Source organism: Phasianus colchicus, chromosome 7, assembly GCF_987193195.1.
Source record: "Phasianus colchicus chromosome 7, bPhaCol1.hap1.1, whole genome shotgun sequence".
Lineage (NCBI taxonomy): Eukaryota > Metazoa > Chordata > Aves > Galliformes > Phasianidae > Phasianus > Phasianus colchicus.
Window position 1 is genome coordinate 16515976 of NC_143442.1, and position 72089 is coordinate 16588064.

At 37.5% G+C, this 72089-nt stretch overlaps 1 long non-coding RNA gene across 1 annotated transcript; it reads left to right on the forward strand.

Moving 5' to 3' along the window:
• Positions 1-23084: 23084 nt before the first annotated feature.
• LOC149917240 (uncharacterized) lies at positions 23085-57935 on the forward strand. The gene is made up of 4 exons (XR_016468014.1): positions 23085-23381; positions 23550-23618; positions 33611-33681; positions 57462-57935. It is a non-coding gene; the product is annotated as an uncharacterized LOC149917240 (long non-coding RNA).
• Positions 57936-72089: the final 14154 nt, after the last annotated feature.

Sequence of the window (72089 nt, forward strand, 5' to 3'; positions counted from 1 at the left end):
TTGTTGTTGTTTTTGTTTTTTCATGAAAGAGGAAAGTTGTGTTTTCTTTAGGGAATCTTAAACTATAAAAATCTCTCAGAAACTATCAAATTCCCATAGGTAAATATCCCTCTTCTCACCCACTTTCCCTCTCTTGATATATCAGTCAGATTATAACAAGAACCATTCAACTTTCTCACTACTCTGCACTCATGTAGCCTCTTGCAGACTGTGTTTAGTTTTAGATTTTATTTATATAATTTTTTTTCTGATTCTTTTTTTCTTAAACAGGATATAAACCGGCCAATGTTTATATATCTGCATGTATATATATATGTTACTGTAGACTACTAACAAAATTCTCAGCAAGCGTGCTTAAGACAGATTAATACATAAAACATACTAAGCACACATTAGTCTTCCCTGTAGCCTACTGCTGCTTAAACATTTCAATACTGCAAAACAACAACTTTAAATCTCAGATTACTCTCCCCTTCCTAGTGAATTGTAATTGACCCACTTATATTCTTTCTTTCTAGATAAGTCTGTGAATTAGGAGTAATTCTATTGAAGTCAATACTGTTGCAAAGAACAGAAGAATTAGGGCCATAAAGGCTAAAAATTCTTGCCCAATCCTGGTGAAATGAACAGTCTCTTGTTAAATGGGATTAGAGATTAACTGGTTTAACTCAAGGTAATAAAAAGAGACCAAAAATGGTTTTTAGCTTACAGCAGTAACGAGACATCTACTACATATTTATGACAGTTAAGCCCAGTTTTTAAAAACTTGCTAGCCAGTTTTACCAAGAATCTTGGTACCAGTGTAGATACCTATTTGTTAAGTTCAGAGTAAATATAATAATCATTCTCTGGTCCTAGGGAGTTCTGTCTTTAAAATGACATGAATAGCATGAAGTGACATGTTTTTTCTCTAATAGAAGAGCCTATCTAAGATGGCAGTGAGAGAGTGAAGACAGTGCCTAATAAGACCTTAAAGTTTTGTTTCATTTAGTTTTTGTATTTTATCTACATTTTCAGCTTACTTGTGATTTGTCTTTTTCTATAACTTGAAACAAATCAGCAGTTTACTAAGAACAATTACAATCCTTTTTCGTCCGTAGCCCAAACACAGAACAGTAGAATTAGATACAGATATCTGTCTCAAGGACAGCATTTACTATGTACATTCAGCCTACTTTTGGACATACAATCACATATTTTTTTCAGTGTCACCATGTTGTTATTATATTTGCATTTGCTTTCAAGCTAACCATACTACATAAGCAAAAACCTACAAGTTACACAGTAATTAATCCTTGAATGACAGAGTAACTATAATTATGGTCACAGGAACAAGTAATCTACAAGAACATAATTACTCTGGGCTGTGTTCATCAGAAATCATCCATGAAAGCCTGTGGCAGCTACTGAAGGTCACGGATCATGGCTCAGTCAGGCTATTCATTTAAGCTTGGCCAGCTTTGTGTGTTCTCTCCTCACCTTTTGAACACAGTTGTATGCTAAGCATTGTACACTTGGCAACAGTAATGATTACTGTCCTACTTCTAAACCTTTCCCTAAGTCAACAGGCCCTAATGTGTCCTACTGACAAAATATTTTGTCTCCAAGTACAGTTTATGAACAATTTATATTGTGTGTGTGTATTCCTATAAGTTGTCTCCTGCCCAGATTTAACATTGACTGAAATTGTAGAATCATAGAATGGTTCTATTCTTTGGTTCTAGAACCATAATTTGAAGTGCAATTTCTCGTGGACAGTTTGCAATAAAAAATTTACATAAAACATGCAGCTTATAAATGTTCTTATCTTTATATCTGGATTTGGTTACACGAAAGTCTTAATCTTTGGATAGAACACCATTAGTGTTTATGTTGGTGCCTTTGCTGGAATCCATCCAGCCTACCTAGAAAAAGGGAAAAGCCTTACCCTGACATCCATAATTCTTTAGCTAAATCTAAGTCTGCCTTCAGATCTCATCTGGTTTTGGAAATGGCAATAGCAGATCTTAAGAAGAGGGCCAGACTACAATAATCAACTACAAACTTCTGTTTGAAGTTGATTATTTAGTATTGTCCTCAGAGGTGCATGGATACATACAGGCTATTCACATGGTTGGTAGGTTTTCCATCAGAGCTCATTAATGTACTGCAAATATCTCAGATTCTGACCTCTTTTAAATGTGTACCAGTTGGACTCACAAAACCGGCACCAAAAGCATTGACAAATAACATACACAAATAACATGGGCAAACAGAGGATCTGGCTTCGAGCCCAGCTTTGGAACCATACCTGCATAGCGGTAGAGATTTAGTTTAAAAGATTTAGACCCAGGATTTCTTTGAATTATAAACTTGGTCTTGTTACATTGATGTAACTTGAGTTAGGTCCAGGTATGCTGACTCCCCTGACATAGAGAGCATATTCCTTCAACACTGATTTTGAATCCTCAGCTTTAAATAGAAATCCTATTGATGGAGGGAAAAGCTGCTATCAGATTGCTATGCTGTTTGTACAATCTATTTGCTGTAAAATGGAAAATGACCCAGGGAAATGAATGTGCTATGCAAGTCTTGGTAAGAAATCTCCAATAGGAAATGTTTATTTAAAGACAAATGTATTTCCTGCATGAGTGTCACAGATTTTAAAAAATCTAAAGCATATTTCTGCTTTGGAGCTGCCAGCTGAATGTGCTGTCCTTACTAATGTGAAGGCAATCCCGAAGAGCATGTTGACTAAAATCCTATCATGTTTATATCACGTCTGCTGGATGTTTACACTGTTAAATGGCATGTACCCAGAAACATAAAAGCAATCAAGCAGTGATAATTTAACATTTTGGAATGGTGTTCGTAGGATCTGTTCTTAAATGCAAGGCAGTCAGTCACTAACTAAAAGCATGAGAGATACATTGGAAGGAATAAATAGAGAATATGAAGAATTTAATTTTTATATTAATCTTGCTTGTGAATAGACTCAGTTCACTAAACAAATCACAGCAAAAATAATTGTACTGCTGTGGAAGGTGTGAATGTTTTAGTTTTCATGACATTATTTTTATTACTTAAGTTTTCAAGAGAAAGAATCAAGCTGATAGGTCTAGCAAGGTTGTTTCCATCACTTACCTGGGCCAGAATAATTTAAATCTTTCAGGTACTTGCTAGTAAGTGTTTGTGTGTGACCCGGATTTCTTTTCTTCTTGGTGCCAGTACAACTTTGGTCTTGGTTCATATCAGCATAAACTACTGCAGATTGGAAAATAACCTCTCCTCCATTTTTTCTTTCCTTCCTCCCCCCCGCACAGAAAATGTTCTGTGGCATTGATCATATTTTGCAATTTGAACATTTGTAAAGAAACGGTTCAAATACTTTATTTTCTATAAGAACACTAAGAATACAAAAGGAGTTTTCTGCTAATGCTCTAAAAATACAGCAAATAGCATAGTCGAATATGAGTAAGAGAATCCTATTCCTTATATCATCCTATTCCTATTCCTTATATCATCTATCTGTAGAGCTTAAGATTAGCTAGTGCTAAATTGAAAACATAGGGGACATGTTTACATTTCAATTTTGATCACAAGATGTCTGTGTAGCAATTGAATAAGTGAAAACTAAGCTGTGCATTTAGAGTATTTCACAAAAAAGGAAGTGTAGAAACACTGGATAAAAATAGACAAATGGGAATTCCCTAGGTACATGAAAAGAATATGAGGGAAAAAAAGGTAAAAATTGCCAGAAGGAACATCATGCACATAGGCAGGTAAAAAATTAAATTACTTTTACAGACTGACATAAGCTGTAAGGAATTCAGTTTTATTCTGTGGTGTCAGATACTGCTGAAATGTTCAACACCATAGAAATCAATTGCAAACTGTGACTGATTAAGGATTTAAAGGGATTATAAACATTATTCATGCTCTTCTTTCTTTTGTGGCCACCCAAATTGGCAGAAAATCAATTTCTTACTGTTTGAAACTCTAAAATTTGGAAAGATATTTAAAGAATAGTTTTTTAAAAGTGCATGCTTTCTAGAATAAAAGATCACAGAGATGTTGATTTCAACAAGGCTGTGTCAGTTTACATTATTCAGATACAGGACCCAATCTTTTAACCTTTATTGAAAAGTAAAACTTTGGAAATGTGGCCACATGAAATCTGATGTAGTGTTAATATTCATAAAGACACTGAAACAAGTATGTAATTTAAAATGCATAAGCATATACTCCCCACATATGAATCATTAGAAGACAGAAATTCAAGAATTTCAGGACTATAGCTCTATGTTTCCATTCACACTAAAACATGATTCCAGCCAGATCTTTGCCATAATGTCTTTAATATCCAGTTTTGGATTAAAGCAAAGCAATTTTCATTTTTTGATGGGTTACCAGACATGGGAACTATATGGGAACTGTATTAAAGTTCTTCATTAAATCTGTATAAATATTTCTTTCTTCTGATAGCAAAGAAAAGCTGAAATGTTGTCTTTGATAAAAAAAAAAAACAAACGAACAACACAACAACTTAATGTGCTAGCTATAAAGAGGTAAGATTCCAGGGCACCACTGCTTTGGGGTGTTAACTTTGACATCATGGTTTCAGAGGCTGGCACTAATAGCTTCCAAAAAACCTGGCCTTTCCCACCTCTGTCACCTTGTTTTGCTCCTGTGCCGCCTACTCCCTTATGTCAGCAGAAATGTTCACACAATCAGTCCAGGTTGAAATCAACCTAGAAAAAATAGGTGCTGGAAACTTTCTATTTTAGAAGGAATGCCAGGTTATGTACACTTAAAATAACCGTGTTACTTGAAAAATATGAGTAAGACACTGGGAAGCTCTCACGGACCCAGCAGAAGATAGTCTCCTCTCTGCTGTGTCCAAAATCAGGTAAAGCTTCCTCACCTATTTTGTTTCCCTGACCTGCTGAGTTGCTGTAGCTGCTTGTGGTAAGCATTAGAACTAGGAAGGCTTATTTCTTCCTCCAGTTCCTTGAAAGAAAGACTCTTTTGTATGCCTTCTGCCTTTATTAGGACCAAAAACCTCTTTTTGGGTTGAATTGAAAATATAGCACAGAGCACCCTGAACTAATTCCTCTTAACCCTAAGTGTGCAAACAGATTTTATGATATGTTCTTCAAATGTCTGCAAATAAGATAATGATACTGTTGGTTGGAAAACACCCATTAAACAATTTTGAGCAGAAAAAAAAGTGAATAATACATCAGACAGAAAGTAGTTAAACATAACAGATTTCTGTTTTTTTCTGTTTTTTTTTTTTTTTTTTTTTTGTCTGGCAGGGTATACTTACAAGTGGTATTTCTTGTGGGATTGAAGCTAGAAGAGAATTTTAAAAAGAATGATTGTAGAATACTTATTCAGATAAAAGTAATGTGAGTGTCACCTGCTCTGAATTACTGCCTGACCTCAGATTAGAAAGTCAGATTAATATCATCTAACTGTGCCACATAGAAAAATTGTGTAACTGGATATTAATTTACTTTGGAAAAGAGCTGGGGGAATACTTAACGTCTGTTCTGTAGACTTGACAGGTAGGTGAGTTGGTTAATTAAACAAATATTTGTAAATAATTTTTCAGAAATTGTCAGGAAAAGAACATATTGGCTCTTTTATTTGATGAGTATTCTGTACACCAAATTTCTGGAACTTGAAAAATATTAATAATTTGTTCAGTGATTGATGGGAGAATAAATACTGACATTATTATTTGACTAACTCTGACATAATGAAAAGTCTTTCAACAGTCTTGGTTATCACTAACAAAGAATAAACTATTTGTAACCACAAAAATGGGGAAAAAAATCATATGTATATTTATAAAACCCAAGATACTTAGTTTCAAATCCAAATCATTCTGCATAATCTTTTTCCTTTTCTCCTTCTTTATTGGGCACTAGTTCAGATAATGTGCTTTTTCCATGAAGGATTATATCTGTCAAGGGATGTGACAGCAAACACTTAAAGGTCTAAGAATTGCCAGAGTTCATGTGAACTTACGTATTGTATTTGAAACTTGTTAAGAAATATGTTTATCTAGTAATGAAGAAATTTGGACATGTCACGTGCTTATAACCCTGAAGATGTAGTTGTCCTCCAGATGAAAATTCACATTCCCATGTCTTGAGATTTCTCCACCTCAAAGTACGCCAGCTCTCATGGTTTAGGATCATCTGAAATAAGCTCCTGCAAACGTAGCTGCCCTGGTTCCTCATATCGAGGTTGGTTTTCTTTTTTCTATATTGTGTTTTAAAATATAGTAATAAAAAATAAAAATTCAGCGATGCCAGGTATTTACCAATCTAGACTTTTGTAGTGACATTTTTATTCCTTCGTGGCATGGAAGAGTAGAAAACAGTAATTGTAGATCCTGACCTCAGTTGTCCTCCAATTAACAGTGAAATAGAAACGTGACTGCATCAAGAAACAGTCTATGTCCACTCCTTTATGTATAACTTATCTCCAGTGATGAGTTATTATGACTTACTGTGTGGTCTGCCAGTTCACCTCTCTGTCAAATGCTCTCCTGCCTCTAAGGAAAAAGGAGACTGCTTAGTATAACCACTGCCCATAGAAGAAAACAGATGGCTTAGAGTAGGTGAAGAAAATTCACATCCCAGCTTTTTTGATGTAGCATATGCAATAATAATGTGGGAAAAGTGGCTGTGCTGATGTGCACAGTCCCACTCATATTTCTCATGTGTCTGAGCCTCTTAAGACATTGGTTTTGGATCTGACACATCTGCACTGTTCTCTGCAGCCAGTGAAACCAAAGGCCAGTTATGTTCCTGTGCATTTGTATTTCATATTAGGAAAATGAGTGTATTTAAAAATGAAGAGGGATTCAGATATCCTAGCAAGTAGTCTATGGCAGTCTTGAGAGGTTTTTTTGAATGTTTTATTTTGTTTTAGTGAATGCTTGGTAATTACCTGGAAAATTAATGCAGTACCTTTGAAGTTAAATGCTCCCTGCCTAAAAGTGAATATCTGTGACCTTCAGAAAATGATTCTGGTGTCTTTTAATGGTCTCTACAAGGGGGATGCCATCTTTTAGACTTCATAAAAGCTATTAAAATCTCTACAAGGACAGAGAATCAACATTTTTGACTATTATTATTCAATGGCTTTTAAAGCCTTTACTGTGATGAGAATAAACAGAAAATTTAAACTGCTCCTGTATAGGCTTATATTCACTGGTTTCTTAATCTCTTGAAACAGGTAGTAATTTTAATTTAAATAATTTAGTACGCAGGTTACTGTGAAATCTATATCTGAAATCAAAATGATTAAATCTTGCCTATCTCCAAGCATTCAAAAGGATGAATTAAAATCCAAAAAGATAAGCTTAGCTTAAAAAAAGAAAAGAAAAAAAAAAGAAAAAAAAAGAAAAAAAAAAGAAAAAAAAAGAGAAAAAAAAGAAAAAAGGGGGGGGGGAGAGAGAGAGAGACAGGGAAAGAAACAAGTTAAAGAAACACAGATTGATGTTTATGTTATTTTATTACTTTTCTAGCATTCTATATGATGAAATTTTCACTACTGGTATGTTTAATTACATTTAGCTGTCATAATGTATCCAGCGCTCTGATATTTTAAAGTTCTTTGCATATCATGGACTTCAAGATTGACCCACCTCCCTTTTTTTTTTTTTTTCCATTTGCTCTTTTATCAATACAGATTTTGCATTTTTGTTTTCCATTTAATAAAAAATAGTCTTCTAGCGCATGAGGATTTTAAAAATAAGTAGAATGTGTTGAAGAAATTGTAGGAAAAAAAAAATCTTAATGACATGAATAACCCTTTTATTTTATAAAAATGTTACTTGTCAGAGGTGCCATTATGACTGAATTGGTCAATATAGGTTATGCCTGCTGATTGCTTCCTTACATTCCTGAAGGTCTTTGCATTTAAATGTATAAATGTGTTCTAAAATTTGTTTGCTTTGCTGGAAAACATAGCAATGAGACAACTTCCCCAGCTGGAGAAGTTACTCTCCAGAAAAAACAATATGTATCTCCAGAATTGAGTGGCTTTTCTCATTCTCACAAAGATTTTCCTGTCCTGTGTTTATTTATGGTGTCCGTTTTCTTGCATCAGAACCTTCAATCCAGACACCTTTTGCTCCTTCATCTCAAATAGAAGTAAGGAAAATGAAATGGCACAGTAAGACAGAGTCAGTGATTTGCTTTCCATAGCTTTAAGCACTTTCTCTGCAGAAAGGACAGAGATTCCTGAGCTGTATAAGCTGAACTTCCAAGCAAATATTGTTCAACGGGTGGTAGTCAACCAGAAATACTGTAAAACCTTCCTAAGATATGAAGAAGTGTTTCTGAATCACAGAATACACCTGAACTTTGAAGAGACCATTGAAGTTCATAATGTCCAAGCACACTGCTCAAGCAGGGCCACCTAGAGTATGTTGCCCAGAAATGTCATGAGAGCTTTTGAATATCTCCAAGGATACTGACTCCACCATCTTTCCAGGCAACCTGTTCCAGCACTTTGTCATCCTCACAGTAAAAATGTGTTTTCTGATGTTGAAATGGAACCTCCATATTCCAGTTTGTGCCCAGTGCTTGTTTTCTCTGTGGTGGGTACCATGGAAAAACATTGTAACACCATATTTCTTCTCCTTTGGATCTAACATGTGAAAGAATGGATGTTCCCTTTTAAATCATGTGTGCCATCGACTGCCTTGTTGGTAGCTGTGGCTTTTTAATTATCTTACCCAAAAAAGGCTGTTTCCATATGTAGTTCTACATTCACTATTGTATTACTTCTGAGAAAAATACAGACTCTAGCAGGTCCCAGGTGGGGATTTATTATCCCAAATCAAATGAGGAAAAACGCTGATAAATTCAGAAATATTGACAAGCAAACACCATCCCTATGCCATACTATTTTCTCATGTGCTTCTCTGATAATCATCAATTGGGCCAAAATCAAATATTCAAAATAGAAAAAAGATCTGATTCCATAGAGTGGCATCGCTTAGAGGAAGAGATGACAGTACATCACCCTAACCTGGTTGCTTCCCTTTGCCAGTGACTTGTTTATTCTTGTTTTGAATAATTAGAGTGCTGGAACTTCTGATGCTTTAGAGAGGAGATGGTCCCTCACCTGAATACAGCTCTCTCTTCTGATAAATTTTCTTCTGATTTTCACACTCCTTTGTACTAGACTAGATGATCACATTTTCTTCCTTGTTAATGCCTTTTGGTATCTCTAAGCATTTATAATGTGTCCAATTAGTTGTATAATGGCAAGCTATACAAATGCTGGGGGAGGATCTTTTAAATGTAAAATGGGAACTAGGCATTGATTTTCTGTAAAAGCACAGCACTTAACTGCACAACACTCTTCTCTCTCCTGGGTCAGATCCAGTGAGGATTTAGGCACCTAAGACAACACTTGGGTAGATGGAAATTATCTAAATCCATTCAGCCACTATTTAACCTTTAGAGAGCCTATATTCTATAAGGAACTCCCTATTCCATCCTAAAATTTTCAAGCACTAAAACTTGTGCTTCTGTGGTTGCTCAGTCCAGCTGAAGTCTATCTAGTCATCTTATGCAAGTCTTCCTTCCTCCCCTCCTCCCTTCCTCCCTCCTTCCCTCCCTCCCTCCCTCCATTCCTTATACAATTCTGCTCTGAATTTATATATTTTTTTCCTGAATATTTCATCTAACATTATCCAGTCATTATTACTTGGTGCTTTTGATCTTATTTTGATATCTTTTTCTGTAGCACTTTGTGCTTTTGTAGTATATCTACATGATATTGAGTTATAACAGAAATTGAACAGTAGTTTATGTACTTGTTTGTTTTGTACTTGTATTACACTAAAAAATTTTTATTATGCTAGAAAATTCTTACTCAGCCGTGTTATAAATGTCTGTCTCCACAGATTTTTCTTTCTTCTGACAGATATGTCTTTGAAATGGCTTTTATTTTAGACTATTAACTTTTAACTTTTAAGTTTAATCATAATTGTTTTATTAATAGACATCTCCTCTCTCTAGGTCAATATGTATACAATTTTTTTTTCCTATAATGATTTTTTTTTTTTTTACTCATTAGAAGTAAAATGCAAATGCTTATCTTTCTCTGGATAATCTTACACAATTATGTTGCATTTTGACATATCAATAATCTTTACTCATGATCTTAGTCTGTCTCCTTCATGAAAGCTACTTCAGGTGTTACTTGATGAGGTGCTTTTTAAAGGGCCTTTTAAAATTCAAATATACTGTATCAACTGTCTCACTTTCCTCTATTTACACTGTAATTCCATTAGAAAAATGATCAACTTTGATAAAAGTTATTGTTCACAAGCATATTTGGAATATAGCTTATAACATAATAACCTTGCTAAGCCAATAGTGTTTTCAAAGACACTGTTGAATACTGGATGAAAAAAAACCTGAACTTTTGCAGTGGGAATGTTGTGGGCAACAGAAGACTAGCTAGTTTACAATGCTTAATTCAAAGTACAGCTGTTACTGTGTTATTACTTTGTCAGGGCTCATCAAACAAATATTTTGAATAGAACTGAGTGTCTGGGCTGTTTCCAGAAAGCTCAATTTGACTGATTGGTATTACTTATTGATATATGATTATTTTCATAAGTCATATTTCACCAGCAGATATAAGCAAGTCTCATTCTTTAGGATTACTTTTCTACAGAATGGGGATGAGTTTGTCTTTCATAACTCTTCCAAAACATCTGAGGATCAGCAATGTACTTGCACACAGTGGACAGTGTGTTATGGATTAAGCACTGTTATTGTTATGAGAACTAGTTGTTGGCTGTTTTGTTCTTTCAGACAAAAACCTCTGTGGTGACTTCTTGTTAAATCATTACTTTTCAGTAGATAACACTGAACTGAAATCTCCATACCAACGTAGCATGAAATCCTGTCTGTAATCAGGAAATAATTAGAGTTGGTTATTGGGTCATTTTTTTATACAGAGTCCTTTCACTATGTGCTGTAGCATTTGTCCTTCAGTCATTTTTGTTTCCTTCTTAAGAAGATGATCCTCCTCCAGCAGGGGTCAATTAAATCTCTCTATTTACCGTGAAGTAAATGAAAAACAATCCCCTCAGAAATCATAAAGGCTATTCTTTCTTTATTCTCCTGCTGCTTCTACGGTTTTGGCCCTTCATAACTCTTCTATTTATTGTTTCAGTTTGCAACTGTTCCCTTATGCTGCAGCTCATTGATTTTGCTTCCTTCTCACAGTAGCTTTATTACTCAAACACTGTTTTCCTTTGCAGAAAGGAAAGAGGTATTTTGCTATGCAAACAGCTTGACTGTTGAATTTGATACAATAGTAGTCATCAGCCCTCCTTCAGTGAGGTTAATATCCTGCAAACTCCAGCTTTAGCCTACCATCATCCACTCTCATGTCTGTGGCTTATGAGGGGATCACATTTTATTTGCTGGACTTATCAGAGTTTTCTTCTTCTGGTAATTGCCTGACCTGCTATGATTGCTGTTTGCAGTATTTACTGACTCGCAGATCTTTTTTTGCTTACTTTGTCTTTGCTCATTGTTGTCAGTAGAGGCTCACTGACATTTTCTTTGACCAGTGCCCACACACAGACCTTTCAGTAAAACTATCCATATCCTAATGAAGGGCACTCTGTAAGACATGTAGTTTGTATAGCATTCAGGGGAAATATCTTAAGATTAATGATATGTTTTATGTGGTAGTGTACTGGTTTTACAACATATTTAAACCAGAAAACATTTACTTTCTTTTATATCCCATGACAGTAATATGTTTTTGTTACAAAAACAAAACTGAGCTAATTTTACAGCTTGTGAAATGAACAAAACTTGCTTGGAATACCCCTCCTCCTCAAGATTAATTTTGTTTCAGAATATGCTTATGTTTATTCTTGTACAGCAAAATGCAAAGTAAATGCCATTAGTGCCTTTACACACTGTGCTCTCTGCAATTTGAGCTTAGCAGCAACAGACTTCAGCAATAAGTGGCCACATAGTGAGATGAACAGTTATATAACCAAATACAGTAATTGGATGCTATTAATGAGATTTTGGGATAACACCATTTTTTAGCCCCAGACATAGATTGCATTTTATAATCTCAATTAATGCTATATACACTGTTTTAACAATGTATAATTATTTTCCTAGGAAATCTCCAGTAACTTCCGGTGACACTCTATGGAGTCCTTGAAACAAGGGCCTTTCTGATTTACCCTGACTTGCAAAAGTACCTGAAATTACGTAGCACAAATATTGATTTTTAGCCTGCACCTCTGCATATGGATAAGTTAAAACTTGTGTTACCTTGTAGGCAGCTCTTACAAAAATGGTCCTATTTTTCAGGTTTTCAGAGTCCTATTTTTTTTCTTTTTTTTTTCACCCCGTTTCTGTGAATAAGTGCTTATATATCTAGAAAGGGTTGGCTTCTTTTATCACACTGCTCTGATACACTGACTGGCCAGGAGCCAGACCAGAGCAGAAACAAGCACCTGTTCATAGTTCACTTTTCCTCGCTATCAGCATACAGAAGTGAAGAACCAAGAGCTGAGCTAGACCTTGCTCCAGACCCTGATCCTTAGAGCATTAACCAGCACAACAGCCCTCATTTATCTCTCACTGATGAGCTCAGGAATTGATCTGGAATTTTTGGTGGGTTAAAAAGACAGCTCCAGCATCCACCATGGACAAATAGCAGAATGTGCAGCAATGTAGGAAAGTGAGGCTTCCACTGAAAGCCATGGCCTGGCTGTGTGAGTGTGAGCACAATGTGACCTGATTTTCTGGGTAACTGCAGTGCTCCAAATGCAGTCAGCAGGAGCTGCAGGTGCTCAGCACTTTGGAAAGCCAGGTATCAAGGAAAGAAGCTGAACTTGCAAAGAATATTTATAAAAAGAATACCAGTTGACTTGTGTTCAGATAAACATCTCAAATTGTGCTCTATTTAGTGGTATTTTAAGGAATTCATACCAATAGCAACCTAATACAGCAGTGCAGTTGAAAGAAAGTATTCCAAGAAATTCAAGGTTTGTTTGTTTGTTTATTTATTATTTCCTACTTTCTGCTTAAATCATTTCAGTCTATCTGATCGGCTGACCTTTTCTTTTTAGCCAAAGTCTGGGTCTACAGAATTTAGTGTTCACAGCAAACAAATTGCTAGCTGAAAATCCTGAAATTTTGTGTAAAAGAACACTTTGTATTAGGAACTTGCGAATGTGGCAAAGCTATCTTCTTCTTTATCACTTGAAGACTGAAAGAGCCTTGTTTTACTTGCCTTACTAAGACTGTTTCTTTCTAACCCATGAAGACACTTTCTCTAAATAAGCCATCCAGTTCGTGAGCACTCCATCTCCTTGAGCGCTTTAAATGAAGGAGGAATTTAAACAAAACAATTTAAAATAGGTATATGGCTACAGGCCTGCTTCTTTGTGGATGATGTCGTGCAGTCTGCATCCACGGGTTGTCAAGACCAGACTGGATGAAGCCCAGAGCAACCTGGTCTGAACTCAAGACTGACCCTGCTTTGAGCAAGAAGCTGTACCTCCTGAGGTCCCCCTTGACCTGAATTACTGTGTGATTCTGTAGTTCAGGATTCTTGCTTTTAAAAATTCTTGTGCATCTGGAATGACAGCAAGGTTTTGTAAAACACTGCTTCTCTTGCTTCATTCTTCTGCATGTGCCAGGGAGGGCTGGCTTCAGGAGCTCCTGCTTTTCAAGAAGCAAGATTCTTTTGGTTTTTAGCTCGTTAAAAGCAAGATGCAAGACATAAACTGTAAGAAGTTGCATAAAACTTCAGCATTATTAATATACCAAAGCCAAACTTTTCTTGTATTTCAAACATACAATATGCCAGTGAACCATGTTAACAGTGTAGTTATATTTCAAGTTGTCTCTTCTTATGACCTTTGAATAAGCGTATTATTTGTATCTTTTATGTTGTATTAGAACTATCTGCAAAATCTGAAATGCAGTTTTTGGAAGAAATGGATTTCAGAAGAAAGCAGTGGAATGTTACATTATGTTTTTTAAAAGTTTTTAAAAACTTGAGACTATCAGAAGAAAAATGTCTCAATGCTTCTCCAAATGAGAAGTTACCTCAAAGTAAAAATTTCAGGGGGTTAATTTAAAGTGCATGACCTCCTCTGTGCTAACTCCTTTTGTGGATTTTCTTAGCAAGCAATAAGTGTGAAATAATTTATTCCACTTTTTAAAAGCTTGTTAATTTCACAGCTTTGCTTTTGAAATGGATGAAGTTATCTCACATTCATTGTGAGCATCTCCAGGAGTAACTGCTGTGTGACAAATTCACAAACTCCAATCAATGTTGCTGTATAAAAAAATCTCCTGCATGTATTTTGCAGTATTAAGACATGTTTTGGAAAGACATAAGACATACATAACCAAATTCAAGACAAAGGAATGATAATTGTCACCTTAAACATATTCCAGTGGCTGTTCCTGAGGCATGAAGCAAGTCTTCTTGAGATTCAGGATTGCTCCTGCTCCAAGTCTGCAGTATATCTGTAACTCCTTATGCTGAGAAACAAAAGAAAAGTGAGAAATGTTAGCTTGATTTGAGTATCCAGTCCTAGTCCTCTTCTGCTTCTGTATGCACTCCTGCCTCATTGATAGCCAGAGCAAGGCTCTCAGTTCATTTTATAAACTTCCCTAAATCTTCCGTGCTTAATCAGCCTTTTTGAGCTAAAAGTTTTTTCTGAGTTAAGCTGGAATACTCACTATACCATTTTTCCATACAAAGATTTCAGAATTTTCTGTGTCTCACAGCCAAAATTGCTGTGAAAACAGTCTTTTCTTGTTTAATGGTGTTTTGGCACTTGTAGTCCAGACTGGAACCGTGATGGGCAGAAAGCTTAAAAACTCTGGAGAAGATCTAGCTATAATTTATGAATCTCTAAAAAGAATTATTTCAGGTGAAACGATGATTTTCTTCATAAAACACTTTGTCTGTCCTAATTTCAAAAATCATATGATGGTTAAGGTTAGAAAAAGCAGGAAAGCCATAACAGTTCAAAATGAATGATCAAAATGTTTGTATCTCAAGGATTTAAAATATGGAAGACTTTTTTTGCAATGTGTGTCTAAGCAGTGTGTGTACAATTTCTTACTTGGTGGGATTCTTGCATGAATAAAAACCAATGCTTTTATGAATTTACAAGCTAGAAGTTTAGTCTGCTTCACAGCAACAGGATACTTTAGTGGAGATAGCTTCAACTATAAAACACCAAGAATGAAGTATCCAAAAATCATTACTATGAATGAAAAATCAGGAAATAATGGAAAGAAAAAAACAGTTGTTTCTATACAAATTCATATTTTTGAACATTATTCTCTAAAAGCTAAATAATTGAACTTCAGATGTAGTCTGAAACTCTCGCATAACCATATCACTTCAGGATTGAGAGCTCTGAAAAGCATGGCCATCACCCAGAGCAACATTAGAAGAGCTAAGATATTGCATGTTCCTGATAGTCAGGTAAATACATAGCAGAGATTTTACAGGGTGGAGCTCTGCAGCAGATGAACAATGCCTGTGTCTGTACTGTACCAGTGAAGGAATGGACGTCTCAAATTATTTACGACTGTTGCAGGTCTGGAACTGGAAACTGTCTACCCAGGCTCATATGAAGCTGACATTTATCATCTCAGGTGTAGCAGACTGAGACCCAAGCTGCAACAGCCCTGTTCTATGTGTGCATTCTGATCTTGCTATCATGTCAACTCTGCATTCCACATCTGTTATGTCATGTATATGTATTTTATGTTGTATATAACTCAAATTCAAATAATCAAATATCAAGTGCCTGAAACATTTGAGGGGTTGTTTCTTTCTGAAACTTTTTGTCATTGAATATAATGTTGTTGTTCTCTTGATTCGTGGAAAACAAAATCATGAGAGGGACAGAGGAGTTTCGAATCTAAGGATCTCTGTAAATGAAGACATAAAAATGAGGCCGGAAGGATGATGCTTAAGGAAATTTTCAGGAAAATAAATCAAGAAGGTATTGGAAATAAATAAATGAAGATAAACATACTGAAAACTGAATGCTAGTGTAAGTTTTGAAGTCCAGAACTCCAAACAGAGTAAATTTCAAAAAGTATCTGTTTGATTAAGTCAACTATAATGGAAAAAAAATTAAATTGATTGTATAATATAACTTAAGACACATCAGAAATGCCAAGCTAACTACAGTAGGAATAAAAATGGCTATCAAAAACCTTAGTATTGTATACTTTCATTAACATTACTGGTGGGGTTTTTTTGTATTTACTTAGATTACACATACAAAATAATTTAATATCTATGTATGAAGAAAAGAGGCATTCAGTCAATGTGAGAAGGGTACAAGCAAACAGAAAAAGTAATGCTTGACAGTATGACAGGCAGCAGTCTTGAGACACAAGCTACTTAAACTCTGTCAGCGTTTTGTAGGTGTCACTGACGGCAATTTTAAAGGCAATCCGTGACTTTTGCAGGTATTTATGGGTGGGTTACAATTCAAGTGGGAATAGAATGTTTGGGAGTGCTAGGTCATGAGTTGAGGGATTCGGGGAGGGGGTGATTGCATGTGTAGTAGGAAAGAAAGACGTCTATACTGTGCAACTTGAGAGGAGAGTGACAGACAGGTTTTCACTGTCACTTCTAAAGATGTACAACCCCTGGCCAACACATCTCAAATGTACAGTGGCACTAGGCATACTTCTCAGGTTAGCCCATGTGATGGGTACTCAGTCTGAACACCTACATTAACCCCATTTACAGCATCTCACTGGTAAGCAGTATTTGTGTCATGACATCATCACTAGTTTCATAGCAATCCAGGGTTATTTCTGGGAATATCTCTATTTTTTTTTTATGCTGTGTTGTTGCTTGTTTTTGTTGTTGTTGTTTTAAATTTTGGTTTTTTTTTTTTTCCTGTTGCAATGCAATGCAACTGCAACTGCATTGCAAGGGACGTTCCCTCTTGGAAATGTATGAAGCCACAGGTTTTCATATGGATCACTACATCAAGATGAGTTAATTTCTGTCTGGAGTCACGTGGACATTCATTCTTATTGTTCCCCACCTAGTTTGTAGCCCTATTACATACATCCTTCCTTTCTTCTTTCAGGTCAAATCTTTTCCTTCCTGGTGGCTGTTCTCCAGTTTTTCTTTCCCAGGCAGCCACAAGACCTTCCCACTCAGCAACCTGAAGCTGGGAACCAGCCTCAAGCTCTGCTGACAGTGTTCCCTCCTTGTCCCCTACTGCCACCTAGTCCAGGAGGTGCCCAGAATTTAACCTCTGAGCATAACCTACATTTCCATGGGTTCTCACCCTGCAGGGGAGCTTGGGAACCTGTGAGCACCAGCTAATGATGTTTAGACAATCTGGGAGTATGTCAAGTGCAAAGAATGTTAAGTACAGTGCAAAAGCTCTACATGCACAGTATGGACATACAGTCCTCAAAAAGAGGGTAGAGGTTTCCAACAGAGTTTTGTAAATTACCCTCAACATTTAAAAAAAGTCAAAGGAATTTATAATGAAGACAACTTAATTGTCCTTATTTTTTGAGTCTAATCCTACTAATGAAGCAGACACAAAATAGAAAATACTTTAAACTGCAAGCTCTTTTTATCTGTGATGCTAATAGGGACACATTGTACACTTCAGTTTTTTTCCAGTCGTTTGCCCCTAGATAAACCGTCTGCTATTACTCTCTGGTGGCCCTGTCTTAAGGGACTATTTCTGTCCAGCACTTGGGAGAGTGCATTATGAGATGTCAGCATGTGTGAGCAGAGATAGTATGGCTTGTCATGTACAGATAGGCCATATTCTGCTATAAAATGATGTCTTTGTCTTTTATCACTGTCACAGTCTTACTTAACAAGCTGTGACTCTGTGGTTCGTCATGAAGAAAGCTGTCATCCCAAGATACGTGCCTTGAATGTCCTTTCATCTTCTGCGCAGGTAGGATCTGCTGTGTGACATCAAGCAGAACAGTAACTCCAGATGGACTCCGCCAGTGCAGCAGCATATTAACAAAGGGCTCTGCTGGCACAGAGCCAGGCTTTGCACCTTAGATTAGATTACAGGGATGAGGAAAACATATGTAAGCTTTTAAACAAAGCAAGACCAAATAACATGTCATAAATATAATTAGAAAAGGAAATGTTAGTAATCCATTGTGTTTAAGTGATAATTTATTTATCGTAGTGTTATTCTGAGCAATGGATAAATCAATTAGAGTTGCTTTGGAAAGCAAATAAATAGTGTTGGTCCAACATAGTGATGACAGACAAAGTGTTTTGAGAAACCCAATGGTTCTCTAGCTGTATTTCTCCACATAGTTATGTTTAGGTTGAAATCTCCATGACCGCCAGCCTTCAATAGCGATTCTCCTAGATCTTAGTACTTATATTCCTAAGGTCACTGAACAAAGAAACATTGTCCATTGCTAGGATCAGAGACAAACACATCAAGAGAGAAGCCCTCAGCATTTCCAGAGGGCACATACATTAAATAGTTATACAGGGTGTTCAGTGAGCACTTTGCTCCAGAGCCTGCAGGTCAGAATTTTTCTGGCAGAGGAATAAGGACCTATTCTGCTCACTTCAGCATTTTGTATGGCCATGGGACATATTATACTGCCAGAGTTGTGATTCTGCAGATCGGATTAAGCTACTTTGTGGACATTAAAGTATGAATATTTCATGTGAGCTTTTACAGAGCTGAATTTAAACTAAGGTGCTGAAGTACTTCTCCACATTTCTCTTTCCCTGGGTTTTTGTATTTTTAAACTTCCCTTCCCTTGCATAAAGTTAGTCTTCCATTGGGCTGTTTTTTAATTGTGTAAATGGAAAAATCAGAAATATTAATCCTCACAAGGTGTGGGCTTCCAACCCCGTTGCAGTAAAAGAAAGGGGAAGGAGAAAGAGGCATTTGTCGGTTCGCAGACATCTTCTGAGGGTGTAATATTACGAGGAATAGTAGTTTGGAGAGTAGTATGTCCATTGATGGAAAAAGCAGTATTCACATATAACAGCGCTGCCAGGAATTGAGGAATGCCAAGGAAACCTGTGTGGATGTGTTACCAGTAAATGTGCCTGCTTGGCTGTTGCTTAAAAATAGAAAAGAGGGTGTTGAGTGCATAGAAACTGATGTTGATGAATTTCTGACCTCTTTATTTTGAAAAAGTGTCATCTCCTTCTGCCTGATTCTGAGCTTTCTCACCCCCACCAGTGCTTGACATTTGAAACAAAATATAACTCCTTGGAACTACAGTTACAGACAGTCTTTCATCAGATAATGTTTCTTCATTCAGGCTTCAGACATGCTTCCCACTAGCTACTGCTTTCAGATATACTGAACATTGGTACCACTAAGCACAAATATGGACTGTACAGGTCATTTTGGCTCCTTATCTGTCATGGAAGGAGGGAAAAGAGGTAACTGTTTATTTTTTCCAATCTAAAGTCTGTGCTCAGGTGAATGTGGGTGGGCAGTGAATCCAGTTTTCCTATCTCAGATGTGCTCCCAGAGGGATACCCGGCTCTGAGGGTCCCATTCAATTGCTCTTGTGCTTCAGGTAAGCCCCACTTACCTGAATCCCACATTCTAGATCACTTCTTTGCCTCTCCCTGTTCAAAAATGCTTGTATTATATTTATGCATTAGGAGACAGTTAGACTCCAAGACCAAGACCATATTTGCCTCTAGGAAGAACACATCATCTAATATTAGGTAGCATAAATGAGGAAATAAAATCAGTTTTTTTTCTTCACTTGCTACGTGGTGAGATTCATTTGTGGCTCCATCCCCTTGGACCTTTGTACTTATTAAAGGTCCTAGCTCTTGGGTTTACTTCTTATCAAAAAAAGATATTGTTTTCATCCTACATGCAGTCTGTCTCCCATGGAGATTATATGATAAAAGTATATGGTGGTGAAAACCCATTGCAGTGACAAAAGGATGAGAACTCCTGCATCTTCCTGAAGAAAGTCTCAAGTAAGCCAATAAAAGAGTGTGATTTTGTCTCTTATGATGGGAATACTGTGGAATTTATATAGTTTATGATGTGGTTGACTTCTGTAGCTGGCATTTTCTGATACTGAAGTCTACTGCCCCATAAAGGGAAGCCACTAGTGAATTTTGCAAGTTAGGTATTGACTTTCCCTCTACAATGCAAAGTAAAAAAGGCTAATTCACAGGTAGTGGATCATAGTAAGTAAAGGCCTATCTGAGACAGTCTGTGGAGAGGAGGGGTAAGTCTTAACTCTTTCCCAGACATTTAGTTGACTTACTGGCCCACCTTAGCTCAAAGTATTCTCCTAGAAGGAGACATTCAGCTGTTATTCCAAACCCCAGCAAAATCAGCTGGTGGTACTGCAGCCTGTTTCTGTAACAACTGTCAGGTGAGAGCCTAATGACTGGGTCACTTATTATGCATGCTGATTGTTTTGCTTCCACTTTATATCACAGAGGAGAATGTGTGCACAAACTTGCAATAGGCAAAATGTTACTGCTGTTGCAGTTCATGTGTTTTGGAATTCAGAACTAATATCTCTGTATGTGTGCATTCACATTCATTTAATCTATCTGATTCAATATTGCACACATTTTGAAGAACTCACTGAACAATTTTGTCTTGAAAAATGGTATGCAATGTTATTTATCATTCTTCTACCCTTCTTTTCATAAACTGCAGTAATTTAGTGCACAAAAGTCTTGAGGCAGTGGTAATCCAGGCAGAAAAAAAATGTTGATTTAGATATACCATTAATAACCACACTGCTGCGATCCAGAATAATGCTTTTTGAAAGTGATGGTGCTACAAGCTCATTTACCATGCCCCCTTTTGTTTTTCAATTTGAGTAAAAAATTCTGTTTTATTCTATCTCTATGAAACCAAATGATAGACAGCTTTTTTTTTGTTTGTTTTTTTTTTTTTGCTTATTCTAAGAAAAAGTGATTTGCCTATTATTCTTTAGACAAATTATGTAATAGTTCAAATGAGAGCACAAAACAACATAAAAACAGCTGGTGGAAAACTTTACTTAACATTAGGCACCTTCAAGCCTGAACTGTGTAACGTGCATGGCTTAATGCATCATATGCCTTTACTAATTTAAGCCTGATTGTGCAAAAAGGGCTGTGTGGGGACACAGGTGGACAGCTTCTGTTAAGGAGTCATGCTGCAGTTAAAGGTCTGCCTGTGTTCACTGCATAATGCAGGCAGTTATTTTCACTTCCCTTTTGGTGTTGTTTAAAAAGTAATGCTAAAAACATAGGGGAGGAAAATTGGTTTATGCTCACAAAATGGCTGTGCAAATAGAAGCATTGGGAAAGATATTATTCTCTTGGGTAGCTTTCTGAATTTTGATACTAGCATCAGATTCTTGAGATTTTTTGTGACTTTCAGAGTTTGAAGACAAAAGCAGTGGGAGATTTTGGGTTTCAGTTTGATTTTTTTCTTTATTGTGCCCTTTTTGAGCTCATTTCTTCCTTTGATATTGCTGCCCTTGAAATGCATTTACAATTTTAAGATTGCTGAATAGGAAGCTAAGAAAATTTATTGTACAACTGACTTCAAATATTTTTTAAAGGTCAAGAAAAACCCTTGCTGTTGGTTTTCAATTATGTTCATTTCATGTAGTATTTAATAAAATGTCAGCAGAAAAAAAATGTAGACATCAATGTGTAAACTATGATTTAGAAAGGAGAAACAGTATTTTATTCAGACACTAGTATGTTGAATGTAATCAGATGCAAGAAATGTAATTAAAAATACAGGTTGATTATACTTTTATAAAATAGTATATATTTAATTGGGATGAGAAAGGTAATCTCTGGAAAATAAAAAGTAATCTGAATTACTTTTTCTAAAAGATAGTTATTGACGTATTTCAAAAGGCATCAGTAGACACTTCAAGTGATGTCTGTAACCATGAAATTCCATCGGTGTTTAACCTTTAATTGTCATCCAGGCTTTCATCTGGCCATAGAGCCAGCTGAGATCCTGCCCTCATCTGCATAAGTAAATAAAGACCTATCACATACAAATATTGCATTAAAGGCCAAATAATGATGGTCTCAAGGTATGGATCCTTTGTGTGTATTGAGTGAATATTAATGATTAAATCTTATTTATAATTTATCTGTATGCTGCCATTTTATTTATCTTTTATATAAATAACTATTACAAATATATTCCTTTTTAACCATAAGACAGTTTGGGGACATAATAAATCTTTGTTACATGGTCATTATAGCTAATAGTATAAGTAGGAGAAAAAAATCTGGCTTCCCAAAATAACTTTTTTTATAGCGGAGTACTGAAAATTCATTTCAAGTAAAGGTAAGGAAAAAAAATTCTGGTTTCTAAAAATAACTTTCTGTTACAGCACAGCACTGAAAATCCATCTCATTGTCCTGATGGACCATTCCTCTTTTCTGTTTAGGATACTGATAGCTTAATGCCAAATTAGGCAGCTGCCTCCAGACACTACCCCCAGAAAGCTGTTCCCTAGAATCTGAGAAGGCTTAGCAAAATGTATGACTTTATACAATACATGGGAGAGATTAACCTGCTTTGTATGTGAGAACAAAGTAATTCTGCAGCATGAATTTGATGTGCATTGTTCTCCATTCTTATTAATCCACTGAGAAGCATTGGTTTATTTACTGAATCTCCACTTTCTGTTATTGTAAGGAGTATATTCTACTAAAGTAAACTACTTTTTTCAGAGTCTACACCTGCATCTCTGTAACAAGTCTACATAAATAACTTTTAGTGTATTCTGTGCCTGAAGATGAAATTCTTCTTTCTAAAGACCACATGCGCTGCATTTGAGCTCCTGTTCTTCACATGATTTTGGACCAGCTGAGCTGCTCTGGGCAATTGGTCCAGGCTGTGCTCAATGCCCTGTTGCTGCTCAGGTGTCAGACCTCGCAGGGAGATGAAAAGCTGCTCTATAGGGCCAACCTGGGTTAAACTAGAGGTGAAGGACATGAGCCTTATTAGCTGCAGCCCCATGGCAAAATATTTCTGCGTGCATCTCAGGCAGAAAGCTGTAGGGGGAATGCAACCTCTAAAGAAAGCATGGGCCAGGGTTTCTATTTTGTCATCCATGTAATCGATAGATAGGTCAGTCATCCTTGCACCTTCTAGTTTAGTTTAGATCTCCTTCTAAGAGCCTTTAAGGTAGTAATTCAGGGAGGAAACCAATCCTCCTTCTCTGCAAAGAGCTGTTTGTGAGGCAGTGGAACATAGGTGCTGGTCAGCTGCTGATTACTCAGTAGATGCAGGACCTGATTTTATTTTGATTTAAGCCTTTATTACGGACATCCTTAAAGAGAAGGTAATGACAGGGTCCTTACAACATTTGTGATCAATTCATATGCCTACAAAATCTGCACTGGAGTAAGCATGGTTCTTAAACTTGTATGACTGTAAATAAAAAGGTACATTTTTTGCTTTACAAGCTGCTGAAACTTCAAAATCTTATTTTTTTGGGAATGTTTTACAGGTGAATCCTGTGGCTGGATGCTGTTTTTTTCCCCTGCTGTGTTCTTACTGCCTTATACAACAGCATGAGGTAGGAGATGAAGTTTAAATCTATTTTTGAGACAACTCTGTTTCTTATTTTGTATTATTATGACTCTGTAGCTTGAGCAAAAGGGATCTGTATGTGCTACTTTAGTCATTTAATTCCTAGCAAATAATGTGTGTGAACTGGAGGAATTTCTTTCATGTTTTCTGAGGCTTTAATAATTGTGGCGTGTACAAGGAATTCTTTCAAGTCTAAGTGTAAACTTGATGGTGCTTCTCCAGCTTGTTCCTAAAGGAGAGTTCTCTAAGATCGCATAACAAAAAGAAAATTGATTGCTAAAGTCAAAGAAAATAGGAAAAGGAAGAATAAAAAAAATCACAGATGGATGATGCCATAAATAGATAACATTGTAAATAATGAAGAACACTACTGCCAGCTCTTTGGAGATGTAGATCTTCTAACAATCAGTGAAGACAATGACAGTTCAATACAGACAAATATAGAACAAAAAGGGCTTCTTACAGAGACGAGCTCTTGGCAGAAGTTTAATAAACTAATATGTAGGGTCTGATACAGAGCTGGTGAAAGTGGCAAGGTACAGCTTCCTTATTAAGTACACTCACTGTTAAAAACAAAACAAAAAAAAAAAACAACTCACTCAAAATTATCTGCTGCAAGCCAATGAGTATTTTTAAAGAAAGAATTAAGAAAAAAAATGATGTGGGGAGACAAATTGGTTGTAGTTACTTGAGCTAGAACTTTTATTTCTACTTGGATCTTCTGATGGAGAAGGCTCTGCAGTATGTGTTGTTAACAGTATCTAAATCTGGCTGTATCTCAGCCCTAGGTTCTAAGCCTTTGGCAATTGGTAAAAGAAAGAGCTGAATTCTGTTTTCCTGAGTTTGATATAGATTTTGGCAAGGAGAGATACTCTGATACTGCAGGTTGTTAAAGACTCATGGCAGAGGAAAGAAACCTGGGGCATCTTGCACCTGACAAGCCCAATGCCATACCCTCCTGTAGAAAGTCACAATGTGATGGCAGTGATGAGAGTTGGTTTCAAGTTTGCATCTTAATGTCTTTGTGATTAAAAAAAGAAAAGAGAAAAAAAAACAACAAACAGCATCTAAAACTTTAATGTGGCACTCCTTTATTCCAGTGCATAGAAATAAAGGTTGCCTTTTTCACAGAATAACACTTCTCACTCACTTTACAGAAGTGAGAAAGATCATACAGGAACAGAGGTACAGCAAAGGCTGATATCCAAAAGAATAGTGAAAGAGCAACAGAGTAATGTGTTTAGTGGGGAAGAAATTGAGTGCACCCTGTTTAGAGCAATTTTCCAGTGCTGCTATGGCTAAACTCAGAAGGAGTGCAGCTCCCTATGTTTCAACTTTCAAACCTACAGAGCAGGAAATACCTTCCCTTTCCTCCCCATCAACACACCAGAGATTCCCTACATTTTTGCTGGGCTATGTTTCAGGAAACTGAGTGTTTCCTTGTGTCCTTGGTTTAAAGGTCTATTTTACACTGTGTTGGAGGTTTAGTGTCCTTACTACCACTATTACTACTATTATTGTCATGGCTCTCAGGAGCCTTCAGACATTAGAGATGTGCTGCTGTCAATATACCAAGATAATTTTTGAAGTCTTTGTCATGGAGTCAGACTGTTCATTACTGTCATCTAAATAGCACTGTTGGGTCAAGTTCCTCAAGCACTGCTGAGTATCTTAAAAACTGCCTGTGAAATTATTTCCTACAGAAGAGTGAAATGCCTTCTGACACAGTCTTGATAACTGAGTCCCAAGTAGGAAATATTGTGAATTACCAATATGTCTCAAACTTTCTTCTTACAGGACATCAATTAGATTAGAATTAGATTACATGAGTAGTTCTTTAATCTAGATCTTACAGAGACAAGAACTGGGATCCCCGTGTCATATGCTGGATTATACCTGGATGTTGAGCTACATCAAGTGTTTTGTAGAAGTGGGTACCTATAAACTCAAACCCATGTTTGTACAAGTAAAATCATTTAGGTACAAAGGGCTAGAGAATCTAGAACTCACTAACAAGAGCCAGTCAGGTCACAAAAACTCTCTTGAGCCTGGAGGGCTAGAGATTTGGATTCAGTGATCTGTCCTTGCAGTTTCCCTGGTGATTTTCCCTAAAGCTCTAGCTTCATGTGTCCCCTATGCCAGAAATAATACATCAGGATGTAAGAGGCCTCGTCTCCTGACAGTCATCAGGAAAAACTCTCTGAGAGAGCAAGGGGACAGAGCAAGCAAACATTAATGGATGACTTGGAAGAAACAAACAAGTGATACCAGTCCCAAAGGCTGTCTAGATCAGCAGCTAGGACTGGTAACTAAAAATGCATAACAGAATTAAGTGTGAGCAATCTGCTATCAACAAAGAGTAAAATGAAATCCTGCTTCAGCTGACTGCAACTTCTGCCAATCTTGTCTAGTGGCAATAAATAGAGTGCAGACTGACAGGAGACATCATAAATGTATATTGGGAGTTCCTGAAAATAGTTACAATGTTTATTGATTTAATCCTCTAAGATAGTACTTAAAATAATGTTTGGGTTTCATAATGTATGTCCCATGGATCTCTATAAAGAGTTTTGAAACAAAGTCACTGCTGTGAATCTAGAAGCATTATATGTGTATGTTTTTCTTTGAGGTAGGATTGATGCATGTAGTTTGAATAGTTTGTATTTTACTTCTTGTGGACTAAAACTTCTGTTCAGTTTTACTTATAACATGACAACTGCCTTTAAAAAAAAAAAATCGTGGAGACCAAGAGTCAAAATTTATGATTATCATTTTAGTGTGATTTCTACTTGGTGGCTTTTGTTGCTTTTTTTTTTTTTTTTTAGCAACAACATCAGTTATTGCAGTGATATAATGGTAATAATGCTAAACCAGGGAAAATACAGGGTACTACATGTTGTACAAAAAGTCTCTTTTAAATTGGAGAAGAATCTCCAAGTGATGACTGTGCCTGTGTTACTTGGGGGACAATGTGGTCTGTACTCACCAGAACTTAATTCTTTAACTTTATAACCTTGTAAATATCAAATTGTTCTGTGCTCTTCAGTGTTTTATCAGTGTCAGAGAATACCATGAATACATCTGAGCGACAGACATGCAGCAATGTAATACATTCCTGTAGATTTTTTTTTTTTATTATTTTCTCCATGAATGCTTAATTTATGTAGTCCTTGTGCATGCTCCTGTGCTGTAGCCCTGAGCAGGGATTTGGCTGCCTCTCCCAACCTCACTTAAAAGTGGCAACAGGGACTGGCTATGAAGGGGGGCACATAGGAGGAAGATAAATGTACCAAGACAGTGGCTGTCTTTCCTGTTTTCATTAGTTTGACAGCTGTGTACTCTGACTGGGTGAGAGTAATGCTAGTATGGATTAAAAACTGTTCAGGCAAAAATAGTGAGACTTCTAGTACTTCTAGATCCCAGCTGAATCTGCTGCTTGTTGTCTTCTTTGTGACCTTCAGAAACCTTTGGTAATCTTTATTGTAACTTTTCTGAGAACAGCCATCCTTTCAAACAGAATTCTGGCTATATTCCACGTTATACACAGTCAAGTACTTGCTGCTATACTGGAACTAGTTGATGTTTAGATAACACAATAGTTTGACTTCCTGAGTTGATATGAGCCGTGTTCATACAGTGATTAACCAGGATGGTAAACTTGTTACCTCTTAATGCTGCAATAATAGAAAAGATGGCTTAAAATATTAAGATGGTGGATTTTAATTACCATTAACTAATTGAAGTTTTTGTGATTATCAACCAATTGAATAAGTGAACATGAGACACCTTTTTAGCCTTACCAAGAGGTTGCCATCTGGGATAAGAATAGCGATATGCTGGAAAAACCAGATGGTCTTCACATGCAAAAAGAACCTGCTTCTCATCAGTGTCGTGACTGTACTACTAATTAGAGAAGAATGAACAGGACATAAGTCAAGGAGGAATTTCCAAATCCAGGTTAGGATTAAGAGATTCATTAAAATAACTTCAGGGACAGAGTTAAAAGTCACATTTATTAATGCTGACAATATCTGTGTAGTTAATGATATGATAGCCTATATGAGATACAGACCCTTAAAACACAGTGCAAATGGATTTTATGTGCCTAAGAAGTTGAGAAAACTCATAAGTCTTACTTGCTGTCTTGCTCTAGAAGCTCCCCAAATTCATCACATTCTCACTCCCATTACTCTCCACCTAGTTTCTACCTTAACTCCATAGCTACAAAAGCTGAGAGTGGTGCCAAATAAAGCTAGTGAATGCCTCTGCGTGGCAAATGCTAAGACTCCAAATACACCATACAGTGGCTGCCTGCAGGGATTGAGCATGTTGATTTAAAAACAAACAAAAATAAGCCCAACCCACAACCAACTCAGCACCATCCCTTTCTGTCTCAAAATAAATAAATAAAACCTTGGTGTGTAGGTGTCAATGCCTAATTCTGGATGTTGCTTATTGAGTAGAAGGGCCAGTGTAAATCTAGTTTGTTTTCTTGGGTCTTGTTCCTACTAGAAGTTTTGGCCAGGTAGAAAATAGAGGATTTGGCACCTCCTAAAATCTGAATGATAAGGGCAAGTATCTACTTCTAGAATTGGCTTTTCTGATTGAGTTGTTCTTCTACATTGCCTGGATTTATTGTCTATGCATAGGTAGTGCAACTCTACACAGTTCACTAATGCAGGTCGTTATATCTCGAAAATGAACAGAAACTCAACTCCTTTTGCTAACTTTAGATTTTAGGTTTATTTCTAGAAGGCAAGAAGTTAGCACTTCATGAGAACATCTCTTGCTACTCTTCTTTTTTCCTATTTTTGTTTTCGTTAATTTTGTTAGTTAAATAAAGTAATGAAGAACCAGATATTTTCCCAGGTTTTTGTTGTTGTTGTTGTAATGTGCTGAAATGCAGATGTATTGTCCTTAATCTTGAAGAATCAGACAGTCATGTAACTTCTGGATGAAATTAATCTCTTTTTTTTTAATGCTGACTCTTAAATTCCTACACTTGGCTTTGGTGTTGTAGAGGATGTCTTCCTTGCACAGCTTCTACTGAAATCTATGCAGCAGTTAGTAGCAGAACTGGTCAAGACCTTTTCTTGTGGAATTTCAAGTCTTCAGTCAAAAAACTAGGAATGCTAAAGCATTTCAAAGACAAATGTGCTAACGTGGGGGAGGGCAGGATTGTGGTTTTATTATTATTATTGTTTAAAAAAAAAATTTGAGTAACAAAAGAGCTTACCTCATTTCTTTGGAGCCTGTCAAATTGTTGTGATAGCTCTGCAAAAATAGCTAGGATGGAAAATTCCAGTCTGAACTCCCCCAAAAAAGTTCTGAAAGTTATAAGCAACTAAAAAATTGAAAACAGAACCTTAAAATAGGAACTGTTAAGCAATCTTACTAATAGCTGGTATTACCTGCCCCACCTATGTAAAATATAAGCCCTTAAAATATAGCCTAAATGCACTAAATACCACTAATGTAATCTTGGTAATAGCTACGAGAAAGATGTGGCTGATGTTGTCTTTATTGATCTGCCAAAATTATAAAGTGGCAGTACTTTATGTAAGCTTTATTTAAAAGCATAACTGCGGAGTGATGACAGAACAGTTTATATACCAGTGTGGTAAATATAGCTAGAGCTCTGTTCAATACAGCAAGGAAGGAAAAAGCCACTAAAAATACTATTTGCTCATTACAATTAAGGGAAAGGTTAAGGATCTGGAGATGGATTTCTGTTTTATTTTCATTTTTAAACTGTGTCACTAAAAGAAGAAAGGTAGATATAAGAGCCCAAGAGTGTAAATACTGGACTTTACTAAGTGATCCACAGGAACTTTTCAGATGCATTCAGCTTAACATATAGAGCAGCAAGAGTGGGCCAAGGAATAAAATGCCTTTCAGTTTCTGAAAGTGAATGTCATCAAACTTTAGTTTTGATGTCTCCTAATGATTTATTTAAGCTTTGATTAACACACAGTCGGACTGCTGCATTGAAGCATTCAGACCTAAGACTTGTATACAGTCCAATCACTAGCTCAGCCAGTGCTATTCTACTAGTGAATTTCTTTGCAATAGAATTAGTAACCTTGCCAATGTATGTTTCCATACTGCACCTTTAGTATTATCTTCTTATGATAAATTTCTATTCCTCACTCTTGTTTAGGATAGAAGTCTTATATCTGCTTTTATGATAATAAAAAAATAAATTTCTCTGTTGAAGTTCATTGCTTTGTGCCATTTATTGGTTTGGTCAGTATATGAGGATGTTCATGGCAGAGCTGCTATTTCATTGTAGATCCTCTGTCTATATCTTGCCATTCTTGTTTGCTTTAAATAATGTGTATTCTCCAAGCTATTCAGAAAGGTCTTTTGAGTAAAGTAGAACCATAAGACCTAATTTTGTAAGGTGTATGCGCTTACATGTTTATTCTTTTACAGTGAAGAATGTGGCTCAGATTTTGAAGTTAAAAGAAAGCTGTATCAATTATTGCCATGAAAACTTTAAGTATGGAGAACAGCAAATCTCTATTTGCATTGGCAATATTCATAGACCCCCATGCTTGGGCTAACAGCTGCAGAGCTAAGCACATCTCATTCCGACTTACCAATGAGATGTTTTCTAGGTAGTGCCTGGGAATGCTAAACTTTTAGCCTATACGTAATGGACCTATACAGAGTGCTAATGTAATGAATCAAAGTACCATTGCCTTACTTTCCCTTTCTACTTATCTAGTGACTCCAATTGGCTCCAGAAAGCCTGCCTTAGTTCTTAGCACAGCATTAATGAAGAATTTGCATTCCAGAATAAAATTGATATAATTATTATACTTAAAAGATTTTATTTCTTACTGTAACATCAGCTCCTGTTAATGTTCTAATTGGTGTCTTTGTGGGTCATCATGTTAAAAAGACATGCTCAGATCTGGGAGGAGGATGTGTCAGTGGTGGGGAAAGGGCTGTTCAAGCAATGAGACTATTACAAAAGAAGAGGAAACATCCATTAGTGGATTAACACCCAATTAAAACCTCAAGATTGGGCATAAACAGTTTGTTTCCTCTCTAGAGGAGAAATTACATATTTGATGGCATCAGGATATGTTCTGTTCAATATTTTCATACGTTCCCTTTTCAATACAAAAATAAAAGGCAGAGTTATTGAGTTTAATATTGACCATAAAGAATTACTGAAAAGTTTCCATAACTGGATAATAAGCTGGAAATCAATTTTGATAAAATGCGAAACAACAGACTTGAAAAACAACATTTATAAATGCATATATGTGTTGGACTCTAACCTAGTGTTACAGAAAAGATTTTAGTGTCATGGATATTTCCCTGTAAGAACTAGATCATTGCATACAGCAGGGATATGGGGGGGGGGGGTCGGGGGGGGAAGACAAATTGAGTACTAATGAGTACTAATACTTCTTTAAAAACATGTTAATAAGAAAATAGAAAAGTACTATTATGAAACAGAATAAATCTATGGTGCTCCCACATCTAGATAAATACAAACAGTTCTGACCATCTTATCTGAGCAGGCTGTAATAGAGCTGGATAAAAGAAAATGACAAGGTTAATGAAAGATATGAAATGAAAGAGGTAAGGTGAGCGTAAGGAGAGCATTTTGGCTTTGATAAGGGGTGATTGAAGAGGATATCACAATTGTGCATAAGAAAGTTAATGTCATACAGAAGATGAAGAGGGAGAGATGTTCACTTTTTCTTACCTGACAAGCTGCTTAAGAATGTCCAGCAACGAGTTTACAAAAAAAAAAAAATATATATATATATATATATATATATAAAGCAACATAATTGAAGATGGAATTGAAACATCCTTTAGCAGGAGGTTTTGATAGCCAAAATATAAATGGGTTCAAAAAAAATTAGGATAAATTAATGAAGGATAAATCTGTCAGTGGCTATTAATATTCAGGCACAGTACTCACTTTCAGTGTGTGGAAACTTGACAGAAATAAGGAAACTATGTAAGGGAAACAGAACTAGTTCCATGCTTATCACTCCTTTGACATCAGCTACTGGCCACTATAAGCAATTGAATTGTTTGCTAGATGGGACCCTAAGTCTGACAGTGTTTGATTACTGTCTCAAAGCCTGCAGCCTTTCATCAGGGATGCCAAATCTTGCGGGGTTCCATCCTTTGAACGTGATTTTTAAGTCTTTCCATTCCTTTACCTTCACTACCCTTTGATAAAGTAGTAAAACAACACATAAGTCAGTCAGTGAACAATTACTGAACATGATAACATAGGACAGGGTGAGAATAAAACTGATTTTGAGATGTCTCCACTACAGCAGAATATGGATCTTTAATCAGTGTATTTTTTTTTTTTATTCCAACAAGGACAGACACAATGCATCCTCCATTTTCAGTGTTTTTCTTTCTACTGACTGCTGTATCCACATGGCAGAATAGAAGCCTCTTCTTCTAGGCACAACTGTTTTATTTTCCTTTTGACTGACAGACCAGTCAAGAACCCTTATGAAACCATTTTACAGTAATACTATTCTGGCACTGTATTTTTTTTCTATCTGTCATGAAGAGAAATAAATGCTTACTTTCTCGTGTTCCCATACTGTAAAGATCTAGTATTTTCCTCTAGAGACCACCCACTTTGTGACAAGTACTTGAAAGCTTTTCTAGCCACTGAGCAGGTGCCATAAAGACTTCAGCAATAGTAAATTTTGGGGGGATGGAGAGGAAACATTTGCACTAATGAGTCCCTTGTGCTTTTCAGGAATAGAAATATTCTCAGGCTTTATATTTCTATAATCTGTGATGTCTGCAACACCTTTCAGCTGATGTAGAGTCAGTACTATTGCAAACTTAAAGAGTATGGCCCAGAAACCATTGGGCTGCTTGGTCACCTGAGCTCTGTGCTGTAGTTGGAGTTCAGATATTTAATGTATGATCTTCTCCCCCATTTTCTTGGTGCTTTTTACTGAATTAGATAAAGTCATCCATGACTAATTAGAAACTTATTTTCTACCTAGTAATTTATTTAAATAGGTTTTTCATTGGTGTCAGTATTCCCAGGACAAAATGTTTAACAGGAAATATTTATGGAAAAAGCTTTTAGGTTTATAGGAAGAATTGTTATGAAGTATTTAAATGCAGAAGATGTATATTCTAGCAGACCTCAGTATTGTAGGGAGAGTTGGGATGCGACTGTGCAGTCTGGCCCAGACAACGTTCTCCTGCTACGCTTGATTTAGGAGGAAGCACTACCCTGTGTCTACATTATTGCCATATTGTTGCTGACAGATTATATTATCTCAAGCATAGTCCACATCTGCCTTTCATCCAATTAGCAAGGACAGGGAATTTCAGATAACCTTCTGGCTGTACTTTGTCTATGAACAGCCTACGCTTAGAAATGAAGCCTGAAAATCCTTGCCACGGGAGGCAAGGAGTAATGTACTACCCCGTATAATATATGTACCTTTGGGTACATGTAGAAATTTCAGATCCAGTTGTACTCTCCACCTGAGGTATAACATTATCAAGACCAAAGGAAAGGATCTTATGGACATGACCTTTACCTATGTGCTTGGAAAGAACCCTTTTAACTTCCCTAATTTTAACTCAAGATACAAGGAAGGGCTTCAGCAGCAACAGCTCTTATTTGTTGTCAAAGACACCCAAAAAAGTGTGGAGACTCCTAGTCCATACAGGAATCTATGGCTGAGCTCAGCAAAGCACTAATGCTTATCACCTACTCTTGTGACACCAAGGAGTAGGTTAAACTTGCTCAGGATGTTTCAGGTTAACTGTATCTTAAAAGCATAGATGCAAAAAATCTAATATATCCGAATACAGTCTCAATGTCATGCGCAACAACTGTTGGAACCCTACCTCCAGGATCTGCAGATGAACATGCTCTGTGTAGCAATTTGTAAGAGGTGCACTGAAGTTCCCATAGATGCAGGAAACCATGTTAGGACCTTTCTTTTACAGCACTTTTCAGATGAAGTGCCCGTAGTCTCAACTATGAAACCTGGAGATCTGAATTCCCAGGCAGATAAAAGGTGAGTACCTTATCAACAAAGCTCTAAATGCATGGTTAACTTAAAAGGTAAGCCTTTAGCATACCTGTATTAAATGCATTAACCCCGTTAATGAAGAGCTGTTTAAAACATGAGTTTCAAGGATCTTTCCATCTGGGAAGAGCTGCCCTCTATCAGTTAACATCAAAGAATACTCCTAATGTTTACATAGTTCTTTTAATTACAGGATCTTAATGTGCTTTTACAAGCTGTGCCTCTGCCCTAGGAAGTAAATAATTTGCTGCAGGTAAATGCAGAGAATAATTTAATAGCTGTTTTGAGTTAAACATAGAGATCTGTATGGCAGTTTCTTCAGAGAATGTTAAATTAAGCTATTCCAGCTATTTTGGCTAAGATGTGACCATAGGGTCTGCTCAGCACAAGCCACTGCTGTTGCATCAGCTGAACTTGTAATTCCAGAGCTCGGACTCCCTTGACCTCTAGGAAACAAGAATGAGAAATCTGAACGTGGCAAAAGTGATCTGAGTGTATCAGTGAGGAGAGAGTGTAAGTGAGATAAAGGGTTGTGCACACATGACCTTATAGCTAATTATTTAATGCCTTCATTCTTAATTCACAGGTAGGAAAACGATCTGTAGACTTCAAGAAGAGTTAGTAAGAGACTTCCTGGCTAGCTGTAATCAGTGCTGTATGCACATATTGTACCTTTAAAGGATTTAGGCAAAACTGGGAAAAATGGATGTCATTAATTAGTTTTATAATCCATATTTTACATGATTTGGGATGTGTTTAGCAATGATTTGAAGCAGACAGGTACAGCAGTACAACACAACAGTGTATAGGCTGTTGCTAAATTCATCCAGGCTGGAAAAGTAACTGTTGTAATTATAGTTAATAACTTGTACGAGGTCGTCTGCCAGAATTGCTGAAACACAGCAAAGTGACCTCCTAGCTGAGCTGTGGCAGTTTTGACTAGTTGCGTTTCTAGGTAGGTATCAATTTGTAAAACATATTTCATTTAGATACATATTGTTTGTTCATTTCTAGAAAGGTGTGTGTCAGCGGCTTTTCTGAGCACTCAAACTGTACTTGTATCCTTGCTTTTATGTAAATGCACTCAGCACTAAGGACTGCCTGGGTCAGCTTGCCAAACACTCTACTTGACCATAAGTTTATACGCTTTTTTCATGTGTGTAATGAATTTTTGTAAAGCTGTTTCTGAGTAGACTCATCATGTGGCAAAAGTATTCTTTCCTAAAGATCTTGTTTCTCATATATCAATGTGTAAACTGTTATTATCACTGTGGTCTGCATAATATTAGAGAATGGTTTAAAGTGTTCAAGCCAACAGTTCTGACTTGCAGTTGCTAAAACAAGAGAAATTTATTTACAGCTAAGAATATTGTTACACATAAAAATGTGTTCTGCATCCTCAAATACATACCCATAACTTCTTAAGAATATTCAGCTGTTGGCTCCTTGATGATCCAGTGTTTGTTACAGAAACAAAAGCTACAGTAGTTAATTGGGGATTACTGCTCCCATTTGTAGTTTATTTACTTGCTGATAAATCAAAAGAAACTGAACTGCATTTCTCATAATACATGAAAACCATGAGGGAGAAATTTGCATTTTATTTTTAGGAGGTATGATCTGCATTCAAGCAAGTCTACTTCCAGCTTCTCACAGCCTTTTCTGGGGATGAACTGGGAAGTCTGGATGCACAAAGCAGAGCACATTTGTCATGGATGAAAACAACTATGCTATACACTTCTCCCGTAAGAGAGAAACAGGAGTATATTTATTGATTGTAATATAAATATCATGGAGTGATTTAACAGTGACTTAGTAAGATTTGAGATGCTGGATGCACTTGATTATTTACTGCATAGATAGTAGGATTAAACACACAAATATGGGAGACCCTTCTGTTGAGTCGTGAGGTTCAGAGTGGACCCCCTTCTTCCTTACCTCTTGGTTCTAGGAATTTAGGAGCCTAGGTGCTGTTGAACCCAATCCTATCCCCAGACTTGGTCAATGATTTATGTTGAAGGGATCATGTGTGCACAATCAATGATCTAATCTTAGCAAAGCCAACAAAGCTTAAAGCCATCAGTAACTTCCTGAGTATCTGTATCAGCAAAATGTCTTGATGTCAAAGTGTAAGGGATCACTGTGCAGACATAACCTTGAGAGGTGTCCCTACTCAAGGGGAGATCCTGTTGTGCAGCCAGCTGCCACACAGAAATGCTCCAGGGGCTCTTGGGCTGCTCATTATTTATGGGGTAAGATAACTGACTCATAGTCATACTTCGTTTTTAGGCATGTGCTCAATTGGCCCTCAGCTGTTGAACCGGCTGTCTGCTATCAGTTCTTTCAACCCCCCAGTTTGAAACAGATTTGTGGTTGTTAATCTGCCTTAGAGTTTTATCAGTGCTGTGGGGTTGGGAGCACACCATCACAACATCTCTTCCCTGTGATGCTATTTTCTTGTCTGCAGCTTTTATTTGTACGGGTTCACTGGCTTTCCAAATATTGCCTCCAATGCAGTTCAGCTTCTGAGGAGCAAAAGTAAAAGTCAGTCCTACAGCTCTTGTCTGAGGCAGGTTTGTCTGTAACAGTACCTGTCCAGGACATCTCGGCCGATGAGCAGCAATGCACTGTGCACAGTGAAGAGGGGTGTCCTGCCTGAGGCTGTCCTGAATTCTGCGCTATGCAAAAATGTGACCAGTGGGGTTTGAGTGTGAGTGCACAGAGTAAAGCAGTCTCGGGAGACCACTGAGATAATGATCTGCCAAGTCTAAACCTCCTTATTTCCCATGCTCACCCTGAAGGGCTGAAATATCCTTGCTCAAAATACTGGCATAGTTTATGTTTTAGAAGACATGCTAATGGACCCGATTTGAAAGGTGCATATAACTATCTATCGATAGATAGATATACAATATAGATGTGGTATATCTACATATGTTTTTAATTGCTTATTGTAGATTGAATCAGAAGTGTAAACAGTTCCTTGAAGAGGCAGTAGGAGAATGAGGTAGAGCAGAGGCAAAACCCAGGGGCTGCAGGAAAGGTCTGTCATAGAAAATATAAAAGGAAAAGTAACAAGAAATGAGAGCAGATATTTGGAGAGAAGCACTCAATCACACCATGGTGTTCAGTGTCAACCCAATGCTGGACTAAAATTAATAAGTGTACAGGAGTGCAAACAGCCAGCTAGCGATTTATTTTGGTAATTCTGCTGCAATAGAAAAAGCATCTGCATTCAGAGAACAGAGTAGGGAAGCCTTGAATTACTGTTTGTCTGCTCAGGAGAATGTGCAGACCATGAACTGCTGCCTGGAGTGAAGTAAAGCTTGATTGAATGCACAGACCTGCCTGCTGCCTTTTGAGATGAAGCTCTGCCTTCTGTCTCTCCTTGCCTATCAAACTTACTTTATGTGAAGAAACAGTCTTTCTCTCTTAAAACTAGGAATAATTCAGATCTAAAGTGTGAGATGTCAGACCTCTTGTTTTACAAATAGTGGATAACATTCACTATATGAAATATTTACTGATTATTATTAGTCACAGTAGCTAACATCTGCAGATCTTATTCATTGTGTGTTAAATTTATAGCATGGCTGCTCAGTTCAGTAAGGAGCAGATTATGAATTAAAAGTCAGTAATGGCATTATAAGCACTCGTTTTGGGGGTTCTTTTTCTAATTATCTGCAATCTGTCATCCAGACAGTCTATGATAACTCATCTTAGAACAAAAGCAGTGTATCTGCTACTCAGAATAGGAAGCAAGCTGACCCTCCCTCTTCATTGTAATGTTTTATGACTTATGTAGTCCTGCTTCTTTTCCACTAAAGTGAGGGGAGGGGGAATCTCATGAGATCTGTAGACCTGGTTTTACCTTGGGTATGAAAATAGCTCTTTCAGAGACGTTGTACCTGAAAATAGGCTGAAATAGAATGTCTCTAATGCTTAGTTCAGCTGTTTGCCAAGGAGAAGGGAAATAAGCACTGCATTGTTTCCAATTTTTCTACTGATTCTGTTTCTGACTCTTTTCTGCTTATATGCACCCACAAAATGGGTGCGCTACTACCTGCAAGGAACTGAGCAATTTAATTATGGATTTGAGAAACACCAATGTTCAGTACTTCTGCTCAGTTCATCATGTGGAGTTGACCATCTCTGGGGATTAAAGAATAAAAAAAGCAATGGCTAGAGATTTTTGATTGTTTTCTTTAAAAGGTGGTCCTCTTACCTCCAGGGACATAGTTTGGAGATATCAGAGTACTCTGAAGAGTAAAGGGAAACAGCAGATAAAAATCATTTTTTCAAAATAAATTTGCAGATAAAGCAGGAATGCCGGAGAGAGGATGAGAAGGGAGAGAGTGTCAAGAATAATTTGTCACAACACACTGTGCCCTTGGATGTTAGACACAGGCCAATCACTAACCTCTTGGTTGGTAATGGAAGAATCCAACTATTTTCCCAAGCTTTTTCTTAGGGAACAGACTAAGTGATGGTGACTGGGTTCAAAAGGTGGGATTCTTTTCTGGGAAGGGTGAGGGTCAGGGTTCTGGGAAGGTTTTATATTGTGACTATTGGATTAGCTGGAATTTTGCCTGTGATTTTAAATGATCTGTATATTTTCCCTAGATTTTTGGAGAGACACATTTTAAAATCTGAAGAGATAAATAGAATAAGTAATAAAACTTAAGTTCTTCAACTTGAGGATTTTTGAAAAGTTTCCTAACCTTTATTTTTTTGTTTGGAAATAGTGATTTGAAGGTTAAGCTCTTGTAATTCTACTCCACAGTTTGGTCAGATATTTTTAAGATACTTGTTCCCATAGCATCTATGTTATGTCCTTCTCATTGTGCTTACGTGGCTTGTGGATGAAGTTTTGGGTTGATACTGGTGTTCCTATTTGTTCTGCCACTATTAGCTATTTACCAACAGCTATTTGTTCACTTTGTTGTTTTGATCCCATTGATCCACTCCTTTGTGTTCCAGTTTGTCCTCTGTGTCACCTCTGACATGGGTGCATCCATCAGTTTTGTGTCATGTGGACCTCATGACGTTGCTTTCACATAGATAAGATTTTCCATGTTACACTCCTGAGTATGATATGTGAGTACTCAGATACCAAGGCTGTGTTCACAGCATCAAGACTTGAATAGAACAAAGCAAACCAGATTTTGGTGACAGTTACAAATGCTTATGATCTTTCTTTGACTTTTTCCACTGCTTCTCATTCTCTTTCAGTTGCTGTCACTGAATATTTATCCTACTTAAACATGCAGTATATCTGGTATGCGTTCTGCTGAATTAATATATGACAGCGTCTTCGCAGTGCTGTAGAACTCTTGCTGCAAATGCAAACGTGTATTGTTCTGAGCTGCTCAAAAGTTTTTAACTAAGAGAATTGTTACTTATGTGTCTGCCCCAAGTTAAGTCATCAATTATCATAATACTGTGAATCTGTCTCTGGGAGAGAGTTGTTTGGGTGAACGTTTCTAGGAGATGCTATGAGGACTGGGACAGATCTGAACTATGTGACTGAGACACATGGATGTTTAGTGGTGCTCACTGTTGCTTGTGTTGTGTGATATTTAAGCCTGCTACTAGTAAATGGCGGTCACAAACCCTCAAAGCTTTTCTGGAGTGAGTTACTTTTATTTTTTATTCCTTCAAACACAAATGCGTGTTTTCCCTTGACTAAGTCTGTCACATTACAAAATATCAAGGGCAAATTAGTGTGTGCATTTTTCTTACATTTCCCTATTTTCTTTTGGCAAACCAGAATATTATGTCATTTTAGTATTATATATTTTTTTCATTTCTTTAAGATTACCCTGTTTTCTAATGACTCAGTGAAGACCAGCATGGCAACATTTGAAAGATTAAAGATTAAACTAACCTAACTCCCATAGCGTTATCTGTCAGCTAAGTAAAATCCACAGCAAAATCACACACAGGCCTGTTAGGAAAATTAACTTGAAAAAAGGTCAGATTTTTTTTAAAGCAGTTGTCTGGTGTTGTTTTGTTTTGTTTTGTTTTTGTTTTTTTTGCTTTGCACCTGTAACTTACTGGCATAGCTGATGACACTTAGGCTTTGATTCAGCAAAGCACTTACCCATGCTACTTAGTCCCGTTGACTTTAATGGAAAGTAATTACATGTTCCAACAAAGCACATACAGAAGTGCTTGGCTGAATCAAGGCTTTAGACATTATAATGAGAACCTGGTTGGAAGGGAGAGGGGAAGCTGAATTAATGTTGTTCTCAAAATCAAGTCTATGCTCTCTGAAAATATACAGTAAGGACTCATTTGCAGCAGTGTGCTCCCTATGCTGTGGCACATATTGAGCTCATTGCTATACAAAATCAAGAAAACAAAATTCTAATTCCTGTATCCATGCTGTCACATGCAGAGTTCACATGCATATTATCACACATGAGTTAAATCACTATGCAATGATTACAAATGGTACCAGTTCTTTCTTCAGCATTTTTCTTTTCAATATTCAGTCTCTATTGGTATGAGCTGTATTAAAATAACAACTTGAAGTAATCCTAGAACCTGACAATAACCACTCGTTAACATAATTTCCAGTAAAATATTACAGCAGAGCTATAAGGCTAGCTACTCTATAGTTCTTGAATTATAGTATCATAGAGATACTGTGCATGGTTTCCAACCACTCCTGTTACATTACACTGAGTCTAATTTCATCTCCTTGAGAAGGTTTTATTATTGAGCACAGAGCAAATCCTGCTCACTTTATATTCCTGGTGACATTAATTGTTGTACTCATATAACAGATTTGGCTCAAGGGATATATGACTAAGAATATTGCTTTTCTGTAAATTCTGATAGAAAGATGCTGCTCAAGATGTAGTGGCTGAAATAATTTACAGGTTTTTTGTTTTTTTTTCCATTATTGAGTATCTGTAGCTGATGAACTAACGACTTATTTTGTACGTGTTGGGAGCACACAGAGCTGATGTTCAAGCTAATTCTTTTACAGTGATTACCCAAGCTATTGGGGTTAATGGGATTAGCAGGATCTTGATTTCTGAGAAACACTGCCAAAATTCCATAGAAGAAATCAGTTCAGCATCTATCCAGCTGTTGGGCCAGATACAGAGGTACAGCCACAGCTTCTCCTTGGCTTTGGAGCTATGAAGCACCATCAAGGGGAGACTTGTCAGCAACCTTTTTTGTTATGCTTCGTTCTCCTGCGATAACCATTGCCTTCCCACGCACCCTGCAAAAAATATTGCACTGCCTAAGGAGAAAACCAGGTCACAGGTCTGCCTTCCTATCTCTTCAGCACAGAAACAATTTACACTGTCTTCCTGGGCTGCACTGAGTGAGATCAGAGCTCCCCATAGCCAGTGGTTTTGGCCCTGTCATCTTAGCAGGAGCTGCACAAACCTGCTCCCTGTCCTGCTGCCATCACACAGCAGGTGATGTGGTCTGGCAGTGGGAGGTGGCTGCAGCTTCCTGCAAGGTGCAGTGGAGCAGGTGGGTCCTGGCCCAGTGAGAGGGAACAACTGAAAACAAAATCCAAAACAAAACCCTTTGAATAAAAGGATGACACCATTACCTTGGAATTAGTCAACAGTCCTCCATTATTTTCCATGAAATCTGAGGTTGCGTGTCTTTCTTGAACAGTCTCCAGGGACCAGGATGTGTCCTGCTCTGCTCAGCCAGAGTGCTGTTTGCAGGAAGCAGTGGACTACTTCCTGATTCTGGGAGATGGAAGGAAATCTCAGGAGAGGGAAAGCAGTGCAGATATAAGAAGAAAGTAAATCTCAGTGACATTGAACAAATGACTTCATCAGCATATTCAGAGAATCATGCAGGGCCATCTGTGCAGGGCTATACAACCCTAGGCAATGAGTGCATGATGGGGAAGCACAGGCAATGGACATAAAGTGTCTGTGCCCTTGTGCAATTATGGTCTGTCTGTTTTAATTCTCTCTTCTCCCTAAAATTACTGGGTTTTTCCTACAATTGCCAAGCAGTGAACTAACAGCTATTTATGTCTTTGATTTCATTCCACCAGAAAATATTTTTCTTTAATGAAGGATCCTGTGTGCAACTTCTGCATGATGCTTAAGATGATGCAGACACTGATGGTTTGCTAAGTGGGCAACAGCATGTGTTTCTGTTACTTCCCCAGCAGCTATGGCTCTGTGTACACTAGCAGCACGAAGGGCTTACTACAGACATAAGCTTTTAAAAACACATTAGCCAAGGACAGTGACTCTTAATCATATTTTTAAAGCTGTTAAATTCGGTATAGTCAGCTAAATTCAGTATATCCTAGATGTTAAGTGACGTGTTGAAATGAATGAAGGTGACATGTTAGCAAGCATATGTAAAATATCATTCTTTTTCTGATCTTGTCATCTTTATGATATTACTGTTGCTTTTTTACAGTGGGTGCAAAGCTTGAATCCAAATCCTAGTGGGATTTTCTGCTATGTGTTACACTTGCTGTAAGAGGAAAGAGCCTTAGATATGATTCTACTTAACTTTAGTTTTAGGTTGTTGAGTATCATCACTGAAGAGAGCACAATATAGTCATGCTGGAGAAGTCTGGGTGTTCCCTTTCCATCTGATCCTATTGCCTTTCTGCTGCAATACATCACACTGAAAGGACAGCCAGCTGCTGCCCTTCCCTGGCTGCTCTGGCTGACATTCCTGAAAGTTGAATTAGGGACAGTGTTATTTACTCTTTCTTCTGCTGCACCAAGAGAATGAATTCCAGTGTCCTTACCATGTGTGTTGTCTTTGCACACTGGAAAAAGAGACTGTATTCTTGAGGCAGATTCTTTACCATTGATGGGAAATTAATAATAGCAAATTAAATATTGTTTATTAGAATTAAGTAAAATGGTCAAAGCATTCATGCTGTTTGCTCCTATACTTGTTGTCTGCTGTGAGCCCTGGGGTGGTCACCATAAAGTTGCTCCTTCTTAAATCAGGAGACCATTTTTTACAAAGGGAAATAATGTAGCATTCATTTGCAAAGTACTCCTATATTGATAAACATTACTATTTCAGAAACATTTTTTTTTTTACAGTTCTGCATTTGTAGATCTAGCAAAGCTCCATGACTTGAGTAGAAAGTGAAGAGAAAGTTCTATGCTTGTGCATGATTATATTGGCAGTAATTTAGAGCCAAAACCACTTAATGCCAAATGGCAAAATCCAGTCCGACGTGTATTGGAGCCAGATCTTCCCAATGCCGCTACATAATGTTCCCAGTTAGTTAAATGAATTTTGGGGTAAGGGCTGAGAATGGGAGCGCTAGGCCTGATGGTTTTTAAAGCACTTGTGTAAGAACTGAGCCTGCTCCACTGCCAATCAGTGGGAGCAGGAACGCATCTACTAACAAGGCAAAAATAAACCGTGGCTTAATCAGCTGCAAAAAGGCCTGGTCTCTATGCTTTCCTAAGTAGTCTATTTTGGAATGGCTGTTGGCATTGTCAGGAGGGTACAGCGCTGGAGACTTATATGGTTAAATTTTATAGTAGTCTAATAATGAAAAAAGCATGTGTAAGGCCCCTTGGCAAACAGCCCATAATCGTGGCAGTATTCCTACAAGTAAAGCTGCAAAGAAGGGGGAGTGAAAGAGAGAGTGATAATTAATGGGGGCCTGCTTTATTTGCCAGGAGAGATTTTCTAATGCTGGGAGCAAAGGGTATGTGCCTGAGAAAATGTTGAGAAAATAGAGTTGTTTTGTGGTGCCCTAAAATACAGTTTAATGAAAATGAGAAAATAATGGGAGGAAAGTCACTTCTCCAGTCCCTGGCCAGCTGCCCAGCTGTGAGTAGAGATGCACTGTTCCCAGGCTGTGCTTCCAGCACAACTCACAGAAAGCTAATTGTTCCTATACACATTTGCTTTATTTTCAGACTCAGGCCATTTGAAACCATTTTTTTCCTTTTGCTCTTTGCTCCCTCCTAGCTCTCAGATGGTAGAGAATTTCTTCCTCAGTGTTATTTCTTGAAATGTTTCTGCCTTGCAGAGCACTGTCTGTTGTTTTCCATTCTTACTAGGGTGTCTGTAGGAGTCTGATCAAGCTTGAAGGTACCTGAAGTTATCTCTGATTTCTTAATCCTCAGGCAAACCTGTTTGGCAGGGTGTGTCTAAGCTGCAGAGATCCAGCTCTCAGTTGTGCCTCAAGCAACAAAATCATGCCAAGCCTCATTTTATTTCTTCATTGCTTGAAAATGCTTTGTTTCTCTGTCCAGTGTGATAAACTTGGGAAAAACTGGTGTGAATGCTTCTTCTATCTTCTCAGTCTTTCCTTTCTTCCTTCTGGAGAAAGGAGGCAGAGAAACAGAATCTAGCATGAGGTAATTCAGGTGTATTCCTACATATTTTGCAAGTGAATGATGAAATAAATTAGTATATTTTGGGTATCTGAAATAATAAAACAGTCTTTGACCTCAAGTAACTGGGAAACAACAGACTGACTTCTGATCCAGAAGTTTGTTTACATTCCCTCAGACTTGCACAGGTGCCCTGACAGCAGAACCAAATCCCCTGAATTTCATATGAACGTATGTATTCAAGAGGGCTTCATATTATATCTGTCAGTTGTAATCTTACCCTGCCTTCTTTGGGCAGATATGTGATGTCAGTGCTGCTTCGAATGATGGGTCAATACTAAACCTAGAGGAAATCATTGAAATAACTCCTGTTGACATGTAAGCACTAGAAACCAAGGCACCAGAGTCTGAGACAAAAAAACTACTGCTGCCCCTGACTGGCAGTGTAGATGAGTCACTTTTCTGGAAGAGACAGTAATGATAGATGTTACATTAGATTACTCCCGTGCTCCCCTCTCCCTACGTAAAGTCATTTATCATGAATTTGTTCAGTGAAAGTGGGATTTCCTGTTTTTCTCTGGACATCAGTTTCTGGAAGGCTGTTTCAGATCATTCTTGATTCTCCTCTTTTAGAATTTTATCCACCTCTGTCTTTTCTAAAGAATGTAGTCTGGAATGAAACTTAAGTTATTACTTAACACATTATTTAAACTGGAAATTACACTGAGCCCTTAAGTTTTCTCTGCTAGGTGGTTAACTGCATAGGTTTTAAAGAGATGTATTAGTGAGGCTTTGAATTCACCTCCTTTATAGATTCTTGGTATGCATGGTTCAGGACACAAATTATTCTTCCTAATGTTATGCCTGAATGGTACTGGATTAAATACTGTTGGTTCTGGGAAAAAGACCTGGAAAAACAGTATTGGAATACCATTTATAAAGGAATAAGCAAAATTTTAGTTGGCATTTTTGTTTCTGGAGCTCTATTAAAAGCTATTCTTTCTTCCTTTCTTTTTTTCCCCTTTTTTTTTTCCTTTTCTTTTTTTCTTTTTTTTTTTTTTTTTTTCCTTTACAACATTCATAAAGAACAAAGATCAATTATAGTACAAATGCAAAAATGATGGTAAAATCTCATCAAAACTATAGCAACAAATTGTATCTGTTTGGTACATTTTTAGAGGGATCTCTTCCAATAACAGGACTACAGATGACAGCTCAATGAGAGTTGTTGCGACTTCCTCATGCAGAATTTTCACAATGGGCAAAATATTAAATATGATATAAAGAAGTTTTAAATTTACATATGGAACTCTTTTTTTTTTTTTTTTTTTTTTTCCATCACAAAAATGCATGGGACCTGTGCAGTCATCTAAGCAGTCTTAACTGTCATCACAAGATTAAGTTGGTCTTGATTGTTCTGTGCATTCTCTGGTACAATTTCCTCTGGGATGTGGTGCCAGTGCAAATGATTGAGACAGCAAACTACCACTTAGTAACAGTACTAAATATCTGATTTTGCAGAGTATGTGCTTATGCAAATAGGGTAATCCTAACTGTCATTTATCCTGTTTGTGATATATACGTTCCCTTGTTTCTAAATCACTTCTCAGATAAAGCATTCCTGTTTTCATGCATGTGCATTTGTAAGCGGTTTGTTTTAATTGTCTAGAGGATCCAATGGACAGAACACCGGGTCAAATCTAAGTCTTATCTTGAAAAAGATATTTGTTGAGATAAATTTAAATATGTATTTTAATACATATTGTTTTAATGACATATGTTTTGAACACAACTTGACCTAAAAGAGGCACTATTGGGATACCTGGGACTATGGCTTTAAAAACAGCAGGCTTCAGCTTAACTGTGGAGCCATTCTCACTTTACTCTATTTCTGTACATGTTAACAGAGATGTGGAGAGGTTGTTTGGTATTGCCACTGTTTTAGTTAATTTTTTTTCATGCTTCTTTCCTTTGTGCCATATAGACCTGCTGTTAAAAATTGTCAGCTGAAGTTTTGATCTGATGTAGTTTTGCCAAAGTGCAATCTGCACAAGACCAAATTTTCTTTTTATATCCTCTAGCTGGGTCATTATGCTTGCTTGTTCTAGTTGTTCCTCTGAGGGCTTGTAGTTTACCATAAACTTTTTTTTGTTTTTGTTTTGTTTTTGTATTAGCATTTAGTGGAAAAGAGTAGAGAGATCTTGGTTAGATTACTGTGTGAAGATATTCACTCTCCCTGAATATCACTCTCACGTATAAAATTGAATTAGTAGGTAGTTCTCTAACCTAGAAGTAAAACAAAGTTCACAGGTATTTGCAGTCTGTACCAGAACAGAGATAATGAAGGACATAAATGCTTCAAGGGATAGATTCAAATTGAAAGAGAACATTTATTTCTGACTTGTTTTATATTTGTTTAATTGAAAGTCCAAAGGAACTTCAAAATCTATGCAGCAGTAAGTGTCCCTATTGCTGATTCTATTGTCAAAACTGCTGGGATCCTTTCAGTCTGCCTGTGTTGAACAAACAGATATAAAAATTAAAAATACTTTACAGTGAGAGTTTTGTTTTTGTTCCTGAAGGTTCTGCCTCTTTACTGATTTCTAGTAATAGTTCTGTAGTATGTCACAGTAGTGAAGTATTACTGAATTGAGGGTTGTAGTTCATATTATCCTCTGTAAAGATTCTCTAAGCAGTAAGGCTTAGGTGAGTTGCCATAATTGCAGTACACTGCATTCTGTTTATGCATGCAATAGGAGCCTGTTTTCTCTGCTTTGATATTTGATAGACATTGTACTGGACACGCTGTAGAGCTGATTTAATAAGGCATGTTAAGCAGTCATATCATAGCATATGAGTCATCCAAAATTCCTACTGTATGTCATTTTGCTATCTTAGGTAAATTGTAGCAGTATGTTTGGCAAATATCATTAATTTTTGGAGATATTTGAATGAAAAAGCAAACAGTGAACTGTCTCTGTATTAGCTGCTCACTTCTTTTCCTTAGATTGTTGTCGCAGTTTGGCTCACACGTTTTGAGTCACTTTTGTGCTTGGACATGTTAGTGTTGTCAGAGCTGCTACTATTATTAAGTGAACCAGAGGCCATAGGTGAGATCAGCATGTACTTGGCATTGTACTCATGTCAATAAATGTCAATGAATCTTTAGTTCATTGAAGGTAGAATGTAAGCTGGAAAAGTTGAACTAATGCATGCTTTTCCGATATAGCTGAAATGGAAGGAGACCATGGTTGCAAAGAGCATAAAACAGAGAGCTTGTATTTTCTTCATGCAACAGGGGCATTACATACTTATGTCCTTGTACATTACTGGATTACCAAAGAAAAAATTTCACAAAACGTGGAGGAGCAGTGTAAACCAAACTAACAAACCAAAATTTCTCCAGCTGGGATACAATTTTTTGTGGCTCATTCTGTTCCTTTTGCCTTGCTCAAAGCAATAAAATAGAGAGTAAGTTCGAAAAATAAAAGGATGAAAAACACATCAGAACATCATCTAAATTCGCTGTTTGGTTTTCAGTTTTTTTCAAGAAGAAACTAAAATGCAGCTGGAGCTCTGGAGTGTTTTCTACATTTGGTGCTCTGCAGTTACAAGATTCTGGTTTGAAATGAGGTCTAATTATACCTTAACTACTCTGCTGATTTCTGCTTTTAAGGTGCAGTTCTGTGAATTGTGGTATGTGTTTCCTCTGACATTTTCTGTGGCTTACTTTTGTGTTTGCTTGGTGTGGCTTTCAAAAGTGCAGTGGAAATAACAAAGTCATTTGTAATTGTGAAAGAATAAAGGATGCAGTAGGGCTAACTCAGGATGCCTAAGGCAGGTAACAATAAATTCTCTCTTCCAAAGAAAAAAAAAAGTCTGTTTAAGAAGAGTATGTCAAATGCAAATAAGCTTAAAAAAAAAAAAAAAAAGTTGAAACTGAGACTGTAAAACTCAAGAGGCAATGAAGGAAACTGCAAAAGTAAATAAATGAGGCCAGGCAGAAAGTATAAATTCTGGAAACTGAGCAGAATACTAGGGCCAAGTGAGCTGAACCAAAAATATAGTTGAACCGGTAAATGTCAAGAGAGGGAGGATGCATCTTTTTTAAGTAACAAGTACTTGAAAGATAAGATTTTAAGGGTGAAAGTGTTTCCAGGCCATGTAGTCATCATATATGCTGGATCAAATGAGACAATAAAATATATAACAAATTTTTTTGGTGTTTTTTTTTTGTTTGTTTTTTTGTTTTTGGACAATAAGGCAGAGAATGAAGCTTGCCAGCTGATTTTGATAAAGGAAGGCAATCATTAATTCCCTATTCTGAAAAATCTCTTCTTCCCTGTTGACTGAAAGTACAAAGGTATTATGTTTTATGTAGCACCATACCTGCAGAATACTGGTACGTAATGTTAAATGTATATTGCTAGATAACTAATTCCACTGGGTTTATTAATTTAGAATGAAATGCTGCCTTTCAGGAAGTAGAAATATCAGTTTGGTACCCTGCTGTGTAAAGCCAAGGGAACAGAAAAACAGGAGGTTACTGAATGTTTTTCAAGATACAGCACTAAACTGTAATAACTAAAATGAAGGTGATTTATGAACCAACTTACAGTCAATGATTCCTTCAATAGTGGAATGGCAATAACAGGTAGGATAATTGTTACTTAGACATACTACATTATTATGAACCTTCATTAGGAAAATATACTTACTAATTTCCCAATCAAGACAGAGATGTTCTATTTCTGGACATTTGTAAACTTCCGGTAATAGATAAGAATGCAGAATTCAGGAGAAGGGGAGAAAAAAAGCAACTAGTAAACTATAAATAATAAAAGCGCATTGCATATATTTAAATGTGATACTGTAATTCCAAATAGTGGTGGATACCAATGTAAAAAAAAAAAAAAAAAAAAAATAGACTTTGCTCAAAACTCTAGATATAGTTCATGTGTGTGCTTCAGGAGAAATGAACTCAAGCTGGAAGAAATGCAGAAATAGAATCATGGAATGACTTGGGGCAATAACGGAACCTGTGAAATGGAGAGATAAGGTCTAGCCTCCGTCCCTAAATGTGCTGATTTTAAACTGAGGGAAAATGTTTCTGTTTTTCATGGTAGTAGGGTATAGATAACATAGCAAAAGTATCCAATCACCTGCATCTGGGATTTCCCTAGCATTTTCTAATTAACATGTTTTGGATAAGATAATCAAGGAAAGTGCAGGACTATCAAATCTCAGTTTTTCTCTTAGACGTTTTCCTAGCTCAAACATTCACAGACATTTAACATTAAGAGATGGTCCTTAAAATCTTATCAGCTTTCAAACCATAGACACTCTTGAAAGATGTTCTGCAGATGATCATTTAGTAGTCCAATTAGATTCAGTGAACTTCAACTAAACTGACTTGTATGGCTTAATCATAAAGTCTCCAGACAAGTCTCAAACTTACTAAAATAGTCAAGCTATTTCTTTTCTGACAAAATACGAAAGAGACAGAGAATATATTTGCTGTTAAAAGTTGAATATTTATTCTAGTAGTTAATTACTTATTATGTCAGGGGTCACATCTATCTAGATTAAAGAGATGGGAAGGAACTTCTTATCAAAGTGATAGGAGGAAGAACTTGTGTTCAGACTTAGTCAGCTCTGCAAGAACTGTGGGTAAGGTCTCAAGGTTAGAGAATTAGGGAAGGTACCATAGTGCACAGTGGCTGTACATTTTCACTCTGGTCGTCTTCAACCATACATCGGCAGCACAACTCTTCTCCAGGCCAATAAGGGAATGTTCATATATGGTTGTCTTTTGAACTCTGAATCTTTCTGAAGCCTAAGTACCACTGGAGTTATCCAGCAGGCTCTGCAACAGTTCTCTTTTTTATGGAATATACAGCATTTGTTCTTACTTCTTCATTTACGGGAGTAGCTAACTCCATCAGTTATATGAACAACTAATTGCACCAGATTTTCTAGAGGCTGTTGAGACTGACTCTTGCAGTTAATGTGTTCAACCTATATGGGAAAATGCTGTAATAATATTAAACAACTTTAAACCATTACTGTAGGAAAATATAACCATGCAGAAAGCGTGGAGCATTTATACAACGTGAAAGGATATCTAATGCCATCTTGTGGCAGTTGCAAAAAAAGAGATGCCAACTTAAATTTCTGAATCTCTCCTTTATAACTGCGAGCATATACTGTGTCTTCAGTCCTTCAGTACAACACTGGTACAGATGTTGGAAATCTAAATAGAACAGTATTATATAGGAATGCTGTGAGTTAGTTTTCTATATGCTCTTTTTCTTACAGTATCAATATTCTCTTGACTACCGTGCTGCAAACAGTAATACTTCCAAGATCACAAACAACCATCTAAACTGGGAATCTTGGCAGATCTAGGCTGATGCCAGATATTTTATATAAAAGTCTTAAAAAAAGGTAAAGGTTTTGAAGCAGAGGATTACTTCTCTAAACCTAACTTGTTGAAAGATGAAATCTATTACATTTAAACAAATTAAACTCATTAAGTATTAAACATATTATCTTATTTGGGATAAAATATTAATAGAATAGTTGTAGAAGATTACATTTCCAATAATATCTATATATAAGTCATGAACCTATTGACAATTTATGCTCATTAATTATGTATGTTCCTTAGGGGATAAAAGTTAACATCCCATTTTATAGTTTCTTGTGCAAATTAAGCAATAGATTGTCCTACAGCCAAATATGAAAGCACCATATGCAAACCACTGAATGCTGCTGTCTGAGAAACTACGCTTATTTGATTTGGGAGATGGGGAGAAGGAAGTGTATAAAAGAAAGACCGAATCGGTTTTTCTGTTGCAGTTTGTTGTGTGGTATTTTAGGGTCTCTTGCATGGAAATATCTTTCTGAGACAGTGAAGACAAGTTTCAAACAAACTCCATCTATTACATTGTTAGTGATAGTGCTTACTCGAGCAACTAATTTCGAATAGGAAAACTTGATTGGGAAGTGAAAGATCTGGATTTGTCTTCTCTGCCAAGAGCAGACTCTTTGTTCACCTGGTGATAGAGGTGTTTCTGGTTTGTTTGGCCCCTGAATGTCTATGTGTCTTGAAATATCACTGCCCTGAGAAATTCACAAGTCATAGAGGCAAAGTAGTAAACCAGCTGTTGCTTATTCAGAAGGCGAAGAGCTAAGTTAAACAAAGATGAATGACTAGTTCAAGACAGCGTAGGAAATCACTTGTAAAACTGAGAACTGACTCTGGAATTTGATAGTAGGATGAAAGCCTCTACTGTTTCATCCAGTCATGGATACTTCTAGCACATTTATGAACATTTCATCTATTGTCTGCAGCAATTTACTTCTACTCCTACTGAACTCATAGTATTTAGCACTAGGATTTCAGTCACTGAAGATTGATACCACTTCACAGTTTTGGTAAATTTGGTATCTTTGTATTCTGATGAGGATATATAGATATCAAGCATGTATGTAAACTGGAAATTAGAAAATGATTCTCCCTGGAAGAGAAGTAAAGTGAAAATGTTGCATGTAGATATGCAGTAGCAGTGTTGATAAAACAAAAACAGGTTTTCAGATGAAGATCTATAAGCTTTTGAGGATCAGTACATGATATGGAGGCCCCCACTAGCAAAGATTTGATTTCAGTGACCAGTATATTCCTTCACTGATATCCCAAATTACTGGAGGTGAGGACAAATGGCAATGTGTTACAATATCAAGATTTCATTACACATCTGGAATGATCCAATACTTTTGTCTGTCAATTCTGACTGTCATCACAAATCTTCATAAAGCTCTACACTGCTGTTTATTTTTGCTGCCACATGTATTGTTAGGAAAAAACAATTTCATATTTTGAGATAACAAATCCATAGTCTCTCATTGCATTATAAAACAAGTTGGTTTGGATTCCCAGATCCTCCTTTGTTAGAAGGAGAAACATGGGAACTATAGTCTTGTCAGCCTGTCCTTAGTATTGAGGCAGGTCATGGAGCAGATCAGTTTGAGCACAATCATGCAGCACGTGCAGGACAACAAGGGGTTCAGGCTGAGCTAGCATGAGTTCATTAACGGCAGGTCCTGCTTTGACCAAACTCATCTCCTTTTGTGATTGGGGTGGTCAGCCTGGTGGATGAGGGAAATGCTGTGGATGTAGTCTAACTAAACTTTTGAAAAGCCTTTTACACTATATTTCCCACGGTATTCTTCTGGAGAAGCTGGTAGCCTGTGGCCTGGACAGGTACGCTGTTTGCTGGGTATGGAACTATCTGGAGGGCTGGGCCCAGAGAGTGGTGGTGAATGCAGTTAAATTCAATCTCTCATGGGTCACTACTGGGATCAGTCCTCTTGAATATCTATTGATGATCTGTATGAGGGGATTGAGTGCACCCTTGGTAAGTTTGCAGATGACACTAAGCTGGGGGAAATGTTCATTTAGGGCTCACAGAGGGATCTGGACAGGCTGGATCTCTAGGTTGAGGCCAGTTGTATGAGCTTTAACAAAACCAAGTGCCAGGTCGTGCACTTTGATCACAACCCCAGGCAGTGCTACAGATTTGAGGCAGATCAGCTGGCAAGCTGCACACAGGAAAAAAATCTGGGAGTTTAGTCAACATCTGGCTGAATGTGAGCCAGCAGTGTGCCCAGGTAGCCAAAAGAAGACAATGATAGTCTGGCTTGTATCAGAAATAGTGTTGCCAACAGGAGCACGGAAGTGATACTCCTCCTGGACTCAGCTCTGGTGGGCTGCACCTGAAATACTGTGTTCAGTTTTGGGCCCCTCAGTACAAGGAAGACATCAAGGCATAGAGTGTGTTCAGAGAAAGGCAACAAAGCTGTAAAGTGCCTGGAGAACAAGTCTCATGGGGAGCAGCTGGGGGAACTGGGATTGTTCAGTCTGGAGAAGATGAGGCTTGGAAGATCTTATTGTTCTCTACAACTTCCTGAAAGGAGGCTGGGGCCAGGTGAGGTTGGCCTCTTCTTCCAGGTAGCAGTGACAGGACTAGAGGGAATGGCTTCAAGTTGTGCCATGGAGACATTCTAGGATTAGGATGAAGACTAAAAAAAATTTTTTCTCTGAAGGCACAGTCGGGCACTGGAATGGGTTGCCCAGGGAAGTGGTCAAGTCATCATTCCTGGAGGTGTTAAATAAATGTGGAGATGAGGGAGTTAAGGGCACAGTTTAGTGGTCACATGGTGGTGATGGGTTGACAGAATAGATGGTCTCAGAAGTCTTTTCCAACCTTACTGATTCTATGATTCTAAAATGCAGTTGAAACTGTAAGATCTTAAATCATGCAAGCAGCTCTTTTCTCACTTTCTCTAGAAGCATCTTGTATAATAATATTTTGCTGCTCGTTGTTTTAATGTTTTTAGTAATTGTTTTTTTTTTTTTTCTTTTTCCTTTGTTACTAGAAATTCCCCAAGGTACTGTTTTCTATTAATTGAAAGAGAAAGTAAAGACAGCTACATTCCATTCCACTTGCCTATGATATGTCAGGCGATTTATTTGTTTTTCAGGCAGACAGCCCTCTTCTTGATACATACCAGGGGAAACAAAACCTTTATTCCATATACTAGAGATTGCAGGTCAGATCTGTAGTGACATCAAGTAAGAATAGTGGAAAAAAGTTTGAACAGCAGCAGAATTGGATACATGAGTCCAAAGGTAACTACTGCTGATGAACATGAACTGTTACCTGAGGGTAACTTACATTGACCCTGAGGGCAGCTAACCTGCTACACTTCCCTTGCATCTGAATCTAAATCACTAGCCAGGAACTTACTAATTTACTACTATATGGATGTGGTTTCAGATGAATTGTATTTGGTTGAATTCTTAGGACTTAGTGACCCATGACTTGCTTTTATGGGTATGAAAATATAACATTATATTTTTCTGGTACAGATTTTTCCTTCTGATTTCTGAAAATATATTTCATTCCTCTTCTACCTACGAGGCAGAAATCTGTTCTTATTCTCTATTTTTACTCTTGCAGCTGAGTACTATCTCACAGGAATTTACCATTTCTGTCAGCTTCTGGATGCATCTTAACATTTGGTCTTTTTTTTTTTCTCCTATGCAACTCTACTTTTATTGCAGGAAAATTGGAGTGGACTTAACTGAGCATATATCTGTTACATCTATTTTATCTGACTGAGATGGGAGCCCCGGTAAACCATGCTCCTTAACCACCTAGAGTCTCTGGTTGTGGTGCCTGTGGATGTGAGAGACTGAAAAGATCTGAATGCCCATGATGCAAATTGCTTCTTTCTGAAGTAGAAAACTGGAAAACTTCCCAGTTTCCACATCTGCCTCTAATTTACACCTCTGAGTACTAGAGTGAACAGGAAAATGGAAGGATTAATGAGCAACTGTTCTCTGTGCATCTACTGCAGGAGATTACACCCCCAGCTGCAGAAATCAAGTGGTAACTATTTAGTTGCTAGAGCTAGACATCCACCCCTCATCTGACTGCAGGAGATGCTATTTGTGTTGAAAAAGAATAAGGCAGATGCTTGGTACCTGCTAAGCACAACTGAAAACAAAAATCTAAAGATCCCATGCTAAGACTTCAATAGAAAAGTAAAAGCTTACTTGTCTCAGCATAATTCTCTTTCTCTCCAGTCCAGTTCTCAATAAATAGAGCACACATGTTACTCTAAGCAGGCTAGCACATCACTAAGACCAGTGTAAATATTGGACAGAGTGACAGCATTAGGCTTGGCAACAAGAGATGGGACACAATTAAGCTCAGGTCTAGTAAGAAACTAGCCTGACAGGAATCCTATAACTACTCTGACTTAAAGATGCCTTTTCAGTGTAGTGCATAGCTACAAACTACAGTGTGAGGAGTTACAAGATGAACTGTTATAAGATGGGAACTATTCCCTACTGAGGTAGTTACTGGAGTAAGCATCAGTTCCCAGATCTGGAGCTCCACAGGACCGGTGGAGATTGCACTGCCATACCCTGGAAGCAGTAGAGGATGGTGCAGAAATCAAGCTGGCTGCAACCCAGTTCATCAGGGCAAGGACTTCTTAATCCCTTGTGGTGTGGAAGGCATTTGCTGCAAACTCCTGGTATTGTAAACTGAACAAGGATGCAACAACAAGTCTGCACAGAGCTGTGCATATATGGGGTTGCAACTTTGGTTTGTACTTGCAAACAAGAGACGTATGAATAGAAATAATCAGTATGAACAAGCTGAGGTTTCTTACTGAAAAAGGGGTTGGAGTGTGCATTGTCAGACTCAGGTGCAGGAGTGGAAATGCAGCAGATGTAGCAATCCAGGAGATTAGTTGACATCAAAACAGAATGCTTTAAACAAATAAATAAATCATTGTGTCTTTGACATAGATAATGTGCAAGACCAATGGAGTGTACTGTTTCATGCGATATTTAATCAGCTATTTTAAATCTCATATACAGGACAGAGCTTAGTTGTTCAGTTAAAAATAATTTAACTGTGTTCAGGAAGCAGGATGCTGGCATTAACTTTAACAGTATGTGTTTGAAACTAGGGTGCATGTTGCCATTCATTTTAGGTGGCTTTAAAGATTTGTTTCACTTAAAGAGATTTTTTTTGTTATGTTTCTGTGGAATAACAATGACATCCAGTGGCTAGCCACTTTAATAATACATACATATCTGCTGCCAGTTTGTTAGGCAATGGTAAGATTCCTCTGGAGTCTTTTTTTTATGATAGCTGGGAGTTCTTTCTCTCAAACTTACCTGCGGGGATTTTGGGGTGGAGGCACTTGAGGGATAGAGGTTGGGCATGAAAGGTCCCCATGCCTTAATGAGGCCCTACAGTAAGGAAGTCAGTTCCACTCTACTGGTATCTAAATGCCAGTTTAGCTTCAGGGAAGAACAAGATATTGTAGTTTGTTCATTCTCTACTCTTCTAAAGAGACTTAAACCCAGATTTCTTCCCTAATAACTGAAACCCACAGTGGCCTAAGCAGTGACTGTATCCTGTAACCCTTCCTCTTATTTGAAAGTGCTTATCTAAAATATACGTGTTTTGATTCTTAATATCATCATTTTTCAACTGTTTTCAGTTTTTTTTAATCTTTTTTTGCCACCTCATCGACATTCTTTAGGCTGCCCTGAGGCATCCTTAACTTAGGTATCAACAAAGTGTATATTTAAGATTTTTTTTATTTTACTTAATAAGTTACCATAGCAACTATCACTCAAAAGGTATTTATTGCTGTGGGAATTAGTTATATTTCCTTTTAATAACAAATACCTAAGAACAGTAGCACATTGTGCAATTTTTTTGCATTTTACTTCGTAGCTGAAAACTATGTACCTTAATATTCTTCTAGCAGTTGGCTCATATCTTAAAACTTACTTCCTCTTCTTTGCTTTAAATGATGTTTTCCAAGAGATCTCAACAGAGTATAGATGTGAGATGCAATGTAATTAGTCTGAGAAAAAGGCTTATGTAGGTAATGGACAAAAGAAAACCAGGTGCCCGAGGCATGCAAATACATCAGAATAACAATCCTGTGGTACTTGGGCACTGATATCTCCTCTCCAATCCTTCTTGCTTTCTTTTCTTTTTTTTTTTTACTGTGACTCCAGTAAGATGGGAGCTACAAGGCATCTTTTGTTATAGGCTTGGAAAGTTTTAAGAACGGTTCCAGAATCTACTTAATTTGTAAGCTGAAACAGCTTGGAGGCCCAAGAAATGGCTAATTACTTTGCAAGCTTTCTGCAATAAATTGTTTTGCTTAATAATTAGACAATTTATAATATTTTAAAAAATTAAGCATTTTTGATACAATCACATATGATGATGCATACTTCAGAGCAAAAATGTTTTCGTATATTACTGGCTCATCCCTTGTTTCATGGAATTGCTTGAGTATGGACAGTGAGGAAAAAAAAAAATGGTATTAACTTCTGAGTTTCTTTAAACGTTAGTCTTCCTGCAGACAGGAAAGTTATAGATAGCAGCTAGTCCTCTTCAAACAAGTAACTCTAAGTGAGGTTGTATTTTCTGTTGTAATACAATGACTGCAGTTCATTACATGTGATATTCATGCAACTACCGATGAAATGCAACTTGCTGAAAATTCTCACAGAAAATTAAGAAAGTTGGCTTAAAGTAAACAATAGGTATTAGCTGATGTTGTACTTGAGAAAAGATTATGTACTTGTGGTCCAGTGTTCACAGGTGCTTTTCTAACTTTCTTAAAAACCTCTTATATCTAAGATGCTAAAGTCTATTTGCTCATTTTTGCATAGCTAAATATTTGTTTTTCTAGTAACTAACAGGACTGCAGATTAAGCCACTGTCCTCATCTTCATAGTACTTTGTTTACCTGAGGTTGAATGTTACATCTTGAGTAAACAAAGCTGATCCCTTTCAGCATTCCTCTAAACAACTTATTTGTATTGATTTCTTGTAGGTTGCCACTACTATCCTTGAGAGTAGTGTCCAAAACTGGATGCAGGATTCCAGCTGAGACCACCTAATGCTGAATAGACTTGAATAATCACTTTCTCTGTCTTGCTTCTTGCAGTCTAGCTAATAGTTCCCCAAATGACATTTTCTCTCTTGGCTTCTATTCAGTTTGTGGTCAGCTGTAGCCATCCCATTTATTTTTTTCAGTGCACCATTTTGCAATGTTCTTGACTGAATAATCTCAGGGATTTCAAATAATGTCTTCAATGTCTCAAGATGATTTTTAATTCTAATATCTTCCACCCCCTACTGGTGTATCTTTTGGTAGTTTCAGTTGTTTGTGGAACAGAGTGTGGAAGCACCATTGGAGGTGGAAAGCAGGATGACATTTTCAGACCAAACCAATTTTTGGCTTGGTAATTGTAACAAAAATAAATTGAACTCTAGCAATGCCTAATTATGCTGTGTTTTAGGTACATTTTGTTTCATTGTTGTTCATCCTCTCTTCTTCTCCCCAGCTCCTATTAAAAAAAAAAAAAAAAAAAAAGTTTTCTAAAAGGATGAAAAATGTTTTATTTCCTTGAAGCATTTTAAGACAAAACTTCAAAAACATTGTCAATAGTTTTCATTTTGAATCAAGATTAATTTTCACAGTCAAAATAACTAAAACATTTCTGGAACCATTTAGAAACATTCCACATAACTTTCTTCAAATTTTCAAATTTAACTAGATGTGTATATCTGATCAGAAATGAAAAGAATTCTCAATGAAAAACATAAGTTTCTGCTTGAATTAGAACAAAAGTGCATTTATTTATATCCAAAAATGAAAAAGAAACTGGAGATTGTTTCTGTATATTCAGATACATGACTAAAAATACATGAAAAAAAAATTAGGTGAACGCTGCACAATATTTCTTGAGGCAGTCTCCAAGAGAAGGACCCTTGTTAGCTCCAGGATCCCCTGAAAGCCTTTCAGCATTACTGTGGTTAATGAGCCAGGATCTCCCAGTTCATCTCCTGATCTGTGGGGCCTCACCACTTTCCCAAAAATAGCTTGAAGGGGGAACAGTTAGAACATACTCTCCTTTGGCTTCTGTTGTGCAAGGAGTGGCTTTGCTACCATGAGAAGTTACATGGCCTGTGCAGAGCTGGGAAAGAAGAAAGCACTGTAGCATCTCTATGAAAAACTGTCAGACACTTGACTATGTTTTGTTTTCTGTTTGTGGCTTTCTTATGTACTGCATTAAAAATATTTTATGCAGAAGTTCCACTGATGATGACAACATTCATTTGCTATTACAGATTTGGTACTGCATTCTTGTTCTCTCTCTCTTCCCACTTTCCATGATTTTTTTTAATCCCATTATATGGTTACCATAGCAATTGTTCCTTTTCCCTTCAGCTTTCCCTGCTGCATTTGAGAGCATTTATCTTACCGAATGCATTCTAGTTCTCTTTCTCTCTCCAGAGGAATATAAACTAAGTTAAAATGTTGATGATTAATTTACCTTCTGATATTTCATACAAATGATATCAGAAAAATCTCTAAGGTGTATACATGATAGCACAAAATACTGACTTCACTGTAGAGACATAGAATGTCCTATAGATGTCACTGTACTCCATGCATTTAATTGAGAGCAAACCCTACTAAAGTGTGAAATTAGTTTTCGACTGTCAAACTGTTACACAAAGGCCATGAGATCTTGATTCTCTTACTCATGAGGATGGCTAGTATCTCCCAGAGCAAGCAGTATTGCTGCATCCAGGATTTCACCCTTGAGCAAACTGATCCTCATCACAAATGAGAGGACCAGAGCAAGGCATCTAGTAAAGCAAAAGCCCAACAACCGTAAATACAGATGATTAGCAATCCTAAGGCTCATCTGGGGAGTCTTCAGCTATGCTTTTACAAACAAAAGCTCCTGACATCTTCAATGGGTTTTTTTGCTTGACATGAACGCAGTATTGAATGCTTATTAATAATTTGCATTTCTCCTTCAACATTCAATCTAAAATACTGTGGAAAAAGTCTGTTCACTAGAGGAGGAGGAAGTAACTTTGATAAATAGCATCTTCTGATGTTTAAAAACAAACAATAAAAACCAGAGAGTTTAGGGAAGTAAAAATTTATTCATAAATTCTACTAAAGTTCTGCAAATATATTTTAATCTTAAGCAGGAAGGCTTCATGCTGACGTTTTCAGAATGCTTCATTTATCTTTTATTGTAGAGATAGTTGTAGGGGTTTTTGTTTGTTTCCCCCAAAATGTACTTACTCAAAAATTTAGGAAGTGGTAAAAAGCAACAGTTTAAAATCAGGTTTTTCATACTGAGTTTGCATAAACATTTTACATCAAACTGAGTTGCAGTTCAGAGGGATTTGTTTTGCTATTAGAAATCATATTCAGCCTCGTTCAACTCAAAGGACTTTTTTTTAGCTGCTCAACCTGTGCACCAGCTTTTAAATGCTGCTGGTTCCACATACCTGCAGCAGCAAGAACTTGTCTCTGAATCATCTATTTTGGCAGAAACAGTCCATTTTATTTTATTTTATTTTAATTTGTATTCTTTTCTACAGTGATGCATTGAAACTTTAATCATATGGAATCAGCCAGTGAGCAATCTAAATAGTTAGTAATAGCAGTTAGTAGTAGCACAGAAATGGTCTGGAAGATGGTCTTACCTCTTTTTCAGGTTCCTCATAGAAAACACCACAGACCTAGCTGACGAAAAGCTTTTGCCTCAGTTATAGATCACCTGAATCCATTTTTAGAATGAAATAAACTATATTGTAATTCTTTCTTAGGTAGCCTTCCAGTCTTCTCTTTCAGCATGCACACTTCTGTTTGCGAAACTTATACCTAATTGTGTATTAATTGATAGTTCTGATGAATTAATTTATACAAATCAGGTAATGTCTAAGGAAAAAGAGCACTGTGGTTTATGAACAGAGTTTTCTGTGATTTGCGTCATACTAAATCTCTGATCGTCTGTGATCAGCAGCGAATGGAGTTGCCTGCTTTACTTGCACTTGCAAGTCTAAACTGTGTGTATTAATTAATTTTCTTATTATCGTGCTTCCTTGCTTGACTCTTCAAAATTCACCTTTAATTTCTGTGACCTTAGAGAAGTAAAAAAGGACTACATAGCTATCAGGGTGGAGCAGAGAATAGTGTAAATATAAGTATTTATAAACATATTTCTATATTGTGATGATGGTGGTCAGAATTAAAGATACACAGCACTTTCCTTTCCTTACCTAGCACCTGAGATAGGCTGCAATCTGTGTTTGCATCTTGGACAAAGCTGCTGTACTGATCCTTTTTTTTTTTTTAATCCTCATTGTGAAGAGAGCGATTTTGTTCATGAGCCCATAATGCGCCGCAGTTGCATATGCCCATAACCTTTCCCTGAACTCAAGCCCTCTGCAGCAGGTTGCAGAGGCCCAGAGCGGCCAGGTGACATACAGTGCCATCTGCACTTCTATACTGGTCATCTGGCCAGAGCTCTGACCTTTCTGAACATGATACAGCGAAATCTAACTCCTGAAAGCTGCTCGGAGGCAAAATCTGTTCTTCACCGTCAGTTGCAGTACTCAGTCACTTAATTGTCCACTGCAACTGATAAAGTAACCATTAGACCCAGGTCATGAACTACAGTTTATCATGCACACACAATAATACACCCTTGAACTGCACTGATTTCTAAATTATAGCAAGATAGACTTGTTCTATGAAGGAGATTTGAAGTACCTGGGACTTTGCCTAGTCCTATACTGCAAAACAGCAGCTGGAAATAGGTTTTGGGCAGGGAGAAGAAAGTGCAGTTCACAATTGGCAGGTAAAGACTTGATGCCAAGGAACAAAACACACACAAAACAATGTTTGACAGTAAGGCCTGGTTTTGCCCCCAGTCTCAGTGAAGTCAATCAGAGAAACTCCATGGGGGCCACTGATCTGCCTGGGAGAGGGATGAGGGTGGCAGCAGAATGGGGACTAGGTTGCATGCTTCTGCCAAAGTACGCATTCCTGTTTACTTATGAATAGAAAGTGGTTATTCCAGATCCAACTTCAGACCTCTAAGCATTAGAGAAATTAAAGCTTATCTCACTGTGGGCCATACAAATCTCTTGTCATCTGGAAAAGCCTTTCATCCAAAAATCATGGTTAGCTTCACAGACATTAATTCATTAATTAAGTCTTGAAGTTGATGTTGCTATTGTTATCGTGTAAGTGTATAGTCAGTTCCATCTGAACTATAGATAAGTGCTGTTCACATGCTTTGTTCTTCTCTCTTTTCCCTCTTTTTTTTTGTCTTTATCCCACTCAGGAGCAACCCATGGTGTTCATCATAGCCACAAGACTAGAAACTGAAGTGGCTGTCCAGCTAATAGGCAGTTAATGGCTGTTATTAGTAGCCAGTTAGCCAGAATGGGGAGAAGTGTAAACAAAGCTTTCTACTCATTTATGTGAAGGCAAGGTTTCACCTACTGCTACTGGGAGATCTGCCTGTGACAGGGGGCTTGAAACTAGATGATCTTTAAGGTCCTTTTCAACCCAGGCCACTCTATGATTCTGTGGTGTGGGGAGTGGAAGGTTTCCCCATTGCCCTGATGTAGGCTTAGGGATTAAACGAAGGAAGTATGTAATTTATTGCTATGATGAGTTTCATGCAGTGTATGTAGAACCACAACTGTGCTTATTTGATCTGAAATTCAGTCTTTTACTTTCAAGCACTGGAGTTCCTCCATCTTAAGACATTCAGAAAAAAAGAATGTCATTTGTAGGAACTGTTGGTGCTGCCTTTATAAATTCTTTCTTGTGTGAGAAGCTTATCATGACAAATGAAACTACAGTTAAAATAAATAGCAATATTAAAAATACAGACAAAGAAGAATTATTTGAAGCAATAGTGGAGTCTTAAGAATGTTTTTGTGAAAATATGTTGAATAAATCACTTCCTTTGGGAATGATAGAAATAATTGCACTAGTAGGGAAAAATCTGTTGGAATAAAGAGTTCTCATGAAACAAGAGTGACTAAACTCTAAAAACTTCTGAAACAGAGCAAAATCAGACAAAAAAATATCTGAGCGTGGTTTATCCTTCTATCCAGTTAATAGAAAAGTTTATAAGTTTCAGTAGTAGCTGCTTGGCCACAGTAGGGACAGGGAGATAGGAGAGTTCCTATCTTATGCTGGAGAGTGACAGAAGTATACAGAAATGTCTCATATTCAAGGAAATTCCGTTGAAGGTGTTCATTGAGTTCATATTTATGATGCCTGTGGTAACTCCTTCTATGTATTAAAAATATATGTATATTTATTTGTGGTTGCCCAGGGAGTGTAAAGCAGAATAAGCTTTCAAAGAAAAGGGTAACATGAGTGAAGACAGTTAAGGTTAATTTGAGTTTCCTGTGACTAGTTATTCAAAATCACTCAGATTGTTTCTGTACTCATCTGAACTTGTATCACTTGCCTGATATCAAGTCAGCATGAAGAAGTTGTCCAGGAGGTGTCCTGTTGTGATACCCTTTTGTAAATCTGTTCTGCACTCTAGAAGGACAACGCTATGCAAACCCACAAGCCTGCATTTTACTTCACAAACTGTGTTGCTTTGTGGCATTGGACACTGACCAGAATTGTGTTCTAATAGTAGTGGAATAAGAGTCATCTTCAGATACACTTTTTGTAACAATATTCAGATGTTTATACGGCCACCTCAGATTTCTACACATAAATCACCTTTAGATTTTTTTCTGAATGTTTGAAGGGTTTCGTAATTTTTATTTTTTAAAGCTTTTTCTTAAAATGTTGTTGTGAGAATTCAATCTATATATGGCCACAGTATTAAGACAATGGAGAAGATAGAGGTGATGGGAAGGTGACAGAGAAACTAAAATAGATTTAGCAGGGAAACGCAACAGAACACCAGGTGGCCTGAAATTTAAATTTGTATTAGTTTTTGCATCAAAGCAGTAATGAAGTTTAAAATGCTTTGTTTTCGTATGGAATCAGGTAAGTGGATTGATTTCTTTCCATGTGTCTTTTGGCAGTGCTTGAGGAACAGCATGTGATTGATTCTATTTCATCTGTGTGCTCTAAAAGGCATTGTCTTACTTATATGTATTCATCAATAGAGTACAGATAATGCAGGAACCTCATTTTCTGCATGTGAGATGTGGTTAGAAAACAAGACAACGTGCTAGAACAAATAGCAATTCTACACATCAGATTCATGCAAAAGTGATTTATTTGGAGTCTTTCTGTAAATAATTCTTTAAAATACATAACTACTTAAACTTTTGACCTTAAGCATTTTATTCACTGCATAGAAGTCTGCATCAGTCCAGAAGATTATTTTTTGCCCAACGTACTCTCTGGAAGTTGCTCAGTTTTGTTTGTGTCATGCATCTCTGGGTAAAATCATTACACTTTATTGTGCAAATTAAACTGTGACTCTCCTCGACAGAGCTTTTGGCATGATAGAACTGTGCCCACGCTTAGTAATTCATAGAGAGGGTTAAAAAAACAGAATCAAATGCTGGCTGCAAGCTAAAGAGAGCAGGGGATAAGAGCTTAGGCTTACCTATAGGGGGACCTAAGGAATAAAGCAAACCATAGTCCAGTGTGGGGAAGAAAGGAGAAAAAGCAAAAGGGCTAAAAGAGATCAGGCCTAATGAGCCTTTCGAGGAACATGGGAGACTGGAGCCTCAGTACGAAAGAGTGGCCCAGCAAAGCAAGGATAAAATGGATCAGCCACAATGTCATCAAATTGATCCAAAGTTCAAAAACCATTAAATCACTGTATACAATAAAATAAAATTAAAAAAAAAAAAAAAAGTTCAAACAGTGTCAGGCTCTTTAAAGCTCACTTGCTGACATCAAACATAAGAAGAACACCTGTTTGTACCATAATGTGACTTTTTTCTAAACAGTGCCTTTGAAATGTGTGCAGTGGTCTGTCATTTTCTGTTGCACAGTTCTCCCTTCACATACCTATGGGTCCAGAAGAATTTTTACACTATATGAAGAAGAGAGGAAGAATTGTGAATGAATTAGAGAGAGATATTTGGACCAGAGGGTTTTTTTCTGCTGCACTGAGGAGCTGTCCTCCTGCCCAGAGTGAGGGTTTGAGAAAAGAGACAGACAGAGGAGAAAAGAATAACTCTGAGTGCAAATCAAACCAAACAAATACTATGTACAAAAACATGGTAAATAGCTGTAATAAATGCACACTAAGAGAGCAGAAGGTATTAATTCCTATCAAGAGCGTTTCTAATGTACCTATTACTCTAATGTGTAAGTGACAAATAGGACAAAATACCCTGTGAGTCCCATATGTCTGTTCATGACGTAAAGAGGTGGTGCTACCCATATTTAGCAGGCTTTATTTAGCCACCTACGCACCTCTGACTTGGTAGACTTATTTTTGATAAGTGGTGCTTAAAAGTGTTGGTATGAAGCATAAGTAGCTAATGCAAATATGTTACCGACCCCAACCAGAGCTAGCAATTATGTAAATTTTCAAAGCCTTCATCTTTTATAATTAGATGTGGCTGGCTTAGAGTGAAGGACTTCCATCGCTGGACAGCTCAGTCCTTATTCCAGTATTTCACGAGAAATTATATATTTGAAATCAGATGAATGCTATATTCTTTAAAGTAATTTAAGGTGTAGCTTGGAATATGTGAAAGACCTTTAGTAATTAATTTCTTGTTTGCCATGCATGAAAGATGAATAAAAGCACAGAAACACTTGGTGAGTTACATCTTATAGCTGATTATAATTAAGTGTTCTTTCCATTCGTCCTAAGTGTATGAAATGCTCATTATTATTCACAAGATCCAAACTCCAAGTTTCCTTAGCTTGGATAAAACAAAAGAACATGTGTTCATGTACATAGAGAGAGAGGTGCCTGTACATAAACCCAAATGTTCTTCCCTATTGTATAGAAGATTCACCAAAAGGTTAATTGTTGCTTGACAGTCTCAGGGACCGATTACAATGATTTTGGTTTGTTTAGGATCAGTCTCTAAAAGACTCCTCAGGAACAGGAGCACTGAATCACTGTAACACACATTTCACTATGGTGGTTGAGCTTTCCCAAAAGTTTGTGGTACTGATTGAATCAGGGCCTGTGTGTGTCCTTGTGTGCATGTCTGCACACATGGTTGTTCAGGGCTGTGCACAGATGTATTTCAGAAGACCACAGCAATTTCTCTGAATTGTGCACTTGAATGACAGGAACAGAAGGGAAGGAAAAAAAACACTGATATTTCCACCTCTTTGCCCTTTTATCTCATTATTACCTCTACAGAGTGTGAAATTCTGCCATTCAGGCTCAGTAGTGATTTACACCCATTTTTGAGTGGTTTAAATAACTCTTGCAGGTGCAAGACAGTGAAGAATCAGGGCACTGGAATGCACTAGCCACAAGGGTGTACTTAGTGCCTTATACTGCAGTAGGATTGTGAAGAACACCATAATGACTCTTTACATTCAATCCAAGCTGCACTTAAGTGTGTATGTGTACAAAACAGCTTCAGAAGAAGTGCAGCAAAGGACCTGGAAAGCTGAGGTATAATTCAGGAAACTTCTCTAGGTTAATATGCCAAAACTTGCTAGATGCATACTCACAAAAATAAAACACTAGAAAACCTAAGTATAATGTAGAGCAGATGCAGTATAAAGGCATTCCCTTCAGCCACTAGAATTGGGTGAGTAAGCTCATTCTGCAGCAACGGCAAAGCATGGGGCTTCTCTCTTGGTAATAGAGAGATATATTGGAAATAGAGCGTGTAAAAAGCAATGCCCAAACATCTGCCTTTCCTCCCAGCTTTAGAGGAAGATGCACGTGCTGTTAGGATCTCAATAGTTTTTCTACATTTTGAATAAATAGCCAGTTTTTGGTGTATTATTTAACTCTGGTTTTCTACCAAAAGCACCTATCTCTGATCAGGTACTTTCTCTTGTTCACACTAACCTGACTACGGATGAGGTAGCCTAAGGACTCATTTATTCCATTGATGCATATATTGCACTCATCCTTTGGATAAAGGGAGGACTCTGGTTTCCTACACTATCAATCTAACACCTTACATGAACGTCAAATGTGATTAAAAATGAAGGAATGTGACAAAATTAGAGGTGAGCCATAGTTACATGCTCAAAAAGACGAAAAATAGGATTAATAACTGATGCCGGGAGAGAGGTGAAGCATGCTTGCAGGGAGTAGAAGTAGCAAATGTTATAGATGGTACTATATACTAGGAATGAACATCAAAAGCCTTGGAGGCTGGGTTCAGAAGCTTATCAGAAGTTACCTCGGCCTATTTGATTGAGAATTCATGCTGGTAATTTCCAAAGATTGGATTTCCTTGTGAGATCTTTAGTAGTTTCTCGTCTGGGTCAGATTAAAGGACAAGAAGAACAGCTCTGCTGGCACTACAGTATTGCTGCTTGCTAGCCTACATAGAGCTCGAAAGTACACAGATTTCAAAAAAAAATATATAGAAATAAAGTAATCATATAAAGCCACATTTCTTTTCATGCCTTAGAACAGTGCTGCGTGTGGTATAGTCACTCCATGTACACAAAGAAAACCCAGACACATTCTTTTATCTTTTCCTTGTTCCCTATATGGGTCAGGCAGAGGCTCCTTTTCATGGAAAGCTCCATGCCTAAAAAAGCATGTGGCCAAAATTAGGTACCTAAATTCACAATATCTAAATAGGGTCCTTGGTATTTATCTTTTCAACATTAAGGCACTTAGAACGCTTGTGCTGAATGCTCAGCACCTCTGAACAGCAAGAAAATTAGGTGGCTGGCTTAAATACATCAGATTTCCAGTGATTGGCAGGCGTGTGCCCTGGATCTTTTTTCTGCCGTGCATTTTTGTTACAGAAGGGATACGTATTTCTCAGTTGTCATCGGCGCTAAATAGTGGCAAGCTCTCACATCTTGCCATCTAGACAGCCTCAAAAGGCAATGAAAGGAATTCAGCTCACCGGTGCTGCATTGAAAGGGATTCAGGATAATTTGGTCAAAACAAATGCATCGTTAGTCAGTCTGCACAAGGTATCAATAAATCAATGTATCTTTTTGGAAGCCCTGAATGGAAGATGGCCGTGGAGCAGAGCTGCCCCGCAGCAGCCAGTGCATGCTGGGCAGGGAGGATGGAGCCCTGCGTCCTCCCGAAGCGCTGCGGGCCGCGAGGAGCGCTCTCCGGACACCAGGTGGCACCAGGGACCGGCCGGGGAGCCGGCCGCCTCCCAGCCTGCAGCCCCATCGCGAGCACAGGTGCTGCAAAGCTGTTGTTTTCCACGAGTTACCCAAAATAGTGAGCGAGAGATATTTCCGGAGAATAAAATTTCGGTACCTGGCACTGACTGAGCTTGCAGCATGCTGCTGGAAAAGAGTGCCTTGTGTCACAGCCTGGTGTTATTCTTCCTCATACATAAATACTCATGGAGGAGGTTCTGTATATTATAGCCTCTTAGAGGTCCAATATGAACATGTTTATCTCTAAAATGATAGTAGTTAAGCTTTTATTCCTGTTTACTGATGCTCACAGAATTTTCCCTAGCCAAAGAAGCATCTCTTAGCTTTTTGTGCCTACAGACAAAGTTAGGAGGGTTGACTCCCAGCACAGAGTTTGCAGCTGAATGTCTGGGCTGGCTGGAAGTTTATTCTGCTTCAATGTCTGTTATTATGGGATGACTGCAACAGCAACAAATTTGACAAAACAGAGCAGTATATAATAATGTAAACATAATTACCCTAACTTTGTGTTCCCACTGGCAAATTCTTTCTGAAAACTCCTTTCTCTTGCTGATTTTTCAGAAATGAACTTAAAATGGAAATGTGTATATTTATTACAAAATGTACACATTTTTTTTAATATTTAATTTTATTTTTGTCATCCTCCTCTGTGGATCCTCCACTGCTGTTTGAATGTCGCTCAGCTCTGTTTCCATTGAATCTGAACTGTGTGAGAGCCAAATCCACTGAGGTGCCTGTGCAGCAGAGGATTCAAAGTTTTGATGGAAAGGTTCTTCACATTTCTCAGATCAGCTATTTCCAAACAGTGTCATTCAAATCTAGGTCACAAGGAGGGAGTTTGTCCTTCTCGCCTGTTAAAATTTGTATCAGAAACTGTACTAAAAATCCATACAGTTTGTGTAATACGTTTCTTTTGTGAATAGCTGCTTTGAGTTGCTATACTGACAAACAGATGTAAATAAAAAAGAAAACAGCTTACAAATGATTGCTTCATTTGTGCTTGGCCAGCATTATGGAGGTTTAGGGTACCCCGTGTCACTGGCTGGCAGCATAACCTCTTTAGTGCAGGTTGCATGCCTGGACGTGAGCGTGCTGCTGGGCTGTGCATTCCCCAGTGATCACACAATTAAGTAGCAATGACTGGCAACACTATTGCTCAATTAGTCTATATAAGATGACAAGCTAGAAGATATTTCGCAAATAGCTCTTCCAGAGTCACTTGCCTCAGTGAATTCGCTTTAGAATGAGGCAGCATATAGACTTATTTTAACTGAAACACATTTTCCCACATCATCAGTATTTCTTATGGCTGAAAGCAACTGGTCAAATTCGGAGAGTTAGACCAATGAAGACCAGTGAAGTCAATATTTTTGGATGGATAAGACTGAGAGAAGCATGGAGCCTTGTCTCACAGTCAGTGTTTATAATAATCTGCAGACATGGACCATGCAAGGAGGACTATCACCCTACTAGCAGCTTGTCATGAATTGTCATTTGAAATGATAACATAATTGTGCTCATGTACCGTCATGAGGTGGCCTGAAGCCAGAGCCTGAAGCAGCCAGATGAGCTGCTAAAGAGAGGTGATGTCTTCCAAGTCTGAGCAGGTGGAAACAAGATATACAACTCATTCTTGCCCATAAACATGCTACTGCTTTTCTCTGTGCCCTTTGTGGGTCAACACTTGGGATGGAAAAGTCTTGGCTGCTCTGTCCTGAGTTTTAGACCACTAGGATATTACAGAGTGGCACAGTTTGAGCATCCACAAGACAAATGATTAAGCAGAAGGCACTCATGTAGTTCTGCTGTTATTCCAAAGATGTCCTGTGGCAGCAACAGAGCTCAGTTGGTGCAGTGACCCTGCACTGGGAGTAAGCTCCTCTGTTGCAGTCCATGGGCATACAGGACATTGTTGCCAAGTGAAAGATGGACTTACAGGTTCTTATCATAGCTTACTTCAGGTATTTGCTCTGATACTTGTTTGATATCTTTTCATACATGCTCTAAATCTGTAGAGGTGCTATTAGCAGATCAGGAAACCAGCGCAACTTTTCATCAAAAAAAGGATGTGAGTGCCCAACCTTCCTATTTTCTGAGGAGGTATGGGATGTGCTTCGAGGATATTGTTCTAGGAACCAATTCTCAGGCCTTTTACATTCTTGCCAGGGAGTTACAACTTTGCTGTCATCATTACAGAGAGTGAGAGTGGCAGAGCACTGGAACAAGCTGCCCATAGAGGTTGTGGAGTCTATTCATATAGAATATGGAGATATTCAAGATCTGCCTTAATGCCTACCTGTGTGACCTGTTGTAGGGAACCTGCTTTAGCAGGGGGTTTGGACTAGATGATCTCTAGAGGTCCCTTTCAACCCCTACAATTCTGTGAGTTTGTGATGTACTGCTCCTGGCACAATGTGCAGTGGTAGGCTCGAAAGTGTGCCCTCCTGCCTGCTGCCTGCTGACTATTGCCTTTCTGCTTCTCTGTCCTTGCACCCATACCAACTGCATTTGCCTCATTTTCTATGGCTGAAAGATGATTCTTCTCTGTGAATGTCTCCTCCTGTCTCTGTGACTGTGGGAAAAAGTCTGTGCCATGTGCCATGATCTGTGGCCTGAAGTCTAGCTGGGCAGGTTTTGTGCCAAGCCCACCTGTGGCTGTGTGCTTGGCTGTGTCTGTGTGCGTGTAGCTGTTTGCTGGATTTGGGACTTCACAGTTCAAGTGAAGTGCTGGTGAGGACTGGTTGATCCTTCTTGAAAAAAAAAAAAAAGGGATTTACCAACTCATGATGAGCACAAAGAGATGATTAGTGGTAAGGTTGTAGGGAAGAATATGCCAGAATATCTTGAAGTACAGAGAGAGAAGATTTATCATAGAATTAAAGATGAAAATAGGTAGAAATTAGCAGTTGAGAAGATACAACCTAGAAGAAAGAATACATTGTTTATTAATTACAGACAGTGAAAGGGTAAATTTAATCAGGATGGAGTACTTGATGATTGAACTTCAGACAAATATGGCATTTGGGAAAACTGATGAGATATTAAAATAAGAGATTGTGAAACAGCAAACTGGGACAAAATTTCCTATTATCTGTTGGGTATTTTCTTAAGAGAAATTTTAAATACTGCCTTAGCTTACATCTTCTAACTTGTCATTTCTACAGCATACAGACAAATGGCATCTATTTCTGTAACCTCTGTAAATTATGTCTTCATACATTTGAAGAACCTTCTGTAATGTAACCAAACTGAGTTTATTTCCAATAGGAGTCTGAAGTCCAATTTGCTAACTTTGATGAGATCAGAGTTTCAGCTGTAATATGTCATTAACCTGCTTGCATGCATATAATGTAAAAAGCTCAAACATTTTATATTCAGGAAAAGAGAGACAGTATAACTTGTTCATTGAACCCAGCTAAAATTGTCTTCATTCCTCACCCATTTTGCATGATTTATGCTCTATATAGTAACAGGACAAACATAAAATCTTTACATATGTGAAAGAGAAGAATGTCTAAATAGAACCATTTAAAGTCAGGAGTCAGTTTAAGTAGGGAGTCTGTTCTTTTTAAAATGCATTAACATTGATCTTAGTGTTCACCAAATGATAACAAAGTATGGTCCGGAGTGCCTCATTTACCCATTTTCCCACTTTTACCACTAGGCCCTATTGCTGCTTTTTGAAACAAAGCTGCCTAATTTGGTCTCTGGCAAATAAAACCTCCTGCACTCATGGAATAGTTGTTCATTAACTGTTTGTCCATTTGCATGATACTTTTTAACAATGTTATTTCACACCTTTGGGTAGGAGCTAAAAGAGAAATACTTCACATTCTAAAATTATACTTCAGATCCACCATAAATTAAATACATACTGGGGCCTGTGAAGCAATGGAAATGTGCCATGACACTGGAGAACAAAAATGTTCACTTGTGTTTTTATCCCAATCAAGGCTTTCATCAGCCAAAAGGAGACAGTCTGACTGAGTCAAGCGGAGGAATACAAGCCAAACAGAGGATGGTGAGTTTGTCACATGTGTTTTTACACAATCAATTAACCTCTGAGGTCTTGATTTATCACTTTGACTTATAAAGCGGACCCAAGAGAAAGCCATGAGTTGGAGATAAACGTCACTTCTCTCCAAAGATAGCGTGCAGTAGCCCTATCTACACGAGAAACTGTGTACCTTTAGGAATACCCTTTAGGACTGTCTAAAAATACAATGCCTAAGAATTCTCTTTTTTGCACACAAAAGAAGAATGACTTCTAGGTACGAACACTCTACTAGAAACTTGCAACCCCATTGCTATGATAGATAAGTTTCCTTTATTATGGCCATGAGGAGA